Source organism: Setaria viridis, chromosome 8, assembly GCF_005286985.2.
Source record: "Setaria viridis chromosome 8, Setaria_viridis_v4.0, whole genome shotgun sequence".
NCBI classification, from domain to species: domain Eukaryota; kingdom Viridiplantae; phylum Streptophyta; class Magnoliopsida; order Poales; family Poaceae; genus Setaria; species Setaria viridis.
Window position 1 is genome coordinate 7,593,615 of NC_048270.2, and position 72,089 is coordinate 7,665,703.

At 45.0% G+C, this 72,089-nt stretch overlaps 2 protein-coding genes and 1 pseudogene across 3 annotated transcripts in view; 1 reads left to right on the plus strand and 2 right to left on the minus strand.

Moving 5' to 3' along the window:
* Window positions 1-26,111: 26,111 nt before the first annotated feature.
* On the minus strand, window positions 26,112-30,127 carry LOC117834251 (putative FBD-associated F-box protein At5g56440). Its single transcript, XM_034713871.1, has 4 exons — window positions 29,582-30,127; window positions 29,391-29,495; window positions 29,174-29,176; window positions 26,112-26,192 (listed from the first exon to the last, which is right to left on the minus strand). Exons 1-4 carry the CDS (start codon window positions 30,125-30,127, stop codon window positions 26,112-26,114), a joined length of 735 nt encoding a protein of 244 aa, XP_034569762.1.
* A 551-nt stretch (window positions 30,128-30,678) lies between these two features.
* Window positions 30,679-32,169, minus strand: LOC140223651 (FBD-associated F-box protein At5g56370-like; annotated as a pseudogene).
* A 36,756-nt stretch (window positions 32,170-68,925) lies between these two features.
* The window catches only part of LOC117833986 (protein ZINC INDUCED FACILITATOR-LIKE 1), a 7,345-nt gene continuing 4,181 nt past the window's right edge, over window positions 68,926-72,089 (plus strand). The window contains exons 1-10 of one of the 2 annotated variants that reach the window (XM_034713590.2): window positions 68,926-69,209; window positions 69,694-69,734; window positions 69,934-69,994; window positions 70,109-70,211; window positions 70,303-70,405; window positions 70,496-70,549; window positions 70,640-70,702; window positions 70,793-70,842; window positions 70,917-70,992; window positions 71,735-71,938. In XM_034713590.2, the coding sequence (XP_034569481.1) occupies window positions 69,038-69,209; window positions 69,694-69,734; window positions 69,934-69,994; window positions 70,109-70,211; window positions 70,303-70,405; window positions 70,496-70,549; window positions 70,640-70,702; window positions 70,793-70,842; window positions 70,917-70,992; window positions 71,735-71,938 (927 nt within the window). In that variant the 5' untranslated portion in view covers window positions 68,926-69,037. The remainder of the gene's footprint in view (window positions 69,210-69,693; window positions 69,735-69,933; window positions 69,995-70,108; window positions 70,212-70,302; window positions 70,406-70,495; window positions 70,550-70,639; window positions 70,703-70,792; window positions 70,843-70,916; window positions 70,993-71,734; window positions 71,939-72,089) is intronic. The other variant, XM_034713591.2, reaches the window with a different exon arrangement.

The window sequence follows — 72,089 nt, forward strand, 5'->3', positions numbered from 1 at the left end:
CTTTGGTCCACTGCTCATTCAAGTTGTTATCCAAAAAATGCATATTTAGCCCAATTTCCTGCAAAACACAGAATATCCTCCAAAATGTCTTGCATATGCAAAAACAAGGTTATTTCAGGTGCCAAGTGGTGCGTCAGTATAAGATTATGCATGAAAATACTAGTTAAAGAGCACTAAAAGTGTGTCAATAACGAGCATCAACACTCAACAAGGACTAGGTGCAGAAACTTAATAGGCTAACTACTTAGGGAAGATATGTGCCCTTCACGTGATTGACCTCGCCGTAGAGTCTTTCCCTGCAAGTGAATCTAAGAACAAAAGTGAGAACATGAAGAACCCAATCCTCGCCATAGAGTCTTTCCCTGCAAGTGAATCTAAGAACACAAGTGAGAACATGAAGAACCCAATCTAAAATTGCAAATGTGTATGAAGCAAAAGTGGATAAAAGAGGTTCGAAATCTTGTCATGAAAAAGGACTAATTGCCACTAATGCAATGAAGAAAGTATATTTCGTGATGGAAAACTAGATCTAAGCAAAATCAAAACCATAATGTGGCAGTGGCTCATGAATATATGAGGGTTAGGTCATCCAAGACGCCACCTAGACGTGGCCCTATTGGACTCCAAAGTGATACATGAGCCAATGGCCCAAAAGACGGTGGCGCAACACCCTAACAGATTTTGGAGGCCCACTCCACGACGCTGGAAGGGGAGAAGTTGCCTCGAATCTCTCGTCGAATTTCCGTTCAAGATTGAAAATACAGAGCCCGTTAGAGGCCTGGTGGACGCGGACAGCAACGGTGGCGAGGTTCGTGGCCGTGGGCGAACCCTAGAAACTTACTGACGCAAATTATTGTATTTCGTCCATGATGCATCATACTAAATCAATGGGATGGAGTATGGTGAAAATCATGCAAGCCGATGAAACTGCTATCATTGCTGCAGCCGATTCCTTTTTGGGAGTCTGACAAAGTGTGCTGCTTGTCTGGGAAAGTTTGGGAAGAGGATGAATTCATGGATGCTGCAAAGCTCTAGTTGGATAAGTGGCCGATGAAGGTGGTGGAAATCGAGCAGGAGCTGATCTATGGGAATGTTTATTGGTCAATATAAATAAGCTGGAAATACAATGACGTCAAAGATCTTGGAGAAATTCGCTTGGGAATGAGTAATAGCAGATGGGTGTCCTTCGCCCCCCACCATACTAACCAGCAGCCCATCGCTGCTCGGAGCCGGTGATCGCGCCCGAGATGGGTTGAAGGATCGCTTCAAACAAGTACGAAGGAAGCCATGTAGTACTGTTCTTTCGAGGGGGTGATGGCAGTGGCGCGAGGCTGCCGGGGACTACAGGAAGACAGCGCTAACCATGAAGACGATGGCGACAATGCAGCGAGAGGCTGCCGGGCTGGCCCGGGGATGACAAGGTGGCGCCGCCGTTGAAAATACTGCGAGGCTGTCCAAAAGAGCACAAGATGGAGCTGGCGATGGTGAGGCGACGACTGCACGAGCGGCTAGGACGATGGAGCCAGCGGCGGCTCGCGGCAGCAAGTACATCGGCGGCTCGCAGCGGCAAGTGCGTCGGTGTGGTGCATACGCATGAGAGAAAGGGTGGGGAGGAGAAGATAAAGGTGAGCAGGGAGCCGCGTGGAGAAAAAGAGGGGGGCCTTTAGTTTCGGTTGGTGGCTCTAACAGGGACAAAATATCCCTCATTGCACTACCTGTTACATCCGAGATTAAAGGGATGGATTTAGTCCTGGTTGGTCTTTACAACCGAGACTAAAGCCCACCCCCCGCGATGTCCTTCGATGGCACATTTTTGACCTGGGACTAAAGGCACTTTAGTCCTGGGTCCAATGTTAACCAGGACAAAAGCACCTGGATGGAAGGTCAGTTCTCTACTAGTGGGAGTCCGTTTTCAATGTTGTGCATATACATGGAAAGCTGAGAAGGCACACTTTCCAATGGTGCTAGTGTCATGTCCTAATTCCTTCAAACAAGAATCGTCGAAACAACTGTACGGCACCGTCTTTTGTCGAAACAATTGGACGTCACCGTCCTTTGAGCCTTTGGCCCGTGTATCATGTTGGAGACATTATGGGTGCGCCCAGGGGTCTTGCACACCCCTCACTCTTTATATTCAGTAGTCACCACCCAAGATAGGGTTTGGGTTTTGCTTAGATTCAATCTGCCATTGTACATTCGCCGTTCATTGATTTATGGGACTCCAACTTCGTGTGCTTAATTCAAGGTTTCCTACAATTGAGTTGTGTTTTCTAGATTTTGCTTGTGTTCTTAATTATCTTGCGGGAGGTAGCCATTGTGGCGAGGTCAGTGGGGTTGTGCACGGTTGATAAACAAAGGAGAAGTAGTGCTTCTATTGCGGGGTTCGGATCTTGCAGATCCAAAATCGGATCGAGTGTGTTACTACTCCACAAAATTGAGAGTTACCCTCATCTGACGGAAGATCGGGTACCCTAGTTCCCGTAGTAGAAAAAACTACTGATAAATATTATGGGAGTTTCACCAATAGAAATTCTTAATCCCACTGCATGGGTTCCTTACAAGTATAAATTAAATCAACATTATGATACATATGGATTTGTACATCTCAAATCACTTATGTCTCCAAATTGGAACCGAGTTTGTACAATTCCAAAGTCCTGAATAAGTGTGTACAACTCAAATTTCAATAAGTTGTACATATTTTGACACTACAACACCATAAGATTGGATATCAAATACACATACAAACACAAAGATTACTCAAAATCTGCAGATGGCTAGGGACAATGAGATTATTCCGACTCACAAAGAGGATCAGGAAGTTGAGATTATTCCAAATCTTCAAGTGGATCATTTGAATAAATAGCGATAAGCTTGTCATTTAATGCAATGGGGTCCTCTAGGTTTGGAGTAGTGTTGTTACGTGGTGTTGACATTGATTATGGGTACTGTCGGTGTTACAGTAACTGGGGCCTCCTTAGTCACGGCCACGCGGACACCACGACGAGGCCGGACTGAAGGCCAGCCAATCGCCGCAAGAAATGGCAGGGCAAGTGTGCCACCCGACTCGGTACCACGGGTGGTAATACGTCCTAGGGTTGTGGCAGACCCACGTCGCGTGCTATCCCCAAGACGTCACCTGGAAAGAGCCCTGAGAAGGTGGGATCCTAGGCAACCACACTGAGCTGGCTTTTCCTTTGGACTGAAGGAAATCCTGACATATGGGTGCACAAATTCCAAGGTGAAGACCATCGGCCGAAGCAAGCATGCAGCAACACCCCTATAGTGACAAAGATTTTTTAGAACAAGGATGGTATCATGCATAAACCAAGGAAAAGACAAGACCAAACACACCTCCACAGCGTACGAGTGAGACTTGAAATAATATCTTCATTGTCTTATTAGGTAAAAGGTGGGCTCTCTCCATATTATATAAGGAGGGTCCTCAAATTGATGAGGGGGCCGGATTTCATCATCCTTGTAATCCCCCATTCAAATAACAGCAAGAACATACAGAGAAGCGGGACATGGAGCTATTATCCTCGGGCAGGCCCGAACCTGGGTACACAATCCTTACGTGCTCACCACATATGCAATCCTAGGAGAACAGCGTGTTCAGCCCGAGGCCGAATCTCAAAAGAGGTTTCCTCAGACCCCTACTCCAACGTTTGCACGCCTTCAGCTGGTGATCATGCATAGCTTGTCTTTGTCACGCCCCGTGGACGCGAACAAAGGCTTCAGGCTGGATGACCATTCAACCCACAAGAAGGCTGGTAGGACCATGAGGCTTCCGGGAGGCGACAAGCTGGTGCTCACGTTGTGGGAAGAGAAGAGGGCACACTAACACACTAATAATCCGAGTAGGTAATTCCAACCGGGACTAAATGGATGGCCTTTAGTCCCGGTTGGTGTTTTCAACCGGGACTAAACGCCCCACCAGATTCCCTTATCCTACCTAGCCATTACAACCAAGACTAAAGGGGCTTTTTAGTCCCGGTTGATATTACCAACCGGGACTAAAGCTCCCGTCATCGGTGATGGCCGGTGGTGGCCGTTTTACGCGAGACTAAAGGAGCTTTAGTCCCGGGTTCAAAAAGCATCAAGACATATATCTCTGGATGGAAGGTCTATTTTCTACTAGTGTAACCACAGGAATCCCACAAGCTACCTCTCTCTGGCTTCTTCTTGGTAATCTGGTCAGTTCCTATATAGCTCATTAGCATTCAATAAATCCAAGAAATATAGCAAAAATATAAGTCATGATGCATTGTTGTGGACATTATTTTATCCTGAGCCGTGAATAAACCAGCCTGTCATGTTCTTTATCCTTGTGAATTAACGGAGTTATAATTGACATGAAAGAATCTAGGTCCTTCATAGCACTATACACAATCAATGACATGGCGCATGGATCGTGTACATCACTCTGGAGTGTGACTACAAGGTTACAGACTTAAGACAAAATGGAAGCAGTGACCATGCATTTTAGTTGACTGCCGTGCCCAGATGCTCTACATCCGGTATCTATATCTTTGGCATGGAGAGACACCACTGATCATCTACTGAAACTAGCTTAATTTGAGACTCCATGTACCCATTATATAATTTGACCGGTGAGAATTTTGGAGTTTCCAGGAAACAAACCTTACTAAAATGACATAACATCAATGAAATAAAACAAAGTAGCAATGCATTATTACATCCAGTTTAAGGGTACCAAACTAGCAAACATATTGTTCTCCATAAAAAAGCATCATATGGTTTGATGCACTTTATGGGCTTGTTCTTCCAGAAGTCATGGCAATGTACACAGTTTACAGCACAGTACATGACTATATGCTTTTATTTCCCTCCAGAAAGTTGACATCATTCAGAACCTACAGAAAACCATGAGGCAAAGTTGGCTTGATTGAATGATTTGGGTCAACTGGAAAATTTCCTGTAGGATAGTTGGCAGCCTTTCTTCCTCTAGTTGATTTAGTTGTTGAACCTGTACACCAAATATGTTATGTTAACCATAATGGACATAAATGTTCTTTTGAAAGATTGGTCAAGAGAGTAAACAGTTCCTGGTGTTCCAGATTTGCTAGTAAAATTAACACTAGTTGCACGATTAAATCAGTCAAGACAAACTAAAGTTTCCAAGCTACATTGTAAAATATAATAGGTGCCTGGAGATAGTAAATAGTCTCTCAAGTAAAGCATATTTGATCTGTATATATCGTTTAAGGGCACATACCAGCTCGACCATGACCATCCAGACCAGCTAACCTCTGCATAATCCAAAAATATGAATGAATCAAAATATATATTTATGAAAATAAATACATAACGCTACCATAAAAGGTTTTACTGATGCACAGTTACATTTTTTAAGGAGAACTGTGGGGGAGTTCCCCACAGTGCTTTAAAACAGAGGATATTTATAAAGTTTATGGAATACTTACAACATAGGGGGTGGGGTGGGGGGGGGCTAATTAAATTAAGTTATTTTTACTAGCCATTGTACAATTGGAGGCCTAAGATCCTGTCTAACTCTGTGAAGTTGGCACAGTTACATTAAAAGTTTTATAATGTAGAAACTTTCTAAATATATTTGTTCTGAGTACTCATACCATGGTGGACACCCTTATTTTCATGCAATAGTTTCTGCAAAGGGATGACTATACCTTCTTATGAAGTTTTCTCCCTCTGAACATGCCTGTTATCGGCCCGTTTGTTTTAAGGAACTCCTCCACTTCAAGTTTGGAACGGAATTTCCTTTGGTACACCCTGTGTTCGTAGGTCTGCATATAAACAATTTATATGGAGTTAATATTATGTTTTTACATGAGTAATAATAATGTGACCAAAATATATGCTATACTTCATAAGATTACATGGACTGTCCTTGAGCCTTGAAATGCAGTCTTCAAACTTTATCAAGTTCTAATGTTGTATACATGCACAGCATAATAGAACCACAATATCTTGTGAAACTTCCACTCATGAAAGTAAACTCATTTTTATTTTATAAAACAATGATAAATAAAATGTAAAGGATTTTGAAACATTCTGGCCGAACTTGTCGTCTAAGAATAAAATCAGAAGCTTATAAGATATAATATATCCTAGTTCAGAGTTTTGTCAAGACACAGTGCACCATCCCTGCATTAAATTATCTTCAACATTAGTTTATGTTGTCATATGCATGCAAAGCATATAAAATTATAATTTTTTTGCAACAAATATTTATTTTCAAAGAATAAAATCCTAAGGATGTAATTCAACGTACGTTCTTTACCAATACTGAGCTCAGTTTTTCACTGAGCATCCCTACATTTTAGGAAATCCAACTATAAGGAGGGCCCTTCATCAGAATACAGAAGACATGACAATGACTTGATGCTCTACAACATTTCAAGCAATAAACTTTTGAAGGGCAGTGGATCAAACCAATACAGTCTCCCCCGCCCCCGCCCCCACAGTGGAGCTTGGGCCTAGGGCTGGAAAATAGATGTGGCAGTACCCAATTAAGAAGAGTACTGCAGTTATGAATAAAAGAATTAAATTCACCGTAAACATAAGATTCTGGGGAAAATTATGTGTGCACAAGCATTATTATTAGAATATAATGCCAAAGAATCAATTATTATTTCAATATTTTTTTTGAAATATGATGGAAACATCCCAAAAATAGCTTGGAAGCCACTAAATAGATTGTCCAGATATAAATTTTTATATATGTGAAATACTGTTATATGCATCATTGTCAACTGAAGCACACTAGCTGAGATGCTAGAATTACTACTTGAATACTGTAATTTAAATGAATTTACACACAACATAGAACAATGCAATGGGCAGAAGAGAAATCAGATCGATGTGTTGGCATGTAGGGTATGAAAGCTAGCCTAAGCAGACTAGGCACATCGCTTGTCTATGCATCAGGATGATATAAAGTATATCATTTTATTTCTGGACAGAAAAATAGATCTGTTTAGAATAGATCCAACCACTACTGCCAAACAAAAACACACATTGAAATCATGTATAACATCACCTGAGGAAATATTCATCAGGTAGCAAAAGGCATTTTTGAACAAAACCACAGATCTAGATGCACAGATGCAAGAATAATCAAATATGGAGAAGGTGCCATAACATGCTAAATAGAATTACTAACCCAGTCCTTGTGCCCATCAACAACTCTTGTGTGGAGGAAAGCTGTCCAATCCTCTTCCTTGTAAGATTCAAGCGACTTCAGCGATTGAGGAAAACAACAGATGGGTTGTTCTTTGACAGGAACAAATTGATCTCTTAAATGACCAAGCTTATTCTTATCAAAGGGGATAGGTTCTTTTCCTCCATAGGGACTGAGAACCACACTCAAAGGAACCGCATCTGGTGGCTCCTGACCCTTCAACTTTGGATCATCAATATTCAGTGGTTTTGGCGGAGCAGAGATGATATCTTCATTCTCCGCACGGATCACTGCAGGAGGCGGGGATGGAGTCATCTCAAAGTCACTCCACTCTACGGATGATGAATCCATGACCTAGTAGAGATGTTAGACTTCGGGCCTAGCAACCAAATGAGCAAATGCCTTAAGCTGTTTGTCTTTCTAACTATAACGTCGACTAGGGGTGGCTTGTGAATATTATATAGTCCAAAGTAAAAGCTTGATTTATTTCGAGGTGAACTGTAAAGCTATACAAGTCCAAAATAAAAGTTTGTCTATTTTCCAAGGTGACCTGTAAAGATATACTAGTTCAAAATAAAAGCATGCTACTTTTCTTGGGGAAACTAAAGGTACACATCATAACGGACACTAGGGATAGTATCCAGCTACTGCCTTCGTCCCGAGATATGTATTTTGTCTATGTATCTGGACAAGTGCATGTCTAGGTACATAGCTAGATATCTTTTATTTAGAATATACAGGGAATATGCCATATTTAATGCATGGCAAGCAAAAACCATTTGCCAGCTTTTTCCTAGTTGTATTCTAAATATGAGCTATCAGTTTTTCTCGAATTGTAGAACTCAGTTTTTATATTCCAGCTTGTGATACAAACAACTCAGATTATGATCCAGCTTTTACAATCCACCAACTCTAAGAATTCCAGAAGCTACCTCACCCATGGAGCTCCCACGTCCAATTGTTGGCCACCATCGTGGTTCCCCTGTCAAAGCTGTGCTGCATTGTCCGGAGTACGTATGGCCAGGCATTTGCCATTGCACACTGGTTTGTTTGGAGACAGAGTAGCTTTTATATAGGGCCCCTTATCACAAAAACTGATTTAACATTTCTTTGACTGAGTGTTGCACAGGCTAGTCTTATGTAGTCTAGTAGATGGTGCGCATGAATGGTATATTTAACAAAATTTCATGTGTTGTGCCGTGTGGTACTGTTTTGTGTCTTGGAATTTACTTAGGAAGTCTATCACATTATTTGTCGGACATAATAAATACAGTATGTAGGAAATTCATTTATTTATTTTCACAAGTGTTCCTCGGGGCTTGACTATAGATTTTCCTATGAATGTTCTATGACTATAGGAAATGCTTTTGATGGAAGATTTCCTATGAATGTTCTATGGCGAGATTGCCTATTATTTGATTTAAGTTCTCAAACCTATCGAACGATCTAAGATGGAAAAAAGGTCAACATCAAAGTTGTTGTGCTCGAGATCTAAAACATTGTAGTTGACAACTTCAATTTTTCATTCAAGATCATTTTAACATTCAAAGATTAAATATAACATCAAAAAGTTTAAATAAAAGCACAACATCCTTTCACTGGTCAAAAGTGACTATGTGGTTTAGGTGTATGGTTGGGTCATTCGACCCATGTGGTCACAGGTTTGAATCCCCGAGGATGCACTCTTTGCGTATACCACTAGCCACACAAGGACTCTACAATGAGTTGTTCACATTTTTATATTTTTTGGATCCATATGTGTCGGTATTTTATATCCGTCCACATACCGAGAGGTATCCCGAGGTAGTATATTGGTTGGTGGGGGATTGCCAGACATGTAACTTTATGGTAAAAGCGAGGACACAAGACACAGATTTATACATGTTTGGGCCGCAAGAGTAGCGTAATACCCTATGTCCTGTTTGGGTTGTTGTATATTGCGCCTTGCACTTGGGTATTGTTTGGTGTTGAGGATTTGGTCATCTATTGTGGTTCTGCCAATCTAGGTACCCCTTCCCTCCTTTATATACTCTTGGGGGCGGGATTACTAGCCAGTTACAAGGTATGAGTCCTAGTAGGATTACAGGGGAATCCTAGTAGGAGTCCGTCTTCTTTCTTCCTTGTAGGTACTGGGGATCTATCCATGTCAATCATTTGTTCGGAGTTGGGGCAGTGACGACCGGTGGCTTGGACAGGAAGTCTCTAAGTTGAAGTAGAGCCCTGTCAGCCTCCCTCGGACCACTGGAACTTGTCATGCCGCTTTAGTAGCTTGAAGAAAGGTTGAAGAAAGGTAGACCTCGTTCTCCGAGTCTTGAGATGAATCGGTTGAGCACCGCCATATATCCAGTTAGCTTCTGGATGTCCATGATGCTTGATGGAGCATGCATATCGGTGATGGCGGAGATCTTCCCTTGGTTAGATTCAATGCCTTGGTGACTAATGATGACCCCAAGTAGTTTCCCGGATGGCATGCCAAAGATACATTTAGTCGGGTTGAGCTTCCACGGGAACTCTCGCAGACTTGCGAAGGTTTCTTCTAGATTCGCAATCAGGTCATTGTGATTTTAGGTCTTTACGACCACGTCGTCCACGTACACCTCGATGTTGCAGTGTATCTACTTCTTGAAGCACTCCTGGATGGCCTGTTAATAAGTCGCGCCGGCATTCTTCAGCCCGAACGACATTGTCATGTAACACAAAGGTCTATATGGGGTGATGAATGCGTTCTTGATTTGATCCTCTTCTTTGATAGCTATCTAGTGATACCCCGAGTAGCAATCGAGGAAACAAAGTAGGGTGCAACCAGCTATGTAGTCGATGACTTAATCAATCCTCGGGAGCCCAAAGGGATTCTTTGGATAGTGCTTGTTGAAGTTGGTGTAGTCGGCACACATCTGGCACTCATTATTGTTCTTCTTCTTGACCAAGACAGGATTGGCGAGCCACTCTAGATAGAAGACTTCCTTGATGAAGCCTGTTGCGACTAGTTTGGCCAACTCCGCTTTAATGGCTTCCCTTTTGTCCTGGGCGAATCTGCGTAGTGCTCGATCAACTCCCCCAGCATATCTGCTGGTTTTCTGTACGAAGATGTCACGGTTGGCCCGAAGGAAGTTGACGAGCGCACTTTCCTATTTAGGATCCAGCCCTATGCCTATCAGTGCTGTCTTGGAGCTATCACCGATCTAAAGGTCAATGGCTTTGACGTCTACTTCTTTTTCTGGCTTGACCTTAGCTGCCCCCAACTTCTTCCCTGGTATATCGAGTTCTTCGTTGGACAGCTTCTTGGATGGTGCGTAAGACTTGCATCATTGAATTTGGCACTTGAGTAGTTGCTGCGAGTTCCACAGCTTCCATGTCGCAAGTGTATGATCTTTTCAAGTCTCCGCGCAGAGAAGTACTCCCTTGCGTCCCAGTTGCATTGCCTGGGACGATGCCATGTCGATGACATCGAGGCCCATATTCTTCAGTGTTTTGGAAAAGACGATATTAAGGCCACTACCACCGTCGATGAGTACTTTGGTGAGTCTAGAGCCTGTGACCATCAGATCCAAGACGAGAGGATAGCGCCCGGGGTCAGAGAAACTAGTCCATTGGTTTGCCCTTGAGAAGGTAATAGGCACCTCCGACTATTTAAGGAAAGTAGGCACTATGGGTTCAATGGACATGATCTCCCGTAGGGTAAGCTTCTGGGACCGCTTGGTAGGGAGTCCTGATGAGCTGTCGAAGATGACGTTAGCCATTTTTGACGGGTTTTGGAAGTTTCCGTTCTCTCCATCGTCTACGTCTTCCTTGGCTTTACCCTTGTCTTCTTCGCTAGATGGTTCCAACACGTCCTTCATAGCTTTGCACAGGCTGAAGCAATCCCACAAAGAGTGCTTATGGTGCGGGTGCCACGGGCACTTTATCTTCAAGAGTTCGTTGCACGAGGGCCTATCTGAGTTCTTGTTGCCACTGTTCTTGGACGAGCGATGCATTGCCGTGACTGCGTTGTAATGCTTGCACTTGTGGTTCTGGCTTCTTGAGTAGTTACTCCGATTGTCGTTGTTGGGGCGATCGTTATGGTTATTGTCATTGCGTTGGCCATTGCTATTGTTGTTGTTTGACTTGAACCTTTCGTATGCTTGTCTTCTTTGTCTACCCAGGTTTGAGCCATGACATTTAAGGATTTGACGCTGTTTGGGCGCCTCCTTCGGAAGTCTTGGAACATCCGGTGGTCAAAGAGGTCATTCTGGAAACAATCAATGATGTCATTCTCTGTTACATCCACGATTGTGGCTTCATTGTCAAAGAAACAACGTATGTAGCTTCTTAGGGTCTCGCCTTGCTGCTACTTGGTCTGGAGTTGATTCTGCGGGCATCGCGGTAGGAGTTGATCTTATTGCATGCGGAGGTCTTCTATGGGGCGTTCGGGCTCTGGACAATCGCCTCGGTGGCCACGGCCTCCTGATGGTCCTACCCAGCTTCCTTCGCCTCCAACTTGACTTGGTTTAGCGCCTCTGGCTGGTTTGTGCGGAGACCGATCTAACTCAGTCTATGCGGGAGGTCGTTGCCAATCTGACTTGGCCTTCGGCAACTAGTGTGATGGCTTCGCTCTAAGCGGTCCACTGATGGTATAGGATTTTTGTGATCGAGTTGCTCGTATGCTTGCTCATCTAACTACAAGCATGTGAGTGTACTTGTTCTGAGGCATTGCTCATGAGATGAGATCGATGGATGCCACAGTAGCCATGGGAGTGTGATGTTGGCACCCTCGAACTTCCTCGAAGGCATCATCCAGGTTTAAGATTGACAAGGCTTCTCTAAGGCAACGGAAACGCTCAGCTCTTGACGCATTCCTTGCTCTTTGTGTTGTCCTTTCGGCATCAGTTTCCTCCCCTACTACATCAGCAATCAACTCGTCATTGGAAACCTCATCTGGATAATGCTCATGTCATTGGTCTCTATCCCGTTGATCTTCATCTTCGTCAGCAGCGCCAAGGATGGCAAAGACTTCTTGTTCTAGAGAATAGCATCCTGAGCTTGATGTGATGACCTCCGTGGTGCTGCCTTCTTCGTAGATGGGCGATAGAGGAGTTCCCTCTTGGAACGGGATTGGATCGAGATAGGTAATGAGGCGCGAATCATTGTTTCTGGCAAGAGCTAGTGGCTTCATGTTAGGCCAATAGATGAATCTGCCTTGCGGAGTAGATGTGATTACCAGGGCTGATAAAGGCGTCTCCTCGTCCGAGGAGTAGTCAAGGTCCTTGATCCCATCCGAGTTGGATTGGAATCTGGACATGGCCGCCTGATAGACAGTGGCTGTGTTGCGAGGTCTGAACAAGAGTCGATCTTGGAGGTAGTCCGACTCGTTCTATGCCTGAAGCGCCAGCTCGCACAAGCTAGATTGATTGGAGAGAGAAGTCGAGTTGTATTTGGACTTATCTCCCCAGCCTCTGACTAGGTCAGAGATTGAAAATTCATCAAATTTTCGACGAGGTCTTCCAGCGCTTTGTGGTGGAGCTTGATGGTTGAAAGTTTCTTCTCTGGGAGCCGGTGTGATGTAGCTGCGAAAACTTCCGGCACCATCCATGATGCAGACCCAAGAGCCAAATATAGTTTGTCGTGCCCTCCTTGAACGCGACGACAGGCTTCATGATGACTTGTGCCATCGAGTTCACCAGCGGATTCTTGGCAAGATCCCCTACCTGGCACGACAGCTATCAGTGTTTAGACCCGGCAACCTACCGAGGGAGGTGATCGAGGTAGCGTTTTGGTTGGTGGGGCTCGTTGAGATCAGGAACTCAAAGGTAAATGCAAACACATGATTTAGATAGGTTCGGGCCGCTAAATAGCGTAATACCCTATGTCCTGTGTGTTGGTTGGATTGAATTGATTTTGGAGGGGGTCCCTGCCTCGCCTTATATAGTCGGGGGTTGGGTTACAGGTCGGTTGATTTACAAGAATACTAGTCGGACACGACTAGAGGAGTTCTACTCTTATTACAGCGAGTACTTTCCTCATGCTCGACTAGAGGAGTTCTACTCTTATTACAGCGAGTACTTTCCTCATTCTCGACTAGTTCCTATCTTTCCATGTAGACTACGCCGCCCTACGCCACCATCTCCATGTCAGATGCGTCTCAGTATCCAGCCGAATATTTGTGACGGTCCAAATCTTCTAGTGGGTCCATATATGCATGTACGACAATATGTTTCAACTACTATTTACCATCATATCTGTATTTATAGATGTTGCAACATTACCTTGAAATGGAGATATGGAGGCTAACTAATTTTATTGGATACTCAATGGGGGAACTAGATTTCAAGGTGCGCAGACACGTTTTAGGCAATGTTTTTAAATGTGGATCGGGTTAGTTGAGTTTTTTTTATGCTTTTGTGATGCCGGATGGTAGTGTGGAACAAGAGATGTTACGGTAGGGCTTCTTGTTTTTTATTTCATGGATTATTTAATTTGGCAGTGAATCCGATGCGAGCACACCCTATCGGACATCCGGGTTCACATGGTCATGGGCAGGGTCTCTGGTGACATCATCGCGTTGCATCAGTTGTGCAACAGGGGTGTAGCTGCGGCAGATAGGACACACGAGGCGACTGCAGATAGCGGCGGGTGACAGAGCGTTGGGTTTGTCTCGTGAGCCGAGCTGAATGTGCGTTGCAGCATTCGTTCCACGCCTACGTTCGCTCAAGGACATGGACCTTACCAGTGAGGAGTACCTGGAGCTCTTGGATGCGCTACCTCACCCCGGCAAAACTACAGTACTTGTACGGCACATAGATTCCAAATCTAGCGGAGAAACACGAACTGAGCGTTGGTCATCAGGCACAAGAGAACTGCCCACTCAAGCAATGACAACCCCGTCATGGGACTATTGCAAGCTGCTTCCTGTAACTTCTGAACATGAATGCATGATGTGCACTTCGTGTGTACCTGAGCCTGTTCACACAAATTAACAATATTCTCAATGATGTCATCACAGCCGACTAACACGTACACGCTAATGATTATCTCAAGCTTGCATCAAGTGCAATACTGGAGAAAATAGACAAGAAATAATAATTTGGAGTAACTATAGATGAGTTCTAATACTAATGAGGTCGCAATTTATATGTCATGAATCAAAACCACTGCTAGTAACTTCGCCAGACATGTGATGAACATGCGGGATGCCTTAGATCTTGCATCAGGCAGAGCATATATCAGACATGTGATGAATACGAGGTGCATCACCATATCTTGCATCAAGCAGAGCATATTTCTAATTTGAGCTGGTTGAAGCAAATCATCTAAATAATATAATATGACCATTGAGAATTTTTCTGTTTCCACAAACGAATATTACTTAAACAACATATATAACTTCCACGAAATAACATATAGGTGGCAATGCATTATCACATCCAGTTTAAGGATACCAAACTAGTAGCAAACATAGTTTCATGCACTTATTGGCTTATACTCTTACTGGAGCTATGCCAATGAACACAGCTTATAGCACAGTACATGGCCATATGCTTTTATTTATATCCAGAACCTACAGAAAACCATGAGGCATATCTGGCCTGATTGAACGACTTGGGCCAAGTGAAACATTCTCTGTGGCATAGTTGGCAGCCTTTCTTCCTCTAGTAGATTTAGCTTTACCTGTATACATAATATGTTGTGTTAACCATAATGGACATAAATCTTGGTTTGAAAGATTCATCAAGAGAGTAAACAGTTCCTGGTCTTTCATATTTTGCTAGTAAAATTAACACTAGTTGCATGATTAAATCTATCATTACAAAGTAAAGTTTCCAAGCTACATTGTAAAATACAATAGGCACATAGAGATAAAATAGTATCTCAAGGAAAGCACATATTTGATATGTGTATATAATTGAAGGGCACATACCGGTAGGACCATCAGCACCCGGACCAACAATTTTCTGCATAATCCAAAAATATGAATGAATCAAGTTATGTGTTTAATTGAAATAAATACATAAAACTACTATAAAATATTCTGTTGGTAGTATAAACGCTATGGATGACACATTTATTTCGTGCCATAAGTTTCTGTAAAGGAGGTGACTACCTTCTTCTGAAGTTTTGTCCCTCTGAACATACCAGTCGCCGGTCCATTTGTTTCCAGAAACTCTTTCACATCAGGTTTGGAACGAAACTCCCTGCGGTACAACCTATGTTCGTAGGTCTACATATAAGCAATTTACTTGGAGTTAATATAATGCTTTTACATAAATAATAATTTGAGAAAAATATATGCAACAAGGACAGTCCATCTTGAGCCTTGAGACATTCAGTCTTCAAAATTTATCTTTCAAACAACAGTTTCTAATGTTGTATATATCCACAGCATAATAAAACTGTAATACCTCGAGAAACTTCTATTCATGCAAATAAACTCATGTCCTATTCTAAATAACATTGATGGAAACAGTTTAAGGATTTTCAAACATAGGGTGGTTGATCTTTATCATATAAGAACAAAATAAGCAGTTTATAAGATATGATATAGCCTAGCTTAGAGATTTTTCAACACATAATGAACAATCCCTGCAATCAATTATCCTCAACATTAGTTTACATTGTCATATGCATGCAAAGCATATGAAATTATAATATATTGTGAACTCTTTCCTGAAATTTAACTCACTTAAAAAAACATTAACAGAAAACTAAAATTCAAACATTTTCACCCTGCAACTGATATTTATTGTCCAAGAATAAAACCGGAATTATGTAATCCATTTTATGTTGTTTACTGATAATGTGCTCGGTATTTCATTGAACATCCCAGCATTTTATGAAATCCTACTATATAAGCTTATGATGTAGATCAGTGGGCTCAGTATCAGAAAAACTTGTGGCAATGACTTGACGCTCTCTCTCTCTCTCTCCCCCTCTCTCTCTCCCCCCCCCCCCCCCTCCCTCCCTCCCTGCCTCCCTAAGCCACACCGTGGATAAAATGTATGTCGAGCTTGAGACGATGGGAGGAAAATAGATGTGGCAGTACCAAATCAATTAGGACAATCAGGAATTAAAATTGATATTCATAATAAGCATAACATTCAGAGGATCGAAAAATGATGTATGCACAAGCATTATTAGAATATAATACCAAAGGATGAACTCTTGTTTCAAACATCCTTGAAATATGATGGAAACATCCCAAGAAATGCTTTGAAACCACTAAATAGAATGTCCTGATATAAATTTATACATATGTGAAAATAGTGTCATATATATCATGCTCAATTGAAGCACACCAAAATGCTATAATTACTTAAAAATTATATTTTCAATGATTTTACACACAACATAGAACAATGGAATGGGCTGAAGGGCAATCAGATCGATGTGTTGACATGTAAGGTTTGAAAGCCTAAGCAGAGAAGGCATATCGATTGTCTATGCATATGTACAGAGATACTTTCTACAAGGGTTATATAACTATGCCATTTTACTTCTAACCAAAAATAGATCAGTTTGGAATACATAGATCGAACTAGTACTGCCGAAAAGCATACATTTGAACCATAAACCACATCTGCTCAGGAAATATTATTCAGTTAACACAGAGTATTCCTATGGTAGCAAAAGGCATTTTGAACAAAACCACAGATCTAGATACACAGATGCAAAACTAACCTACTACGGGTAAGATAGAAATACTAACCCAATCCTTGTGACACCCATAAGCTCTAGGGTTAACGAAAGCTTTCCAATCCCCTTCCTCGTAGTTTTTAAGCGACTTCAGCGATTGGGGAATCTCAACTTCTTGTTTTCCATCACGCACAGATTGTTGTTTGATAGGAACAGACTGGTCTCTTAAGTGACCAAGCATATTCTTGTCAAAGGGGATAGGTTCTTTTCCTCCATAGGGAACGAGAACCATTCTCAAAGGAACCGCTTCTAGTGGATCCGTACCCTTCATCTGTGGATCTGGAATATTCACCGGGTTTTGCAGAGCCGGCATGGTCTGTTCCTCCTCCGCTTTGCTCACTGCAGGAGGTGGGGATTCAGATAAGGTCATCTCGGAGTCACTCAACGAATCTTGGTTTTCTACTAAGGATGAATCTGTGACCTACTAGTAGAGGTGCGAGACTTTTGCACCTGGCAACTAAATGGGCAAATGCCTTACACTCTTTGTTCTTCTTCATATAATATATAAAGTGGAGCAGGGGTGGCTTGTGAATATTATATAGTCCAAAAATAGAATCTTAATGGTTATAAGGTGAACTGTAAAGAAATAATAGTCCAAAATAAAAGCTTGCCAATTTTCCTAAGTGACCTGTAAAGATATAATAGTCCAAAATAAAAGCATGCCTATTTTTCTAGGTGAGCTGTAAAGATATACTAGTCCAAAATAAAAGCTTGCAACTTTTCATATGCGAAACTAAAGCTATACAGCATATAGTAACCGAAAACATGGATAGCATCCAGGTACTCCAGTTGTCTTTAGATATATACATGGTATCCTGGCTAGGTACCTGGACCGGTGCTTGTCCAGGTAGGTAGCCGGAATACCTTTTATTTTACGATAGAGGGAATATGCCATATTTAATACCATGTGAGAAGCAAACACCATTTGCTAATTTTTTCTTGTTGTATTCTAATTATGAGCCAGCTGTTTTGCTTTGGTTGAGGACCTTTCTGGATCCACCTAAATTGTAGCCCAGTTTTTGCATTCCAGCTTGTGATATAAACACCTCACATTATAATGCAGCTTTTACAATCCACCAACTGAATTCCTGAAGCTACCTCACCACTTTGGCTCTCTTTTACAAACTTGTGTCGCTTTGTCCAGAGACTAGGGAGGAACAATGAGATCTGAATGCAATTGCCACAGTCCGCTGCTTTATTTGTAGACTAAGCAGCCCTTAATTTATATGGGCCGCCTTAGCACAAAAACTAATTAATGTTTTAATGCTTGACAAACAAGCGTGGCAGGATAGTCTTACGCAGCACACTAGATAGAGCCAAGGTATATGATTTATTTAAACAATTCCATGTCTTGTGCCTGTGGTACTTATGTGTATCTTGGACATTATTTATGATATATAGCACATTTTTTGTCGACAATAGTAAATACAGTATATACGAAACTCATTTCTTTATTTCACAAGTGAACTCCAGGCTTGATTATAAATTTTCTATAAACGCTTTCTGATGGAAGACTTCCTATGAATTTTCAATGAATAGATTGAGTAGGTTTGCGACTAAAATTTTCTTCAATTATGTAGTTTCATTTGTATAGCTTCATTGAAGATTTTCTATAAACTTTCTATGACTAGAAAATTCTACGGATCTTTTCCTATCTATACATTTATTTCTTGTGATAGAGTTATTAACATACTTTGTTTGGTCATAGAGCATTATAAAAAATCTACTTTGACTACATTCAATGTTAAATGCTCTATGGCTATAGAAAATTCTAAACGTTTTGTGCAAATGATGAGTAGACTTTTGTTAACCTTCAAAATTATTGGTATATTTACTAAATCATATTGTTGATTTTTTTTGTTAAAGTTACAGTCCATTCCATATTTTTAATCTCTCGAGCTAATATCCTCTATTGCTAATTAGAAACTCATTTTGGCAACAATAAATTATAATATGTGATATCCCAAAATAGTGGCCTAACATGCCAAAGTAACTACATCAATTATAGGAAGAGATCTCCTTCCATTCACTCTGAGGGAATTTGGACCTGAGACCAGTGCCATTGAAAATGAAAATATTATCTCTTTGGCTTTCTGGTTTATATATGGAATGCCAAAATCGTAGTCTATATGTGACCGGGGCGGCGAATTTAGTGGAGGCTGCTCCTATACTTCGAGGTGGACCCTTACTTGATTTGCTTTGGGCCTCCACCTTGGCATCTCGAATTTGATAAACTTCATGCCTCTTTCCGGTCTTGAATGCCAAAGCAGCTTTTTCACTATTGGGTGTGACAAGTTTAGCAACTAGTTCAGAGTTCCCATCAAAGTCATTCACATTTAAAGTGGATTTTAGCATTAGATATCTCACCCAAACCTAATAAAACTAGAATCTTAAATCCTCCATGGACCAGAATATAGTTTACCGGATGCACTGCCACAAGTACGATTTTGGGTAATTTAATGAATATAAGGCATTTAGCTTAAATCTATGCTAGTATTAATTATAGTCAAATTAGTTTAACCTGAGATTCTTGTGTGGGTCGATCTAATAGTATCCAGACTCTGAGTAATCCATTGTGATCAAAACATCCCAGATTGTGGTCCAGTTTTTACAATCCACTAATGACAGGAATCCCAGAAGCAACCTCTCCACAGCTTCTTCTTCGTAATCTGGTCAGTTCCTATATAGCTCATTAGCATTATTGAATCAAGCAATATAGCAAAAATATAAGTCATGATGCATTGTTGTGGACATTATTTTATCCTGTGCCGTGAATAAAGCAGCCTGTCATGTTCTTTATCCTTGTGAATTAATTAACGGAGGGATAAGTGATAATTGACATGAAAGAATCTAGGTCCTTCATAGATACACAATCATTGACATGACGCATGGATCGTATACATCTCTCTGATCTGTGACTACAAGGTTACAGACATACAGACCAAATGGAAGCAATGGCCATGCATTTGAGTTGACTGCCATGCTCCGATGCTCTACTTCCGGTATCTATATTTTTGGCACGAAGAACACAACACTGATCATCCACTGGAACTAGCTTAATTTGAGACTCCATGTACCCATGTTGGCAAATAGTCTTCCACTAGGAGGAAATAGGCAGGCTACAGATAAGACATTTGCGCCGTGACCCTTGATGACAGACAACAATCCAATACTGGAGGAAACAGGGAAGAAATAATCATATGAACTGAAATACTAATGAGGTCACAATTTATATATGATGAATACTAGGTCCATCAGATAAGACATCAGGCTAAGCAAATTAACCTTAGGCAGCAGCCAAAGCCTATATCTTATTTTAGGTTAAAGCTAGTTAGACATCTATATAATATAATTTGACTGGTGAGAATTTTGCAGTTTCCACAAAACAAACCTTACTTAAATAACATATCATCGACGAAATACAACAAACTAGCAATGCATTATTACATCCAGTTTAAGGGTACCAAACTAGCAAACATATTGTTCTCCACAAAAAACATCATATGGCTTGATGCACTTTATGGGCTTGTTCTTTCAGAAGTCATGGCACTGTACACAGTTTACAACACATTACATGACTATATGCTATTATTTCCCTCCAGAAAGTTGACATCATTCAGAACCTACAGAAAACCATGAAGCAAAGTTGGCTTGATTGAATGCTTTGGGTCAACTGGAACATTTTCTGTGGCGTAGTTGGCAGCCTTTCTTCCTCTAGTTGATTTAGTTGTTGAAACTGGATAAACTTCATGCCTCTTTCTGGTCTTGAATGCCAAAGCAGCTTTTTAACTATTGGGTGTGACAAGTTTAGCAACTAGTTCAGAGTTCCCATCAAAGTCATTTACATTTAAAGTGGATTTTAGCATTAGATATCTCACCCAAACCTAAATAAAACTGGAGTCTTAAACCCTCCATGGACCAGGGTATAGTTTATCCAGATGCTCTGCCACAGGTACGATTTTGGGTACTTTAATGAATATAAGGCATTTAGCATAAATCTAGGCCATTATTAATTATAGTCAAATTATTTTAGCCTGAGATTCTTGCGTGGATCTAATAGTATCCAGTCTCCGAGTAATCCAACTTATGCTCAAATCAGCCCAGATTGTGGTCAAGTTTTTACAATCCACTGACCACAGGAATCCCACAAGCTACCTCTCCCTAGCATCTTCTTTGTAATCTAGTCAGTTCCTATATAGCTCATTACCATTCAATAAATCCAAGGAATATAGCAAAAATATAGGTCACGATGCATTGTTGTGAACATTATTTTATCCTGGGCCGTGAATAAACCAGCCTGTCATGTTCTTTATCCTTGTGAATTAACGGAGTGATAATTGACATGAAATAATCTAGGTCTTCATCTTCCTTGGCTTTGCCCTTGTCTTTGGCACCAGATGGTCCAGCGCATCCTTGATAGCTTTGTGCAGGCTGAAGCAATCTCATGCAGAGTGCTTATGGTGCGGGTGCCAGGGGTACTATTTCTTCAAGAGTTCATTGAACGAGGGTCTGTTTGAGTTGTTGTTGCCACTGTTCTTGTACGAGCGTTGCATCGCCGCGACTGTGTTGTCTGGCTTGCGCTTGCGGTTTTGACTTCCTGACTAGTTACTCTAGTTGTCGTTGTTGGGGCAATCGTTGTGGATCTTGTCATTGCGTTGGCCATTGCTATTGTTGTTATCGTTTTTGTTTTGGCCCTTGTTGCTATTGGACTCGAACCTTTCGATCTCCTTGTCTACTTCGTTTGCCCAGGTCTGAGCCATGACCTTGAAGGATTTGACGTGGTTCTGACTTCTTGAGTGGTTACCCCAGTTGTAGTATTGGGACGATCGATGTGGTTCTTGTCGTTGCATTGGCCGTTGGTATTGTTGTTATTGTTGTTGTTCTAGCCCTTGTTGCTGTTGGACTCGAACCTTTTGATCTCCATATCTTCTTCATCTGCCCAGGTCTGAGCCATGACCTTTAAGGATTTGACGCTGTTTGGGTGCCTCCTACCAAAATCTTAGAACATCCGAAGGTCAAAGAGACCGTTTTGGAAGCAATCACTAACGTCGTTCTCTATGACATCCACAATTGTGGCTTTTTTGTCGTAGAAATGGCGTATGTAGCTTCTTGGGGTCTCTCCTTGCTGCTGCTTGATCGGGGACAAGTTGATTCTGTTGCCAGAACGTTGCATTGCCCTGGTGGAATTCCTAGTGAACACCTTCTTTAGATCTTCCCACGAATCGATGGAGTTTCTTGCAAGTGACTCGAGCCATGTCATTGGTGCTACCTCCATGCAGATGGGGAAGTAGACTACTTTGGTGTCGTTGTTGCTGCTGGCAGTTTGTACTGCCAGTGAGTAGCATCGGAGCCATTAGACTGGGTCTTTCTTGCCATCATACTTGGTGATTCTCGGTTGCTTGAACTTGTCGGGTAGAAGTGTCCTCCTGACTCATCAAGAGAAAGCGAGAAACCCGTCAATGTTGTCTCCTAGGTGATTGACTTCTTCTTCACGTTTGCAGCGCCAGCTATCGATGATTGTGCAGGCATCGCAAGTGGAGTTGATCTTATTGCGAAGCTCTTCTATGGGGCGTTCGGGCTCTGGACGACTGCCTCGGTGGCCACTAGCCTCCCGATGGTCCTACCCATCTTCCTTCGCCTCCAACTTGACTTGGTTTAGCACCTCCGGCTGGTTTGTGCGGTGGGTCATTACTGATCTGACTCAGTCTCCACAGGGGGTCATTGCCAATCTGACTTGGCCTCCGGCTACTAGCGTGATGGTTTAGCTCTGAGCGGTCCACCGATTGTATAGGATTTTGGCGATCGAGTTACTCGTATGCTCGCTTGGCTAGTTCTGCGAGCACGTGAGTGTACTTGTTCTGAGGCATTGCTCGCGAGATGAGATCGATGGATGCCACAGTAGCAATGGGAGTGTGATGTTGGCACCCTCGAAATTCTACGGATCTTTTTCTATCTATACATTTATTTCTTGTGATAGAGTTATTAACATATTTTGTTTGGTCATAGAGCATTATAAAAACTCTTCTCTGACTACATTCAATGTTAAATGCTCTATGGCTATAGAAAGTTCTAAACGTTTTATGCAAATAATAAGTAGACTTTTGTTAATCTAAAGTATCATTAATGTATACTTACCCAATATATTTTTTATTTTTATTTGATAAAGTTGGGATTGCGTTCCAGGACAAACTGTATCATATATGGAAACAAGTGGTGTGCATGAAATATTGCTTTAGGGTGGACCAGCTTGAAAGACAATCTCAACACATGCTAGCTTGAAAGATAATGTCAACACATGGCAGCTTAAAAGATAATTTCAATACATGTTGCCAGGACTTGTCTCGACATCACTATGGAGGTTGCCACTGTATCTGAAAAGAAATGGGGATCATGTAATGGAAATAGAATGTTGAACATTAATATTAATCCCTATGGTCACCATGAGAAATTCTTAATCGCACTGCGTGGGCTCCTTACAAGCATAAATTATATCATAGCTTTACGATACATACGGATATGTACATCTCAAATCACTTATATCTCCAAACCAGAACCGAGTTTGTAAACTCCAAGTCCTGAATAAGTTTTTACAACTAGAATTTCATTAAGCTGTACATATTTACGTATTACAACACCAACAGATATTGGCTTGCATAATCAAAATCACCTTCAAGTCATGATCTATACAGGACATGCTCAGGTTATTACTGTAATCATACCTAAAGCACTGGCGAGTTGACATGCAGCATTTCAGCCTTTCAGGGTGGAGGCTGCACTTTAGGAAGGCACTACAGTCGACACAAATCAAAAGAATGGGATGGCGGAAAAAATGAACTAAAATGACCACAATGGTTAGAGGGGGAAACCAGGAAAATAAAGGAGAATTAGAGGAACCAATCAAACTAGCACCAAAATAGAGGAAAACCAGAAGGCACATGAATACGACAAGAAACCAACAAAGGCATATATAACAAGCAAAAAGGGATCAATATGCAGAGGGCCTAAAATAAGAGGAAACTAATCAAAACCAAACAGAATCAGGGAACAAATCCGTCAACACAAATGAGTTTAGTGATAGATCCATCAACACAAATCCGTCAACCAGTAGCAAAGCAGCAGATGACCTCACCAAGAAAACTGATGAACTCAAGAAGAGAGACGGAAGCAATGATGGAAAGGCCAGTGAGCAGACAACCATTAACGCAACAACATGCGCCTCCTCGATCTATTATAAGGCGCAAATCCAAAGCTAGTGTGTGGCACATACCACCACCAGAAGGAACGTCAAGCGTGCACTGGTGAGCGCCCAGCTCCTCGCAAAGGCCAGCAATCCAGGGTCCCAATCTGACGGAAATTCAGCAGAGAAACATGGCACACGAGAACGCACGATAGAGCGGGTGAATCAGAGGGGAAGGTTTTTCCTCCGAGAAGCGGCCAATTTGGCGTCACTTCCACAATCTCTGTTCAAAACAGGTGGTGAAAGAGCTCCCAAGATCATGGACTAGACAGAACGCACTTGCACACTGAACAGGGAGAATGCAGGAGCAGAGGCATTAAAAAACCTCATACACATAGAAAATAGCAAAGCTGTATCCCCAACCAATAGTTCAACACTGTCAGTAAACAACAATGTCGACAAAGGTCAATTGCAGCTTATTTATACCCGTGTCCCTGTGTGGTTGTCCAGAGGGTGGTTTTATTTGTACGAGTCAACAAGGGACAGATTGTATCATGCAATAAAAAATATTTGGAGTATAATTTTGCGGGTCAAACATGGCTAGCTGTAGATGACTTATCTGATAATCGTTAAGAATATTGTCTCCGACAAGAAAAGGGACATAGTGTCAATGGGACAGTAGTAGTAAGGTACACAACTAGACTGCATATATTTATCTTAAGATTAAAAAATGCTTTCAGCATATATTAAAGGTATTTCAGGCAAGGAAATAGCTCAATCACAAAACACCTAGGCCAGACGTACCATTGGCTACTTGGCAATCACTACGGGAAACAGGGAAGATGCCGAGTGCTAGGGGCACTCGGCGAAGGCCTAAAAACACTCGGCAAAGAGTTTGCCGAGTGTAACACTCGGCATCTGACACTCGGCAAAGATTTTAACGGCAAACAGAACCTTGCCGAGTGTCAAATGTCGGGCACTCGACAAACATCTTTGCCGAGTGTCAGACGACACTCGGTAAAAAAAACCGTCGGCGAAGATGGAGTAATGGCGCGGCACGGTGTTAGGGGCTTTGCCGAGTGCTTCACAGAAAAGCACTCGGCAAAGGCCAACAAATTTACCGAGTGCCATGTCGAAACACTCGGCAAACTCCAGCAAGTTTGCCGAGTGCCACCTGGAAACACTTGGCAAAGTGGCACGTACATACTTATTTCTATTGCCTCTTTGCCGAGTGTATAAGCTGAAACACTAGGCAAAACTGCGACACTCGGCGAAACAGTAACAGAAAATGATAGAAATAGCCGCTTTGGCAAGTGTATAGTCCAAAACACTCGGCAAAGAGGCCCTTTGCCGAGTGTAACACTCGGCAAAGTGGTAAAAACCTCCCTATTTTTACTGCTTTCTTACGTATAAAGGACCCCTCTCAAAAAAAATCACAGGCATGTTTATTACATTACAGGCATATAATAAGCATCACAGGCATATATTTTAGGTCACATGCACACAAATCACCGAGTACATATTCTAGTTTGAACAAACCACAATTCCACAAGTATATGTTCGAGATTAAATAAGTAGTTCACAAACAATGCACAAGTCAGCGAGGTGGCGTCCCTGGGAACCGCTGCGACAAACCTGGGTCTTGAGCTTGGGAATTCGAAGCCACCGATTGGTTCTGCACATAGAAGAAGACGTGTGAGACAAGATTGATATCATTTGAGCTAAATAAGTCATCTTTGAGCTAACGAAGTCATTTGAGGTAACTAAGTCATGTTTGATTCGAAGCCACCGATTGGTTCTGCACATAGAAGAAGACGTGTGAGACAAGATTGATATCATTTGAGCTAAATAAGTCATCTTTGAGCTAACGAAGTCATTTGAGGTAACTAAGTCATGTTTGAGCTAACAAAGTTAAGTATTGAAACTAAAGTTCAAGTGACTCACAGGAGTATGCGTGGGTGGCTGAGGTGGAGGTAATATCATCAGTGGCTGTGGTAGTGGTGTACCCATACTCGTAGCAGTAGCCATATTTTGCATATATTGAAACATTTGTTCCATCCTCAACCGATTTTCTTCGTCCATCCTCTACCGCTCGGCCTCCATCCTCTGCCGAACCATCCGCTCCACCCTCGCCTCCATCTCCTGTTGTTGCTTCTCCACTTGGGCCTACAATTTTTCATCGCAATATTACAATGCAAAGGATATGAAACGTTCCCAAAATTTGAAAGGAACCAATCTATGTTGTCCATTGCCTATACAAAAAGTTTTGAAGTCCAACTCTAATTCGACCGTCACTTTGACTCCAAATCTTAACAGATCATTCTGAACTTCTAAACTCTTCTCTCAAGATGCTCCAGCTTGTAAGAGTCGTACATGACAAAAGATGCGAAACCTTCTCAATTTTTTTCCAAAGTCTCCATGTATGACATCATAAGATCTTGACAAATCTCGTGATTTTCAGAGTTCGTTTGCTTTTTCTAGAATTTAAAACCATTGGACCACACGTTCGTGGTCGTATTTTCTGAACAAGATGTTGGAAAGTTCTTTTCATTTTCTGGGTAAGGCCCCAGAGTGGACTCAGTAACATGAATAGGATTTTTCCACTAAACTTATTCTATTATTTCAAACACTTGCAGTTCAAATTTGCCCGTAACTGAAAAAATCCATTTTGTGCTATAAATTTATTAAATATAGCAAATTGATCCACAAATATACCAAATTTGAACATGTAGTATCACATGTTGTGTGTGGAGAGTGGAAAAAGTTTGGAGGGCAGGGAAGAAAAAAATTGTTATTTTGCCGAGTGCCTGAGGACTAACACTCAGCAAAGTACAAACGTCCGGCACGTGGCTACCACACGTGCTAGGCACGTGTTAGAGATTTGCCGAGTGCGGCTTACTGACACCCGGCAACACTGTACTTTGCTGAGTGCCTAGGGATGGACACTCGGCAAACCTATAATTTGTCGAGTGCCGCTAACGGGCACTCGGCAAAGTGCAAACGTCCGGTACGCTTCGTAACGGCTGTCGTGCGTGCTAGGCACGTGTTAGAGATTTGCCGAGTGCGTGCTGTTTGCCTACTGTTGTTGTCGTTTTTGCTGAGTGTTTCATTCATGACACTCGGCAAACAAGTTGTTTGCCGAGTGTATTTTGAATGCTGAGTGTATATATATGGATACACTCGGCAAACGTGTCCTTTGCCGAGTGCCCGATAGATTGCACTCGGGAAAGATAAAAACACTCGGTTTTTTTGCGGTTTCCCGTAGTGAATGGGTAGGTTTCTGATATGCAGCCATTCAAAGCATGAACAGAAAAAAGCATCATCTCACGTAATGTCAACAATAAACCAAGAAGGATATCAGGATATCATCTTCAAACCCATTAACAAAACTGCAATAGCTAGAAACTATATAATTCGTTAAAGTATGTGCAGCCCCATCTATACTAGTCATACAACCAACAGTCATTTGGTTGTCTCTCTCTAGAAGGAAGATAGAAATATCATGATTGCAAGGTTGCCCCATTGTTATGGTTAGGGACATTTGTTGACCCATCAATAGCACCGGTCTCCATACTCTGTACTTGAAGATTTGAAGGGACCTGTATAGAATGGAAAATGCAAAAATGATCAATTAATATGAAGAGTCCTTAAAATGGCAAATTATAAAGGAAACACAAAATATGGATAATTCCCATCAATGAACAACACTTTTCACTTGAACCAATATGTAGTTTATTTGAATTGTTCAACCTGATGCATACTTTGCTGAGTCACTTATTTAATTTATTAAATATTGGCAGTCTCTATCTCCAGACACACACATAAACATGTCGTGATTAGTAATTCACTACTGAAAATATGAGCATTCATCCTCAACCGTAGTACCCGTTGCTTTTCGGGTCCAAAATTGGTGGTCTCCGGACACCCGGTACTAAAAGGCCGAGTGGTGTTATGATCCGGTACTAATGCTCCTAGAACTTTTACTACCGGGTCATAACACCACCCAGTACTAAAGGGTCACTTTTAGTATCCGATGGTGTTATGACCCAGTACTAAAGGTCTCTCCATGGGTTACATCAAAAGGAAAGTATATCTACATCCATCGCATGTGTTGTGTAGGTGGAGTGGTAAGGAAGGATCGTGTGAGGCTGAAGGTCATGGGTTCGAATCCCAGGGACCGGGCACATGCATATTATGCGTGAAATATAGCAGTACAGGTTGTACAACCTACTAAAGGGGGGGTTTGGAACAAGGCAGTTTCCCTAGCAGTGTTCTCTAACCGATTTTTATTTCCTCCAATTAATTTGTATAGTATTTACACATAAACGCATATTGCAGAAATAGAAGAAGCATAAGTTTCAGTAGTTTAACTCACATCAAGGTCCAGAAGCTCTATTTATTGGTTGTATATTTACTTGCATGAGTGGTATGCCATAAGTACTCAGGATGCCCAAAACCTGTTGAACCCTCCTGTCAACTTCTTCACATTTGATCTCAACTACCTTAAGATGGCTGCACACAAATGGTTTTTCCAACGGCTCATAAATTCTTTCTGTTTCCACTTGGTCTTTTTGGTACCTATAAACATTACAAATACTTTGCAAGTAATTTATCAGTAATGGATGGCAATTGATATTCAATACCACATGTCACTTATCTTAAAAAATATAAGTACCTTAGAAAGCTGGAAGGTTAGCATCTCAATAATAGGTGAATGACTGAGGAAGCAAGTTAATATATTGAGATCAACAGCAACACCAGGACAGGATTGGCTGAGTAACAATGTCTTTAACTTGCCAAATGTAGGGAAAAATAATTTTTAATCCCTGATGACAATAAACGGGGCAAGGTGTAAAGGAGTAAGATCTAACAAGTCAGAAGTGATGAACAAAATATTTGTAATGCATGATGTGGTCATACCATAGAGAACACATTGTTTTGGTGCAAGATGCCATACTATTTAGACGGAACTAATGCAAGAAGTTTAATATCCGTATTTATATTACAGATTCACCATGCAAAAGAATATCCATATATTTCCCATATCAAGTAAGCCATATAGAGAAGTTTGAGTCACACTAATTACTGCATGTCAATTCATTCTTAGCTATGTAATTCCGTTGATTTAGGAATTAGAAGGGTCTTACAGCCTGCACGAAACAAATGTCAAACAATAGTGATGAATGGAATCCGCTAAAAAGGAAAACATACCACATCCGAAACAGCTGAGAGCTCCAACTCTGAAACTTGCGATAAACCTTTCAAAAGTATGACCTCACCGTGCGAGTCATCGCCAGAATAATAACAACCAAAATAATTACGAGAATCAAAAGTATTCGTACAACAAATGTCATTAGAGTATACCGTCAATCTCACAACCGCTGAAACTAAAAATGGCATGTTTTCAAGCAAGGGAGTTCTACCACCACAATCACTTAACACAAGCGAGACAAGTCTAGGAGAAGAAACCTGCACACGATAGAACATTGGAAAGTCACAGCGGACAATGCTGAGATGTTTTAAGTATGGGGCTGAAATATCCCCATAAAGTTCACCATGCCTATGAGACGCTGGACAGCCTGAAAAATCGAGAGTGCTGCTCCGTAGAGTGACACGTGCAAGATGCAATTTGTTATTAGGTGCTTTGAGATGATGGGCACATCCGGTAGCTCAAAAGGCGAGCTCTCCTCCTTGTACATGTAGATGCCATGGGATGTGCGCAGCGAGAGTACCCGAGCTTGGCTTAGCAGCGCAAGCCGAAACCACAGGTTCACACTCCTTTCATAGGCGGGCAGGAATGGCTTGAAGTAGAAGTCACACTCCTCGAGATCAATCACGAACGAGTCCAGTTGGGCTCCAGGGTCGCGGAGGAGGAGCAGGTTGTCGACGAAACGAATGAACCATAGGGGGTTGTTGCAGCTCTTGGCACTGGTGACACGTAGGGCAGGGGCAGATTTCCAGAGATCGTGCCAGCGCCAGGCAAGCAGGGATGTCGACACCACGTCATGCGCGGGGAGGAAGGACATCACATGGTGGAGCAGTTCATCAGGAAGGGCACCGAGGCGGTCAGCCCCTCCCGGCGTGGATGATTTCTTGGTCATCCCACTGCGCCAAACACGGCCAAATACGATAAACGGCGTACCTAGGAGCTGGAGGATGAGTTTGCTGCGTCAAAAAAAGAAAAGAAAAGAATTGTTCAATGCAAAATAGTTCACCAGTCATCACAAACGCATAGACAAGCGTGCAAATTGTTTTCGTCCGAGACAATTACATTAATAAAGAAAAACTACAAAAAGCTAAAGCGAAACTATCTCGGCATTCTTCATTGATTCACACAGCACATAATATGATGTCATCATCCTTGCATGGAAAATATATTATACCCAACTAATGAAGAGACGCAGATCATTCAGGCATCAATCCTCCCTTGCTATCACCTGCTAACCGTATTAAATTGCCCGTATTAAATTAAGTCATAGTGAGAATAACATTGCTCACTAGTTAGCAGTCATTTACATTTGCAATCCACATTAACTCAATGATCGCTGTAAATGCCATTTTGCAATATCATGAACTTCAAAGTATTTACATAAACAATCCAAAACTCATAGATGAAACTTGAAATTTTAAAGCCCCAATTTCTTAGCGCACATGAAACTCATTTAGATGTAAGCATGAAAATATCTAGTGATGGATATGTCACATATATACTGCTTGAGAAACAGTAGATGAATAGCAGGACTACAGATAGAAGTAAGTACCACTTCAGGTTCAGCTATCAGCTCCAAAGTCCTAGCAGCTGACAAACCTTTGAGAAGCACACAGCCTGCACTGCCATCATCAGTGGAATAACAGTGCCAGCACAATACCCAGGGTCATCGCTCTCACAATAATCATGACATCATGTGTCCAATAATGTAACTGTTGCTCTAACTAACACTGGCATGTCTTCAAATAAAGCAGTTTTACCCCAACAACAATTTAGTTGCAGTGAAATGACACCTGGGGTAGAAATAAGAGTCCGGCAGTCCGAGCAAAAGATGCAGGCTTGAATGCTCAGATGCTCAAGGGATCGGGAAGAGATCTTGTCAGCATGAATGCGGCATTCTGTCATGTTTATCCTGCAGTGCTTGACAACTCGAGAAATCATGAAACTTGCCTGGTAAACATAGACCACAAAGCTTCAATTTGTTCAAGTACTGAGAGAAAACAGGCAGATTATCAAGCCACAATTCTTTGACCATCCCACCACCACCACCACCAATGACAGAAACACTCAGCACCCGAACTTGGCACAATAAGGCATGCCGAATCCACAGGTTCACGTAGGGCACATCAGCTGCAATGTAATGATCAAACTCGAACAGGCACACCTCCAAGTTTGTGCGGTCACGGAGCAGCAGGAGATGGTCCAAGAATCTCCGGTGAAAACTGACTTGGCCAGCACCAGTGACACGCAGAACGGGCATGGACTTCCAGAGCTGACACCAGCGCTTCGCGATCACGCAAGTTTGCACAGCCTCCCGTGCATCCAGGAAGCCAAGAACGTGGTGGAGTAGAACGTCAGGCATGACGCTGATGAGGTCGTCACCGCCTGCTGCCGACGCGCTCTGGGGCATTCCGTCGAACACGCTGCAAGCGCCCAACTCTGCCCAGAGATAACCGTCAATTTTGGAGAAAGAGGGGGAGGGAGAGAGAGAAACAGGGAGAGACCGAGAGAGTGAGAGAGAGATTGCGAGCTGGTCCAGCTCACCTGTTTGAGGATTCATCCGTTGCTCCAGAGGCAAGCGGACCACGGCGGTGGAAGGGGAGAAGTTGCCTCGAATCTCTCGTCGAATTTCCGTTCAAGATTGAAAATACAGAGCCCGTTAGAGGCCTGGTGGACGCGGAGAGCAACGGTGGCGAGGTTCGTGGCCGTGGGCGAACCCTAGAAACTTACAGACGTAGTCACGTAGCCGACATTGGTGGATGAGTGGAGTACCCTGTGTTTTTGGCACGGGGAGGAGGGCGCAAAAGGCTCCAACGAGATGACCGGACAAATTTACAATATGCACACTGGAAAACAATTTTTTATGGAAAGGCGACATGAAACTTTGTAAAACACCCTTCTACTTTGGAACCAGAGTGTTCGCTCGTTAATTAATTATTAATAAAATCACAACCTTGATCACCAACTTCATTTTTTTTGTGCACCTAACTTTAATTCGCTTTTCAATGTAGCTGGTCTGTACGAGAATAAAATTATTATAATGAGTTATATATATATATATATATATATATATATATATATATATATATATATGGGATCTGTCGTGCCCACTACTACAGAATCGACTAAATTATATTTATACTGGGTAGCAACCTTTCGAGACAAATGGACCATTGAATTAAGCCGACTACCATCATATACATGCACATCCATTTTAAAAATCCAAATGTTTCTCGTTAACGACCAAATATTTAAGGTGAGCAGGCATGCATTGAGCTACAAATCATGGTGAAAACTTAAAGAAAAAGGTAAAAATAGCATTAACTTACCTTAGAGAGACACCTCCTCTAAAAACTCCGCCAGACCATCTAAACAAGTCCCCAACTCTAAATTTGAAAACTATAGTCTCAAAACCAATTCAAGACCGCCTACTAAACTCTGTATTTACATACCTAGGGTTTGAACTCTCTATTTACATGCCTAGTGTCTGAGGAGACCCTATCCATGAGCTCCACCAACCAACCCTTTTTCCCGCCTTCCTCTCCTCCACCTTCACCCCGCCATCCGAAGACGCGATGCGGTGCAGTGCCTAAAATCCCCACAATACAGCCGTCCTCCACCCGTCGTTCTTTGTGTGGCTATGCCCGAGCTTTAGTCACACCGGCCTCGAGCTCCACTACAACTACAACACCAAGCTACTTTCGTGAAACACTGAGCAGGGAAAAATTTCTCAGCGAAAAAAAGAGAAATTCGAGAAACACGCCTGTTTTTTGGTTTTACCGTCCAAAATTTTTGGCCCTTTTAAATTCGCACCCAAACTAGAGAAGCTCAGCCCAAAACCCCTACCTCCCGACTTCCCGTAACCCTAAACCTTATCCCTTTCTGTGCATGCATTGTTATGTCTTGTTTTTCATGTAAGGTTATTTGGACATAATCTAGGTTATTTTGTGTACAAACAGAGGGATTTTTTTGTAAATTTTGTCCGAAAGGAAAATGTTGAATCTGAGAAATTTCCGAGAAATCCGATAAATGCGTTTCTCGGTGACCTCCGTTTTTTCTCTTACTGGTAAGCTAAACTACTTTCGTACCTCCTTGTTGCTGCCGCTGCTGCTTCACGGTCAGCTCCATACGTGCCAAAGTTGCACGTCGTGCCGAACACGGGGAAGTGCCGCCTGCCCCTGTTATGCCTCCACAACTAGAGAACTCACCTTCCATCCAACCCTTTTTGTCCCGGTTGACTTTGGACCTGGGACTAAAGGCATAAAAATGAGCCACCGAGGGGGGAGCTTTAGTCCTTGTTGAAAGACCAATCGGGAATAAAACCCCCCTTTAGTCCCGGTTGTAATGCCTAGTGGGACGAGGGGGCTCCAACCGAGACAAAACATCCCTTTCTAGTTTCCACATGGTCCACCTCTCTCACTCCACCTTATCTTCTCCTCTGACCTCTCCCTTATGTCTTCTCTCACGCCGCCCCCTCCCCTCCCTCTCTTCACTGCCCGCCACCCCCTCCCCCTCCCTCGCGTCGTCGCCGCCCCTTCCCCTCCCTCTCTTCTCTACCTGCTGCCCCCTCCCCCTCCCTCCCACCGCCGCACCCCTTCCCCTCCCTCTCCCGCCACCTCCTCCTCCCTCTCCCGCTGCCACCGCCCCCTCCTCCTCCTCTCCCGCCCCTCCCCTTCTGCTGCCCCTCCCCTTCCCACTCGGCTCGCCCCTTACTGGCAGTGAGGAGCAGTAGCGGGGTGAGGTGTAGGGAAGTGGCGCGTGGGGGAGTGGCAGCCAGCCAAAGGCAGCGGAGCGAGCTGGTGCGGCTGGCCAGCTAGTGGCGGCGGGGCGAGTGGCGGCGGGTGGGTGATCGGTGGCCGGCGCGAGCCGGCATTGGCGGGCGTGCGGCGGTGGGCACGGGCGGGCGCGCAACCGCTTTTTTCTTATGTTTTTGCAACCTTTTTAGTCCCAGTTGGTAAAACCAACCGGGACTAAAGGGGGTCTTTAATCCTGGATGAATGACCCGGGACTAAAGGACCCCCATTTATCTTGAATAGTTAGTCCGGTTGGTTTTTCGGGATCTATGTCCCGTACCAACCAGAACTAAAGGTGCGTTTTCTAGTAGTGGCTTGAGCCTCGCCTCACCTTGCCTCCTGCCACACGAGTGACCACTCCGCCCACCACGCCAAACATAAAATTTATTGACTTTTATGGACCAGCTGTGGTATAGTGTATAGATGGATCATGGAGACGTACATATCATTGACAAATTTAGTGTTAGCACTGCTAACTCTCAACAATTATGTTGTAGATGTTTTCTTATCAAATTGCGCACTAATGATAATATACGTGCATTGCAGATTGAGATGACTGGCATCTAAAAAAAGATGACTAGTGAGAACTAGCGAGCAGGAGCCCTAATTTTGGAGGTACTTGCTCCTCAAGAGTGCAAAGAACCAGATGATACATGCTATCACGATGCTGTGTGATCCATGAAATAGAATTTCTTATCTTCCTGTGTTTATTTTTGTTCCCATGTATACGCGTATTAATAATTCTGTGCTCTTTAGCTTGTGCATTATCAGGTGAGATGTACCGTTACACACAATTGGTTTGTCCAGAATCCTTTCTTTTTGTGAAAAATAACTGTCCTTCAGATTAAGCAGTGAATATCCTGCTTGTAGGGTACGGATTTTTTTCTATTTCAAGTCTTTCATTAATATTTTGAGACTATTTTTTCTATCCGGGGTTTTTATCCCTTCGTTCCCAAACAGTGGTAGGAAACAGCAGCATTGCTGGGTGCCCAGGGAAACGAATTGTCCAAAAAAATTCCACATAAGGGTACTATTGCCCTGCGCAGCCAAACTAGCCCTAAGAAATTCAAGAGAAAGCCAAACTAGCCCTAAGAAATTCAAGAGAACCATTCTCCTCGCTTTTAGTGATTCTTAGACCTGCTATGAACTTCGCCTAGACAAGGCTGGTCGGAACAAAGGGGAGGAAGAAGTAGGTTTCCTCTTATATGTTGGTGAGCATTTATGATGGTGGTAGCTTATTAGTGCCGACCATTCTAAAATCGCTACCAGACTGACATGTGGGTCGTGTCCTCGGATGGCCCATGTGTCAGTGATAGCCACTGCACGTGCAGTACTGCATGGGTATAGGATCTTTGCCAAAAATATGGTACAAAATGGAGTGCCATGGTTATCCATTGTTCAGTTTGACATATTTACGGATTATAGGGTTGTATTGAGTTTTTCATATAACTACGCATGATGTTTTAGCTATTTATTTCTTAAATTGGTGAGTTTTCCATACCTCGTCTCTTACTTTTGACCAAAAAATATGATTTTTGGTAAACATCTGTCAACAGATTTGTTTTCCAAAAATCTGTCGAATTTAGGTCCGTTCGATATGTGCTTTGAGATACGTGCATGTGCTGTCTCGTTTCCCAGCTGTTGCGGGTTGGTGCTGTTAACGGTTTTGCGATCGCTCTCCCGAGACCTGTTAGCTAGGGAACTTTTTGAAAACCGCGCCCTATTCCGTTCCCACCGCCTGCTCGTTTCCTCATCCCAAATCAATGGTATTTTTCTTTGGGCTTGTTTGGGAGGAAGGTGCTAAAATTTAGTCATAGTCTAAACTTTAGCCCTCCCAAATAGAGTGCTAAATTTTAGCCCTTTAGGGTGTTTGGGTGAGGTGGTAAATTTTAGCACCTGTGTTGATAAAAGATTGATTTATCCTGATTTTCTCTCCTCTTCTCTACCCCTCCTCTATTTCTTCCTTCTCAAGTGCAAATCTTGCCCACGCCGTCCCATGCTCGCGCCGGCATCCCCGACTCCGGCGTCCGCACCGGCCCATGCTCGCGCCGACCGGTCCCAGGCCAAGAACCCCGCTTTCGTACCTACCAACCCAAGTCACCCTTTCCCGCATCTAGAAGCTACGGTTTCCCTTCCCCAGCTCAGATTCGACAGGGCTGCGGCGGTGGCTAGATGGCCAAGCAGGGCGGCGCCCCCGGTGCCTGCGCCTGTCCCAGCACCACTGCCGGTCGCGGAGGTGGCGGGGTAGAGGTAGTTCCGGCCGTTCCAGCAGCGTCTTTAGTGACCGTCACCGCGGCGGCGGCGTCCGGGGCGGTGACGGTGGCCGCGGCGCCGATCCCCATGGCCCTGCCAGTGACGCTGCCGGGCTCGCCGGCGCTTTCCTCCGACGAGCAGGTCCTCTCCTCCAACTCCGGCTTCGCCGAGGACCACCCGCAGGCAGTGCCGTCCGGCTCCGGGGGCGCGTCCGCGTTGGGTGACACAGGCGAGGAGAACAACACGGAGGCCGCAGGGGCGGGTGGGGCCGGCGGAGACCGCGGGGGCGGGTGGGGCAGGGCGGAGGCGGCGGCGGCGGGCGAGGTGGAGGCGGCGGTTCAGGCGAAGGAGACGGGGGAGAGAGAGACTAAGGGGAGGAGAGAGAGGGGAGGGGGCAGAGGGGAAGGTGGTCTGGGGGGGACCACTTTTGTGACGATCCCGCCCCCCCCGGGCCGGGCGGCTTACACCTGGCAGCTCTCTAGGATATCAAGAATTCCCTCACAGACCAACACAAGTCTTTTCTACGCATTTTGTCCTCACTCGTGCGCACCCATTAGTGGATAAGGTGGATGGGGCGACGGGGTACTAAAGGTTGGAAGCTCCTTTAGTCCCGGTTGGGAGCTCCAACCGGTACTAAACGTCACCCATTAGTACCGGGTGGAGCTTTAGTATCAGATGAAGGCTCCACCGGGTACTAATGGGTGACCTTTAGTACCGGTTGGAGCTCCCAACCAGTACTAAAGGAGGTCACTCGGGGATCCTAGGGAACTAGCTGTTAGACCTGGTACTAATACTTACAGTAGTACCGGGTCAAAAACCAACCGGTACTAAGGGCTAGGACCAATGCTCAGTTTTCTAGTAGTGTGAGGTAGTTGTTTCGCAAAACAACGATATTTTTCTCCCTTCTCGCTCTCTCTCCCCTCTACATCATCAAAATCTTATGTGCCATCGCATGAGACGACCTATGAGACCAATGACGTGTAAGACCAATAATGTGTAGCAATGAACTTGCCCTAATCCCTATATATGACAATATATTATCTGTTGGCGCTAGAAACCGACTGGTCGAATTCCCAGCGTCGGACACACGACCCGGGAGAATCTGCTTAGCTCTTGTTCGGGTGATTGCCCTGGTGCGGTTCGCGCGGCGTGCCAGCCAATCTGACCTGTTGATTGGCAAGGAAATAAACGTGTCAACTCCCAGAGATTGCGATCGGCTAAGGTTCCGATCTTGAGGAAGCTTATCAGCGATTCAGCCGATTTGCAGTAATAAAGAAATCGGCTAAGATGCAACCGATTACCAGGCAACATTTATAGAGAAAACTGCTAGAGTAATCTAAACAACGCTACAGTAGCAACACTAGGAACATATCTGATCGGCTATGCGTGAAATAGGTAAACAACGAAGTACAAGAAAAGCCAAAATTACTGATTCCTAGCTGGATAACTGGTGATAAAAATAGAACAACAGGTAAAACCTAGAATTCTAGTAAATATCGATAACTGGTGAATAAATCTAAATGAAATGACAGCGATGCGCCCGAAGTTAAAGCTTAGAATTTACTCGATAAACGGAACTTACGAGATCAGCCGGAGGTCAAGTTGATGCAGCCCCGCCAACCCGTACGAACTCGTGAAAAAGGAGAAAAAGTGTTGGCGAAGTCACCTGCTTGAAAGTAAGTACGAGGAAAAAGTAGTTTGTTGTATTGAGTTGATTATGATTACAGATCTACAAGGGTGGGTATTTATAGCCCCGTACAAACGACTTCTTATCCGACTAGAACTCTATCCCTAAATTTAAACAGAAAAACTTCTTATCCGACTAGAACTCTATCCCTAAATTTAAACAGAAAACGAATATTTACAAGTACGATTCGTACTATTTTCACGCGCTTCATGGGCTGATCCCTTCTTCATCTTCATAATCTTTTTTAAGCCCACATCGGCCCAACTATTCCAACCTCCTAATCAGCCGATCACCTCTTTGGCAAGGGGGTAACCGATCAGGACCCACATGTCAAGGGCTCAGACTCATCCCGACCCTGGGAACTAAGGTCGGACGAGGCGGAGATCCTCCTTTGGAGGGTCGGGCACGTCCGATCCCAAACCTCAGGGGTCGGGCGAGGCGGAGATCCTCCCTCGGAGGGTCGGGCGCGTCCGATCCCAAGCCTCAGGGGTCGGGCGAGGCGGAGATCCTCCCTCGGAGGGTCGGGCGCGTCAGATCCCAAGCCTCAGGGGTCGGGCGAGGCGGAGATCCTCCCTCGGAGGGTTGGGCGCGTCCGATCCCAAGCCTCAGGGGTCGGGCGAGGCGGAACTCCAAGGATCGATCAGCCGATCCTCGACTGTAGCATAAATTGGCCGATCCTTGACTGTAGCAGCAATCGGCCGATTTCCAATCGTCGCCCTTGTATCTCGCCGCATCTCCTAATTTCTTCCACTTCTAACACCGATTTTACTCGTGTCAAAATCGGGCGTCAACACATGCCCCCTAGTTTCGGAGTAAAACATAGTCTTTATTTCGAAATTCTTTTCAAATTCTCATCCGAAACAGACGCCACGAAAACATCCTTCCGTTTCGCGGTCTCCAACCTGATGATTGCAATCTTTTCGAAACGGGCGCCCACGACAACCACTACTCCCAAAAAACTCGAAACGCCGGCGCGGTAAAAATTCCACTTTTACCCCTTCTCAAACCTTCTTTAAATATCAGCACATCCCGTACTCCTTACGACCTCACGTCCTTCTTCTTCAGCGCACAGGCTTTCTTCTTCCTCCAATACTTTCCTTAGTCCTCCAATTCTCCAGCACCTCCTTCCTTTCGCATTCCCTCCTACTGTTCCAATGGCGGCACCTTCAGGCACCTCACCAACGCGCGAAGCTCCAGAAATGGTGCCTTCGGCGAAGAATCAGGTAGCGATAGCAGCGGCTCCATCAACGGAAGAAGGAGCTTCATCAGCGAAAGTTGAAGCTTCATCCGAGATCCCATTGGCGGCTTCATCGTCTGCAGCTGCACCGGCGACTCCGCCGATTACGAGGAGCTTCATCCCGGAGGTCATTACCGAAACTTTCCCTTATCAGTAATGCATTTACTTTAGATCTATTTCTTACCCTCGCACCCCCTTTTCCTTTTTAGGCAGTTAGGCGTCGCATCACCATTCGTCTTACAGAAAACCTCGGCCTTATCTATCTCGGGCCCATGGGAAATCCAGATCCAACCGACTTAATCAATTTGGAAACCCATAGGATCCCCTTCAAACAATCAACTATGGACCTAGATCACTAGTCGGGTACCTTTAGGTCTTAGCCGAACGAAACTCCCGGTTGGAGGGAATGGTACCAGCGGATAGCCGCCTCCAAGAAGGTCCAATGGGACGAGCTCAAAATTGGCGAATGCATCGATCTATCCTTGTCCCAAATGGAACGGAATGAGCCGTTAGTGATGGCAGCTTCTTACTTCTGGTCCGATGCTCTCAACGCATTCCTGTTTGGACACGGACCCATGACCCCCACATTGGCCGATGTAGTCTTGCTGATCGGCCTGGACATTTCTTCCCCGGACACCCCTTTCCGCCTTATAGCCGCAACATCACATCGGCTGGACATAAGGGGAATCGGCGGGTGGAAAGGTTTCATCAGATGCAACAAAAGGGCCGGATCTGTCGAGAACAGAGAATATACGGCCTTCCTGATGATGTGGCTAGAGAAGCACTTCTTCTGTGGGAGAGCAGCTGGTCCATCTACCAATACCCAAGCTCTGGCCGAAGCATTATCAATAGGGACTTCTGTTCCTCTTGGAAAGCACTTACTGGGAGCAGTCTACCACATGCTTCACCAAATCGGCATCAAGCTATCCCAAGGAGAGCCGATTGGAAACCCAGGTGGACCCTGGTGGTTCATTAACTTATGGCTGAACTTGTACATGAGCGAGATCTCTCAACAGCGAATGGAACACATGACATTCCCCAACGTCGAATCGGCAGAGAATCTCACTGTCCGACGCCGGTGTATGTCTTTCGGCGAAGCGGCATCGGCTTTCTCTGGTTGCTCGTACTCTGCTACCAAGGTAGCCGAATACTTCCGGTGTTTTTATAACGGCTTCAATGAAGATGCAACCGTCTGGTTCCCTTATCGGAGAGATGACCCAATCTTTGAACTCCCTTCTTGCTTCGACTCAACCACCGGCCGATTCGATGAAGATCCCACGGATGAATTAATTAAACCGGGGATCTTACCGACCAACTTCTTTTCAGGAAAGGATGCCCCAACATATGAATTCTACAACCCCTCCGTTGCAGCACGGCAATTCGGCATGGGTCAACTGCCGATTCAGGTATACTTCGTCGGCCGAGCAAAGTTCAGAGATGAGCTCACCAAGGGTCTTGACTACAGTCGGCTGCGAGATCGGATACCAGACTCCAGTACCATAGACTTAAATGACTGGATAGTAGCCCCCTTTGCTGTCCAACCATTCAAGCTATGGTGGGCCGAGTGGAAACAGTACCTGTTCTACGCCTCCGCATCGACATACTGCAATCTCCTGGATCCAGCCAACATCGATCCGAACGCCGAGGTATTTTTTTCCCTAGCCGATTTTCATTCCTTTATTAATGCGGTTAAATACGTATACTAACATCTTGCTGTTGCTTTAGTCTGAAAACCGCATTCCCCCAACACACAGTCGGAGTCGCCGGCCGATAGAGGACCATCACCCATACACCATCTTCCCCCTTATCAGCTATGATGCCCCTTCCGTGGATGTGATTGCCGACCGATCGAAGCAGGCGTAGAAGAAGGTTACCAAGAAGACCAGTCGCCGAGTACGAGCTCGTATAGAACCGGCCGACCCTCCTATGATCACTTTGGCAGAAACTTCGACCGCATTGCCCATTCCAGCTGCTGGAGAAGTAGATACTCAAGTCATCACACAAGCTGGGGCGGCCGCTGCATCATTACTGGTGGAGGCCATGCAGGTAAACTTGTTATCTGATCCTACCGATTGCCATCTCTATACTGACTCATCTTATTTTTAGACTGCACAAACCACTTCTGTGGACCCACAACAATCGGCAGCAATCCAATCAGTCATCATCACGCCCACGCTTCCATCTGCCGAGGTATACTACTCTTCAACCGATTTTCCTAGTATTCGGATAATATTCTTATTCAATCTTTTGACACAGGTCACCGGTACGCCAAGCGCCCCACCTAATCAACCAATGGTCGTCTTTCGGGAAGCTGGTCTGAGCAGAGCACCAATCATGGTGGCATCTTCTTCTTCTGACGAACCAATGGTGCTAGCCCCTGACTCAAGGATAACGACCTCTCAAACGCAGCTTGAAGAAATCCGTTTCAAGGAGGTAAGGGACTTCTCACCCTTACTTGGCCGATTTGATATCATCATCGGCTGATTTGTTCTTCTTCTTGACTTACTATTTTCCTGGAACAGGACTCCCCCAACAACAGCCTTTTCTCGTTCGCGGTCGCACTCTCCGATGACGAGGAAGTCGCCTCTCGCCAGGTCACTTTGAGCTCCGTCCTTGATGACGTCCGTGCCAAACTCGCAATCATCTGATCCCTTCTTCAAGAGGACATCGGCCGATTGGTAGAAGACGCCTCGCCGATTCGGCAACTTTTTGGTGACGTCAGCGGGCGAGTACCAGAAGAAGCGGAAGAGGCCTTGGCGCCGGCCGCGTATATCGAGTCAATGAGGATTCCGGTCTTTAGGGCCCTGCGCCATATGGCCGACCGCGCCAAGTTGACCAAGACTCGTGAGGAAGAGGACACGTTCAAGCGCTAAGCCCGAGAGGTGCATCAACGAATTCACTTTCTGGAAGACTCTCGCCCGGGGATCGTCGGCACGATAGATCGCCTCAAGCGCCGAAGGGCAGAGCTTGCCAAGGAGATGGAGCAGGTGACCAAAGCAATAGACGCCGAAGAGAAGAGGCTTCAAGAACTCCCTTCCGTCATCGCTGATCTGAAACGGGAGAGGCAGCACCTGGCTCACGAAGCCCTCAAACTCCAGCGCAATATGTCAGAAGTCCCCGGATCGGCAGAAGACGACCAACGCGTCCTGGAATCACCTTCTGGGTGACCTGTAAAAGTACTGGCAGTTTTTTGTATGAACATTGATAACCCCTTTGACCGTCCTTCGCGGTGCCCCCTTTATTTATTACCTTTTTCTCTTCTAATGGGACGCGTCTTACCAAACATCCACGCCTCCCTTTCTTATAAACGCCGGCCTAGGTCCCCATTCCGGGAGTACCTGTCTAGCTCGGCTTCATCTTCCCCAACCTGGTTTCATCGGTGCGCCTTTCAATCATGTCTTCTTCATCCTCTACCTCTTCCTCTGTTAATCAGGTAACAGATTTGCCTTCATTCTCTTTCTTAGTTTAACTCCTCTGAAGGGAATCACCTTTTCGACGGCTATACGTATGTTTTTGTTTTTAGCCGCGACGTCTTAGCCCTGAACTCGAACGAGCCATCAGACTCGTGCACTCCGACGAACCACTGTTGCAAGAAGACAAGGACTTAATCAGGGCTCATCGCGATGAACTCCAAGAGCACGTCCCTGCTGACGTCCGACGGATCTGGAACTTTCTGGACGGCAATGGCCACCGGCGACCTCAAGCTGACTGAAGTCATCCGCTTCCTCATCAAATCGTCCTTGAAGATGCAGCAGCAGGAACATCACGCCCGGCCATGACCGGAGTCACCCTCTCCCCCGCCAAGTCGACGTGGACGCTTCGATGAAGGAGATAGAAGAAGAGTACATCCGTCTTCTGATAGAACTAGGTCGGGCTGAGAGAGAGCTTAAGAAAAAGCGTGATTAATTATTTTTTGTTCTAAGGGCGACTTGTACCTTGTCGGCCGTGTAACCCACCGTCCGTACCGAGTGAAATATATCGGCGATTTGGACGATTATGTTTTTTCTCTAGACGAATCCTTTTGTATCGGCTGTGTGTTGTTCATCGTGGTCGATCCTTATGCTCCGACCCATATACTAGGGTAGTACCTTTTCAAAGATCTTCCGTTCAGAGCCCTAGTAAACTCTTCTCCTTCAATTGTTTCCAGAATATAGGCGTTTCCTGGAGCACATCTGTCGATTTTATACGGCCCTTCCCACGTAGGGGACCACTTACAGAATTTAGGATCTTTCGACCCAATCGACAACACTAACTTCCATACCAGGTCCCCCGGAGAGAATTGCTTGACTTTGACCTTCTTATCATACCACCTGGCCACTTTCTTCTTGTTTTCTTCAATGCTTATCAAAGCTCTCAATCGTTGGCCAGCCAAGTCATCAAGTTCCCTTTTCATGAGTGAGGAGTAGTCGTCGGCCGCCAACTGGTCCTGGAGCGAAGTGCGTCTCGACCCTGCCCTCAACTCCCATGGTAGTACTACCTCGTGACCGTACACCAACTGATAAGGGGACATCTTGGTGGCCCCATGGCAAGCCATCCTGTATGCCCATAGAGCTTCAGTCAGACATAGATGCCACTTTTTCGGCTGCTCCTCTATCTTCCTCTTGATTAACTTAATTATCCCTTTGTTGGAAGATTCAGCCTGGCCGTTAGCTTGGGCACAATACGGAGAGCAGTTTAACAATTTGATTCCCATATCGGCCGTGAACTCCTCGAATTCTCCTGATGTAAACATCGTCCCTTGTTCGGTTGTGATAGTCTGGGGGATGCCGAAACGGTAGACGATATGGTCTCTTACGAAGTCAACCATAGCAGCCAATGTTACGGCCCTTAACGGAATTGCCTCCACCCATTTGGTGAAATAATCAGTGGCCACCAGAATGAACTTGTGCCCTTTGCTTGACAGAGGATAAATTTGGCCGATGAGGTCTATTCCCCAACCTCTGAACGGCCATGGTTTGATAATGGGATTCATGGCCGATGCGGGCGCACGTTGGACATTCCCGAATTTCTGACAATCCTGGCATCCTTTATAATATTTGAAGCAATCTTCAAGGATTGTCGGCCAGTAATACCCATTATTACTAATCATCCACTTCAACTTATGTGCCGATTGGTGGGCTCCACACACTCCTTCATGCATTTCTCCCATCAGAGTCTTAGCCTCCTCCCTTCCTAGACACTTGAGTAGGACGCCATCAATTGTTCGGTAGAACAAGTCATTTTCCAGTAGCACGTATTTGGTAGCATGAAAACGTACCCGTCGATCCACCTTCTTAGACGGATCTTTCAGGTAATCGGCAATCTCCTTTCGCCAGTCATCGGCCGCGAGCTCTAGAGCCATGGCGCCTTGAATCGGCCGCTACCCAGATGCGTGTTGGGCGAGCTTGTTGGCATCCTCGTTGTGATTCCTTGGGATGTGCTCGATAACTGTCGATTTGAATTCTTTCAGAAGCAGCAGGCAATCTTCGTAATAAATCCTCAATACATCGTCCTTGCACTCGGACTTCCCTGTTAACTGATCTACGATAAGCATGGAATCCCCAAAAATTTCGACGAAATCAGCTTTGACTTCCCTTAGCAATTGTAATCCCTTCAGTACAGCTCGGTACTCTGCTTGATTGTTAGTGGCGGATGCTTCTATCGGCAGAGAGAAATCATAGCTTGCCCCCCGAGGCGATATGAGGACAATGCCGATTCCTGATCCGGCCCCACATGACGATCCATCAAAGTATAAGGTCCAAGGTGCTGGTTCTACGAAGGTAGCCTTCGGCCCGCAGTGCTGGGCAACGAAATCGGCTATGACCTGTCCCTTAACGGCTTTTGCCGATTCATATCGAAGGTCAAACTCCGACAAAGCCAAGATCCATTTTCCGATCCGTCCTTTCAAAATCGGCAGTGACAGCATGTATTTTACCACGTCGTCCTTGCATACGACCACACATTCCGCCGATAGCAAATAGTGCTTGAGTTTGGTGCATGAGAAGTAAAGGCATAGGCACAACCGCTCCACTGGAGGATACCTTGTTTCGGCGTCCAGAAGTCTTCTACTGACATAATAAATTACTCGTTCCTTTCCCTCGAACTCCTTGACCAGAGCCGACCCAATAGCTCTTTCATCGGCTGATAAATATAGTTTAAACGGCTTACCAGTTTGAGGAGGGACCAATACCGGTGGTGAGACCAAGTACTGCTTGATGTCTTCCAATGCCTTGCATTGCTCTTCCCCCCATATGAACTCCTGGTCGGGCTTCAACTTTAATAATGGTGTGAAGGCTTGGATTCGCCCAGACAGATTAGATATGAATCTTCTGATGAAATTCACCTTGCCGATTAGAGATTGCAACTCAGTTTTCTTTTGCGGGGCCACGACTTTGTTGATGGCCGCTATAGTCTTCTGATTGATTTCTATTCCCCGCTCGTGCACCATGAATCCTAAGAATTGTCCGGCGGATACGCCGAAGGCACACTTATTCGGGTTCATCTTCAACCCATGTTTCTTAGTGCATTCCAATACTTGTCGTTAATCGGCCAGATGCTCCTGGTGTCCTTTCTACTAGTATGCCGATAAGTTTGTGAAATATGTAGTTCATGGCTCTCTGATACGTGGCGCCGGCGTTTTTCAAGCTGAAAGTCATTACCACCCACTCGAATAAACCAAGGTGACCTAGGCATCTGAAGGCCGTTTTGGGTATGTCTTCTTCGGCCATAAGTATCTGATTGTACCCAGCGTTTCCATCCATGAAGCTAATAACCTTGTGTCCCGCGGCGGCATCTATCAGCACATCGGCCGTCGGCATGGGGTATCCGTCCATTGGTGTGGCCTGATTAAGGTTCCTGAAATCGACGCATACACGTAGCTTTCCGTTCTTCTTGTATACTGGTACAATGTTGGAGATCCATTCGGCATAACGGCATTGCCGAATAAATTTTGCTTCGATTTGCCGCGTTATTTCGGCCTTTATGTCTGGTAGGATTTAAGGATTGCACCGCTGTGCAGGCTGTTGATACGGCCGATACCCTGGCTTTATGGGTAACCGATGCTCAACGATAGATCGGTCTAATCCGGGCATCTCATGATATTCCCAAGCAAAGCAATCCTTAAATTCCCTTAACAAACTTGTCAGTTTACATTTGTATTCCGGATCTAAATTTGCACTAATATATGTCGGCCTTGGTTTGGTACCATCGCCTAAATCTATCATTTCTAATGAATCGGCCGACGTGAACCCGTGTCCCAGCTTCCCATCTTCTCGGGCGAACTGATCCATCTTAGTCTGAGTCTTTGTAGCCGACTGCTCGGATCGGCTGTAGGCCAAAATCGGACACCTTCAAGAAGTCAGTATCCCATGCTCTCTCGGATATGCACTTGACGGTTTCGCAGCTCCACTCTCGCGTGTCGGCTGCCGCGATGCTGTATGCGGAATCGGCGGTGACCACCTCGATGTTGTCGCCGACCCATTGCACGAGGCATTGATGCATTGTAGATGGAATACAGCAATTTGCATGTATCCAGTCTTGGCCGAGTAGCATGTTGTAGGACCCCTTGCCATTAATGATAAAGAAAGTAGTAGGAAGGGTCTTACTGCCGATGGTGAGGTCGACGCAGAGAGTGCCGCGAGCGGGGGATACGTTGCCCTCGAAGTCCTTGAGCATCATATCTGTCTTGGTCAGGTCATCATCGCTCTTCCCTAGCTTCCGGAACATGGCGTACGGCATGATGTTGACTGCAGCCCCTCCGTCTACTAGTAATCTGGTGATGGGTCGGCCGTTGACATGCCCTTTATGAAACAACGCTTTCAGGTGTTGCCGTTTGTCTTCTTCGGGCTTCTCAAATGTGGCTGTCATTGGCTCCAAAGCCAATTGCGCCATCTGCTCTTCCATTGCCGACATGTCCTGTCGGTCGGCAGGAGTCATGAATTCCATCGGCAGTATGAAAACCATGTCGATGTCGGCTGCCGATTCGTGGCTTGCCGATTCGTTTCCTCCTCTGTCATTTCTTTTGGGGCGCCATACCTGAGACCTGCCTTTCTTCTCGTCCGTCGTGTACTGTTGCTCTTCCTCCTGTTGTTCCCACTGGCGGAGATGTTGGATTCTTCATTTTTGAGACTTGGTCAATCCATCGGGGCACCACCTGGGGTTCACCGGTTTAGTTCGTGGTCTAGCATGTTCCCATTCTGGTCCGCGTCCTAAAGGGTTCTTGTCTGATACCCGAGCATCGGCCACCTCTTCAAGTCGACTGTGGACGCTGACCCTGTTTTCTGGCCGGTCATATCAATCAAATCTGCCCCCCGACCCATCATTGCGCCTGCCTTCCGACCGGTCATACCGGTCACTTCTGCCCCCCAGCCGATCACGTACTGGAGGGCATCGGTCTTCTTGGTCGCGCCAGTTCCTGCTGATCGGCTCTGATCTCCCATCTCTGGAGCGAGACCTTCTGAATGGCCGATTGTGACGATACGGACCGTTGCACTCAGGGCAATTATCGATCGATGGCAACCTGAGGTTGCTTTCCCAGCAGTGGATGAAAAACGGGCATTGCCAATGATCTTCATGTCGCCGCATCGCCTCTTCCCGGGACCTTGATCGTTCATGTTGCCGTTGATATTTGTCGAGCAGAAATTGGGAAGTAATGGGCCGGCGTGGTTCTCCAGATCCGCCGTCATCGTCCTACATCCGCCGTTTCCCTTTGACGTCTTCAGGCGCCGCATGATTTCTGGGGTCTACGGCACCGCTCTTTTTAGCCGATTCGGATGTCAGCACCTTGGTTTGGAGTGCATTCTTTCCCGTGTCAACCATGTTAGTGGGGAAGGGGTGCTGGTCGATCTTCATCGGCTTGGCTGGTTTTGTTGGCACTTCAAATTTGAGTCTGCCCTGCGCAATGGCCGTTTGTATCTGCTGCCGGAAGATTTTGCACTCATTAGTGTCATGGGAGGTAGCGATGTGCCACTTGCAATATTTCATCTTCTTCAGCTGTTCGGCAGAAGAGATCGTATGGTATGGCGAGAGCTTGATCTGTCCTTCCTGGAGGAGGAGGTCGAAGATTTTATCGGCCTTTGATGTGTCAAATCCGAACGTTTCCGGCTCCTTCTTGCCGAACGGACATGATACCGGCTTCTTCCCTTTAACCCATTCTGCAAGGCCGATTTCTGTGTCTTCTTCGGTTTCAACTTCTTCTAAGTATGCCACCTTCTTCTGGAAGTTCCTCCGTGGATCGAAAGAACGCACTTTTTGACCGGACAATCGGTGGACGATTTGACTCAAGCTCTCAAACTCCTGTGAGGCGTATTTTTCTTTGATGTGAGGTAGGAGACCTTGGAAGGCTATATCAGCCAACTGTGCATCAGTCAGGGCTAGAGAATAGCATTTTTTCCTGATCTCCCGAAACCTTTGCACATATGAGGATATCGGCTCGTCGCTTCTCTGCCTGAGGCTGGTCAAATCGGACAGCTTCCTCTCATGTACCCCGGCGAAGAAGTATTTATGAAATTGCCTTTCCAGATCGGCCCATGTAATTATCGAGTTGGGCGGTAAGGTTGTGAACCACTGGAAGGCCGACCCAGACAGGGATGACGAGAAAAGTCGCACCCGTAGAGCATCCTGCGCCGCTGCTTCTCCGCATTGGATGATGAATCTGTTCACGTGTTCTACAGTTGAGGTGCTGTCCAGCCCAAAAAACTTGGTGAAATCAGGAACTTTATACCGATGAGGAAACGACAGTAAGTCGTATGTAGGCGGGTACGATGTCCTGTATGTGTAGGTCTGCACCTTCGGCTTCAAGCCAAATTGTTCCTGAATCACCTCTGCTATACGTGCCGACCAGTCCGGCTGTTGCTGGTAAACCGTCAGCTGAGGAACTGGTACGTGCTGGTATATTGGCAGTGGGATGACTTGATGATGAGTGAAAGCATGTGGCATTTGATGTGTCATAGCCGGCTGCGTATTCAGGGTCGGCTGTTTGAATGAGCCGCTTGTTTCGTCATATAGTACGAGCTCGCTGCTTTGCTCATCTCTGGTGCGACAGGCTGGTACTGAGGCATGGCTGGTCGAGTGGCCGCCTAGAAAGACGCCTGGAATTGGGGGCTTCCATGGTTGGCCGATTGATCCTGGACGGCCGTCACTGATGGTGCTCCCCAAGGCGCTGGATTAACCGGAGGAAACTGCGCAGAGGACAACTGAATGGGACGTGGCTGGAGGTGTTGCGTGCCATTAAACCCCATAGGGATCGATGATGAGGAAGTGCCAGAACCCCCAACTGGAAATTAAATCGGCTGAGAAGCCGAATTAGGTATATTCTTGCTCGGAGCCGTAATCGGCGGAGCATATGCCGGCCCCTGGTACCCTTGAGATACACCGCTAGCCAAGGAGCTAATGACGGCATTGTATACTGTATTAGAAAGCATCAGGGATTGATCAATGAAAGCTTGATAGACGGATTGCTAGACCATCTCGAACATCTTGTCCGAGTCCTCGGTGATTGTGATCTGGCGGGGGGTTGGAAACGGAGCCTTTTTGATAGTCTCCCCGCTCCTGGTGCGACTGAAGGACTGCAGGCATGTCTTGGCAAAAGTGTGAAAAGTGCCAAAAGTGTGTTGGCGCTAGAAACCGACTGGTCGAATTCCCAGCGTCGGACACACGACCCGGGAGAATCTGCTTAGCTCCTGTTCGGGTGATTGCCCTGGTGCGGTTCGTGCGGCGTGCCAGCCAATCTGACCTGTTGATTGGCAAGGAAATAAACGTGTCAGTTCCCAGAGGTTGCGATCGGCTAAGGTTCCGATCTTGAGGAAGCTTATCAGCGATTCGGCCGATTTGCAGTAATAAAGGAATCGGCTATGATGCAACCGATTACCAGGCAACGTTTATAGAGAAAACTGCTAGAGTAATCTAGACAACGCTATAGTAGCAACACTAGGAACAGATCTGATCGGCTATGCGTGAAATAGGTAAACAGCGAAGTACAAGAAAAGCCAAAATTACTGATTCCTAGCTGGATAACTGGTGATAAAACTAGAACAACAGGTAAAACCTAGAATTCTAGTAAATATCGATAACTGGTGAATAAATCTAAACGAAATGACAGCGATGCGCCCGAAGTTAAAGCTTAGAATTTACTCGATAAACGGAACTTACGAGATCAGCTGGAGGTCAAGTTGATGCAGCCCCGCCAACTCGTACGAACTCGTGAAAAAGGAGAAAAAGTGTTAGCGAAGTCACCTGCTTGAAAGTAAGTACGAGGAAAAAGTAGTTTGTTGTATTGAGTTGATTATGATTACAGATCTACAAGGGTGGCTATTTATAGCCCCGTACAAATGACTTCTTATCCGACTAGAACTCTATCCCTAAATTTAAACAGAAAAACTTCTTATCCGACTAGAACTCTATCCCTAAATTTAAACAGAAAACGAATATTTACAAGTACGATTCGTACTATTTTCACGCGCTTCATGGGCTGATCCCTTCTTCATCTTCATAATCTTTTTTAAGCCCACATCGGCCCAACTATTCCAACCTCCTAATCAGCCGATCACCTCTTTGGCAAGGGGGTAACCGATCAGGACCCACATGTCAAGGGCTCAGACTCATCCCGACCCTGGGAACTAAGGTCGGACGAGGCGGAGATCCTCCTTTGGAGGGTCGGGCGCGTCTGATCCCAAACCTCTGGGGTCGGGCGAGGCGGAGATCCTCCCTCGGAGGGTCGGGCGCGTCCGATCCCAAGCCTTAGGGGTCGGGCGAGGCGGAGATCCTCCCTCGGAGGGTCGGGCGCGTCCGATCCCAAGCCTCAGGGGTCGGGCGAGGCGGAGATCCTCCCTCGGAGGGTCGGGCGCGTCCGATCCCAAGCCTCAGGGGTCGGGCGAGGCAGAACTCCAAGGATCGATTGGCCGATCCTCGACTGTAGCATAAATTGGCCGATCCTTGACTGTAGCAGCAATCGGCCGATTTCCAATCGTCGCCCTTAAATCTCGCCGCATCTCCTAATTTCTTCCACTTCTAACGCCGATTTTACTCGTGTCAAAATCTGGCGTCAACATTATCTTAAACGGAATGACTTATACTTCTTCCGTACAAAAAGCTGATTTTAGGATATAAAATTTATGAAAAAATAGTCATTGTAACCTCATTTGGTATGTGAATGTGCACGCAATATTCGATTAGCGTCAAATGTGGCCAATAAATAAGGGCAAGAAATATCATTTTACCTTTTGTTAATGTGTTATAGAATTTCTAGAATGAATTGTTAACCCCTACTTCCCAACTGGCCGTCGCTCCTACTCGCCGGTGGTGCTGAGAGAGGGAGAGAGAGGGGACAGGGAGAGGAAGATAGGGGGTGGGGGCAAAGAGAGAGGACAGAAGCAGGTATGGGGTAGTGGATAAGGTGGATGGGACGACAGGGTACTAAAGGTTGGGAGCTCCTTTAGTCCCGGTTGGGAGCTCCAATCGGTACTAAAAGTCACCCATTAGTACCGGGTGGAGCCTTAGTACCGGTACTAAAGGAGGTCACGGGGGATCCTGGGGAACTAGTTGTTAGACCTGGTACTAATGCTTACATTAGTACCGGGTCAAAAACCAACCGGTACTAAGGGCTAGGACCAATGCTCAGTTTTCCAGTAGTGTGAGGTAGTTGTTTCGCAACACAACGATATTTTTCTCCCTTCTCCCTCTCTCTCCCCTCTACATCATCAAAATTTTACGTGCCATTGCATGAGACAACCTATGAGACCAATGACGTGTAAGACCAATAATGTGTAGCAATGTACTTACCTAATCCCTATATATGACAATATATTATCTTAAACGGAATTACTTATACTCCTTCCGTACAAAAAAGGTGATTTTAGGATATAAATTTATCAAAAAATAGTCATTGTAACCTCATTTGGTATGTGAATGTGCACGCAACATTCGATTAGCGTCAAATGTGGCCAATAAATAAGGGCAAGAAATATCATTTTACCTTTTGTTAATGTGTTATAGAATTTCTAGAATGACTTGTTTTTTTACAGAGGAAAAACATTACTATGTACATTTCATAATGAATCTAGTAATAAATCTCATTTTGTCAATTTATGTAAAATTTTGGATATTAATTACTTCCTCCGGTCAAAAAATAAGTGGCTTTTGGAAATGGTCTGTATAATACTTCTTTGACTACAAATTTTTGTTAATTATAATACATTTGTAACACATAGCCTCCATCTTGACCAAACTAAAAGATGCAGGGATTCGACATTGCCATTCTTTAGTACCCTCTCATGTGGCCATTATTTCTCCGAAATAACAGTCCCTCTAACCTTTTCAAGCAGTACTATAAGTTTGCGGTACCTATGTAGTAAGCCAATCAGACGGCACCACGTTCCTAAAATGGACATGGTCCAACCCAAAAGACAACAGAGGTTTAACCCAATCCAACGTAGACAGTAAGCATATTATTAAACATTTTGATTTAGATTCACTACACCAAATTGGAATTGTTTTGGCGGCTAGCGGGATTTTTTTGGCAGCCGAATTAAAGCCGCCAAGGTATAGAGTGTTTTCCTTAGCAATGCTTGCAAACAGCCAAGAATATACAATTCCATGGCACGCCAACGTATATTAGCTGCTGCATCAACTTACTGTAAATTTCTCAAGTGCGCGGTTACTTTTTAGCACGCAGAGAATAACTTAATTGTCTGCAAAGCCATTAACTATAGTATGATGGGAACTACTAGTAGAGACCATGTTCAACAAGGTCCAACTGCATTTAAACAAGTCAAAATGCCAACTAGTTATTACAGAGTGCAACAAATATTGGATCGCCACACTGATAGAAGACATCATCGTCACAAATGCAAACTTGCATTGCTGCTTAATTGCATATATAGTTGTCAAGGAGATAATCTATTAGCAGTTAGACCTTCTCGTATATTGACGGAGCTGAAACCGGTGCAGATGAAACTGAAAGCTGTGCATAATATGAAAAACACAATGAACTCAGAGGCATTCTGGAAATTCTGATGCATGAAAAGTGATCCAATGTACTGGATTGTCATAAGCAAATGAGACTTTACTAGCCAGCAATTGTAATAGATATTATCATGGTCACATAAGGAACATTAATAAACTGCAGAAATATTCAAGACATATTGGAAATGTTTCATGGATAATCTGGGATTCGAAGATAAATGGACAAGATATAATGGTCCTGAATAAATTCATTGGATAATTAATCTTGCATAATATAAAATACCAGTTATTTCTTTGTCAAGAATACTTTACTTCCACTCAACTATAATGGACATTATCATGGAAATATGAAGTACAGCAATAAACTGCAGAGATATCCATAACAAGTATTCAATCATGCTAGACTGACATATTAAAGAAATGTAATGGATGATGTAGGATATGAAGATAAACGCACAAGATATGATAGACCCCAAAAAATTTATTGGACAATTAATCTCGTAGAATATAAAATAAACTGCAGAGATATTCAAAAGAAGTATTCAATTATGCTACAGTGGCATATTAAAAATTGTAATGGATGATCTAGGATATGAGGATAAACTGACAAGATATGATAGATAAAAAATTCATTAGACACTAAATCTCCCAGCATACAAAATAAACTGCAGAGATATTGAAAACAAATATTCAGTTATACAAGACTCACATATTAAAACATGTAATGGATGATGTAGGATATGAAGATAAACGGACAAGATATGATAGACCCAAAAGAATTTATTGGACAATTAATCTAGCAACAAGATAAACTGCAGAAATAAAGAAGCATTAAGAGTGAAAAATAGTTAGCTTACATTCAGACAATATGTTCTTTTGTTGGATTCTAATTTCCTCGAGGGGTATGTATGCCACTGCTCACAAAGCACTTCAAAAAGTTGTCAACCCTTTCATCAACCTGGTGACATCTCACGTCAATTCTCCGGAGGTTTCCCAACGTAATTAGGTTGTATATTGCTTTTGATACAACCATATTGTTAGGTTGACCTTCCTGTATCAAGCAAAATGCAATAACTAGATAAGTTATTGATGGATGATAACATTGTTAAAAGATTTTTGTGAAGTAAAAGGATACCTTTGAAAGTTCAAGAGTGAGGTTCTCTAGAACTAGTGAGTGTTGGAGAATGCAAATTAGCGCATGGTCGTCAGTAGCCACACACCATCCGTTGAGTAATAAAGTCTTCAGCTTACTAAATGTAGGACACGCTACCGGAAAACTTGCCTTTAGTCCTGGTTTGTAAGAGCTATATTTCTCCAATGCCCAACCAAGATTAAGTTTTTAAAACAAAAGAAGTTCTTTCGTCCCGGGTCATTCATCCGGGACTAAGGACCTCCTTTAGTCCCGGTTGGTAATACCAACCGAGACTAATAAGTTCCAAAAAAGATAAAAAAAGCCACCACGCCCCACACCCATAGGCCGCCCGCGCGTGCCGCCGGCCGCCACCCACGCACGCCGGCTGCCTCCACCTCCGCTTGTGCCCACCCGCCGCCACCACACGCCTCCACTCCGCCCTGCACCGTCGGTGCCACCCCGCCCTGCACCGTCGGGCCCGCCCGCTCCGCTTCGCCCCGCTCCGCCGGCGCAGCTCCCTCGTGCGCCGCCCGCCCACACCCACCCCGCTCCACCGGTGCCACTCCGCCCGCGCCTACTGGTGCTGCTTCGCTCCCTGCCGCAGGCCCGCCGGCCCGCGCGCCGCCACCCTCCCTTGCCCCGCTGCCACTCCTTACTGCCAGTGAGGGCTGAGTAGAGGGGGAAGGGGAGGGGTAGCACAGGGGGAGCGGGTGGGAGAGGAAGAGAGGGAGGGGAGGGGGCGTCGATGGAGATCTGCGCGAGAGGAAGGAGAGGAAGAGTGGGAGGGGAGGGGGCGCCGGTGGAGATCTGCACGAGAGGAAGGAGAGGAAGAGAGGGAGGGGAGGAAGCGCTAGTGGAGATCTGCACGAGAGGATAACAAAAAGGGGGCGCGCGAGGAGAAGATATTAATGTGGAGAGAGGGGTGGGGCACATGGAAAGGGCATTTTGTCCCGGTTGGAGCCACCAATAGAGACAAAAGCTCCTTTTTATCCTGGTTGGTCTATCCAACTGGGACAAAAGATTAAATCCTGGTTGGAATTACTAACTGGACAAAGGGAGGGGGGGTCTTTTCTCCGGTTGGAATTTCCAACCGGAACAGGGGGGGGCCGTCGGTGCCAAATTTCTAGCATTTACAACTAGGACTAAAGGGGACGTTTAGTCCCGGTTAGTCTCTACAAGGTCAGTTCTCTCAAATCCCTTTTGAGTATAAACTAGCGAAATTTGTAAAAGCAGTGGCAACTCATTATTAAATTTTTAAACTATAAGCGGCGTTGATGATACTGAAGCAAACATTAGTTTAATTTGGCAAAACATAAAACAGATAATTTAAGAATGCGAAATAGTAGTAACAGTAGTAGTACCGCTTCAGGGACAGATATCAACTTCAACTCCGTAGCAGCTGCCAATGCTTGGAGAAGCACACAGCCTGCAGTGGCATCATCGATGCCATAACAATTCACGCAGGAGTCATCATCACAATATCCAGGGTCACCGTTGTGGCAAATATGCACCGACTTATCGTCGTTTAAAACCTCCGCAGCCACCAACAATGGCATGTCTTCAAGCACAGGAGTTCTGCCGGCATTCGACGTCAGCTTAAGCAAAACAAGGCCTGGGGCAGATATCCGAGTCGGCTTCACAAGTTTTGTGGCTCACTGCACTGTTCGTTCGTCTCTACCAAGAGGCATGTTTTAACTTCCAACTTCCAAGAACCCATGACCAGTGTTGGGTATTTAGACTACTCTCACCACTAACCTGCAATGTTTACAAAAAAAAATGTATAGCTGAGCTATTGGCCAAGAACTACAATTCTACAAAGGGGAACATGTTTGATGCCCGCTGACTCAGCTCTCATGTGTCGATGTAGGAAAAACAAAGGAAAAATACGTTGCTCGACGAAATTTGAGGTTTCCAGATCAACTTTATTAAGAACAAAGGCTAAATCATCTATGGACGCAAACATGGAACCAGACTCAAAATTTGTTCAAACACTGCTGCACAAAACAGCTCTTCAAGCAGCAGTGACAGTATGCGTATACGAGATAAAGATCTCACATAAAATGGCAATGGCTAAACAGGGGCTAAGAGCCTAAACTTAACAGTCTAACTACTCAGGAGACATATAGCCTAAATAAGAGCATGTAACACAACATTTACATTCATCACTGAAAAAATTTCGGTAGTATCTTCAAAATTCTATAAATATGCTACATAATGTATGAATATCTTTTTGCAGGTCAATCTTCTGCGACGACTCTCTAGGACACTCAGCGTACCTCTAATGGCTTCGCTAGCTCCCAGGCTCAAGGGCTAAGCACTAATTACTAATCGGAATATCTCCAATGGCTTAGCTAGCTTCCAAGCTCGGGGGTTAAGCGCCAAATAACTACTCGACATGGCTCCTATGGCTCACCTGGCGCATAATCTTGGGGGCTGGACGTCAAATGACTACTTGAAAGATGACTGGCGTGAAGACTAAAGACCCTTGGATTGATTATTTAATCATTCCAAGGCTCGGGGGCTGATAAGCTATATCCAACAGTTGATTTTTTCAAGATGAAAGAAAAAGATTCAAGATTTTATTGACCCTCAGCCTGATTCTTCAATTCAACCTAAGGCTCAGGGGTTACTCCATATGGAGTGCGACTTTAGCCATCCTCCATATCACATTCCAAAAGATTAAGATTACATAATCAAGATGATCAAAGGGTTTGAGCACACCATAGTCTCATGGCAGCTTTGAGGAACTTTGAAGATTTAGCCAAACAAAGTACTCGAGGAATACTAAACTACTTGGCGAGAATCTAAAAACTATTGGAAGGCTGCTACATTCGACTATGAATCGCTCGGGGGCTTGTCGGGGATAGATCCCAGTACCCGCAAGGAAGGAAGAAGATGGACTTCTACTAGGATTCCCTGTAATCCTACTAGGACTCATACCCTGTAATCCTACTAGGACTCCTACCTTGTAACCCACTAGTATTCCCACCCCCTGGAGTATATAAAGGAGGCCAGGGGTCCCTAGATCGGCACGACCATAACCAACACCAAACAACACCTAAGCACAGGGTGCAATATACTCCACCAAACAGGACGTAGGGTAATACACTATTCTGGTGGCACAAACATGTATAAATATGTAATATTCCAAAAATTTGTAATAATTATTTGAGTGAAATTTCCAACAATTTAAAACTTTTTGTTTCAATTGTGTGCTTGTTTAAAAATGAAAGACAAATCCTCTTCTCTTCTAAATCCCTAATAATTAAATCACAACTCTTTAGAAAACTTGTGTAGAATGGTTTGGATCTTTTTGTATTTTATTTGGATCCTATCTTTGTGTGAGTGTTTGAATTTTGAATCTAATTCAAAATTCAAACCAAATATTAATCTAAACCTAAATTTAAATAAAAACAAAACCTATCTAAACCACCTAACCCATTGGCCTGGCCCGCTTCACCTGACCCATCTTCGGTCCGCCTACCAAACCGGCCAGCCCAGCAGGCTGCCACCTCACCCGCAGCTCGCATGCCGCTTCGGCCTAGTCAGCTGGCCCTCCCACCTAACCGCGCCCATGCCCCACCTCTCTTTTCCCTCACTGACACGCTAGGCCTGCCCATCAGGCGCCCCTGTTCCTCTTTCTTCTTCCTCTAGCCGTACCGCTCACGCGCGTGGTGTGTGCATGCCAGACAGGATGGCCGTGCGCCTCGCCGTCCACGATGGCACTCTCTGCCATGCCCGCGCGTGGACCCATGACCTCGCCCGCGTCCTCGCTTTTGCGTTGGTGGCCTTGGATGGCCACCACGCCGCCCGCACAAAACCGCTCCACATTTGAGCTGTTCACCCACCGCCTCTGCACTTGCGGAACCCTAGTGCCGGTGCTGCGACCCTAAAACCCTTGCCTCGCTGCTATAAATAGAGCTGCCCAGAGCCCCTCCTTGCCATCCATTCGGGGCTCCGCCCGAGCGCCGCCAGCCACCCGAGTGAGAAAGGGGAAGGAGGAGAAGGAAAGAGGGAAGGAGGAGAAGGGAAGAAGAAGGAGAAGGAAGAGATGAGGAAGAGAAGGAGAGGAAGAGGAAGCCATGCCGCAGGGAGCTGAGCCCGAGGGGAGGCCACTGCCGCTATCCGTCACCCGACACCACCCACCTTTGTCGTCTCCCCGCTGCTCGCCATGCTGTCCCTCTCTTTGTCCTCGCTGTTTTGCCGTGTGCCAGGCCTTTGAGCCGCTTGTAGGATCTGCGCCGCTTACCTCACTGCCGCTATCGCGGGCTCGGGATACCGAGACCCTGCGCGCCACCGTGGCCATGCCGCCGCCAGGAGGTGGCCCCGTGACCGCGTGCATGCGCCCGCTCGCTCGCGCAGCACACCGTACCGCATCGCCCGCGTGCACGCATGCTGCTCACCATGCGCTTGCATCGCTTGGCCGCCACACGCTGCCCACGTCGGGCCACAACATCGTGGGCGCGGTCACCGCCACGCTGTGCCACAGCCGTGTGCCACGTGGCTCTCTGCCACGTACCACGTGGAGCTAACGTGTCCAAGGCTCAAGCCCAATAGTGGGCCCACCGTTGATCAGTCGGACTGACCAGTCAATGTTGACCAGGTCAATGTTGACTGTTGATCGGGTCAATGTTGATGTCATGCTGACGTCAGCAGACAGTGGCGCACTCTTGTGCTGCCACGTGGCACAACCTGGTGTTGACACATGTCACCTTTAATAAATGTTTCCCCAAATTATTTTATATAATAAAATAAATCCTTTAATCTTTAAAAATTCATAACAAATTCATTTTAACTTCAAAAAATATGAAACCAAATGCATTAAATTCATAAAATTCAGCCCGTGCTATTTGTAGTTAGCTTGGCGTAATTTGGATCTTCTAAATTTGGTGTTCTTCGAGTTTTTGCCTAGATATAATGCCATTTAATTTACTTTACACCGTATCTCATCCTGTTCAGACCCGAGCTACGACCCAGAAGACTCTCAAGACCCCGACTACGCCGAGAAAGATCCAAACGACTATGGATGAGGTGTCATGTCACTCCCAATCATATAGATCTTATGCATGCTTAGTTGCTACCGTTTTATTTATGTTGCTTAATGTTGATGGATTGCATAGCCAATATTTGTAGCCATGCCTAGATAATTGTTTATCTTGTTTTTCCTTGTTACCTATTTTATGGACTAGCGAAAGACCCTAGCTAGTCCACCCACTTATATCCATATACATGTGTTTGAGTTATGGATGGGCATATGCCATGGTTTTGGTGATAGGATTCCTTAAACACTCTCGCGTGTGTTTTAGGTGAGTGTGACTCTATGATGTATTTTGGTGGGAGCGAGCCATGGTTGGTACTTAGGAGTGCCTTGTCAGGAGAGAGAATTATGGACTCTCTCTATACCCTGTACCTGTGGCAGGTACCTTGTTTGTTACTGAGGAGCAGGTGGCGTACTTGTACATTGCAGGTGCTTCAGCACATACTTGTGGAGTAGAGTGCTTGCTCTTAGCCCCTTAAGGACCGAGTAAGTTTACCACTAGTCACATCATCTATTTTCGTACATACCGCTCGCTTACTTTATGGGCGGGGTTCGGTCCGAGACTAGTGGTGGATAGTGCTCTGGCCAGACTGCACCCCGGCGTGAGTAGGTTTCACAGCTTCAAGGTTCTCACTGGTGACAGCGTGCCCTGTAGCTGAGGACGGTTCCAGACTCGAGGAAACAAGAGAGAGCTATCCACCTACTAGGGCTCCAGCTGTAAGGTGGGGTTTGGACGGATCGCTACCGTTCAGGTTCTATCCGTGTGGGTACAGTTGTACAACCTCTGCAGAGTATATAAAGCTATAGCTATAGTCCGTGTCCACTGGTTATGGATAGTGCTGTTGACTACCGCTACTTCTGACTAGACTTTGCTTATTCTTCTACCTCCCCTTTTTTAGATAGGTCGGCGTTGCCGTTGAGATTTGAGGGGAGGGAGCTCTCACATCGCTTAGTGTGTTTGGGTGCTGGACGCTTAGGTAAAGAATTCGGTGATTTGTGCCAACTTCCTTGATTGAGGTGTTGACCTCGGAGATGATGTTGCTTTGCTGCTTCCTTGATTGCTGCTGCTGCTGCATAAACCTTTAAAGCTGTATATAGGTTTTACTCGTGCATATAGTATATTTCCCCCATTTTCTTGGCTTGCCGCTTTTGCGAGTTGATATGGCCAACCCACTTCTTGGGTAGATGGTGGTTTTTCAGGGTCGGAGCCCGACTACAACTTTGACAATGATGGATGGGAAGACTAGGGATGGCCCTTCGCTTGAGTTGCCTCTGGAGATGAAGTTAGCCATAGCTTATGTTTCCGCTACGTAGATGTTTTACCTTTCTTGATTCAGTTCTAATGGAATTGTACGGGCATGTGACGAAGAGATGTACTCGATACTTATGATATTTGTACTTTGTTGTTGCTCTATATTTCTGTGTTGGTATGGATTTGTACTATCTGAGATAGAGATTCGCACGTGATTGCCTTCTTAGAACTATCACCGAGGTGCGTAGGCTTGAATTCTCACAAATGGGAATTCAGGTCCGTTTCAAAATCTGTGTTTTGTGTCCTCGCTTTTACCATCGAGTTTCAGGTCCGACGATCCCCCATCAACCAATCTACTATCTCGGGATACCCGTCAGTAGGTTGCCTGATGTAAAACATCGATAGTTGCCTTCCGAAAACACCCAAAATAAAGTCCCAAAATATTCATAGAAGGTCGCTGAGCCTTTTTCGTTCCGGTGGCAGGAATATCTTCGTCCTTCCTTTTGCTCGTGGTCCCCATGGCAGGACTATCTCCAGCCCTTCTTCTGCTCCTAGTCCCCATGGCAGGACTATCAGATGCAGCCGGGGTTGCTGTTGCTTGAGCAGTCCCCTTTGCTTTCCCATTCGACAGTTGCAAGAAAAATCACAGCTACCAAATAGATTGAATACCAATCTGGCCTACATGCTGCGAATCAGAGGGAGGGGCGGAGGGGGTGAACTGTACTGGCGGTGCTGTACTACCTTGCTGCGAGGGAGAGGAAGCAGCAGTCGCCGAGGAGCACCCCACGCCCGCGGCACCGAGCAGCAAGGAGCTCACGCCCGCGCGCCGAGCACTCCACGCCCGTGCACCGAGCAGCACCCAGGCGCAGCAGGAGGGGGTGCTGTGCGCATGGGGACGGGCGCTTGGGGAAGCGTAGGGGGCCGGCGGATCAGAGATGCAGAGCCATCACTCTCTTCCTCACCGAGCCACCGATGCCTCATCGTCGATTTGGCTGCTGCAGCGATTAAGGTTTCTGCGATTTGGGGAGGCTGATCATGACGATGGATGTGTGATTTGGGATGGGAAACGATAGCCTGAAATGATTTTCCAATAATCCAGGTGACTGTAGTAGTTTAGGAAGCTCATTTAGCGTGTCCGGTACTATAGGTTATACTAGTATTTACAAAAGGTTAGTATAAAAGCATCCGATGATTTATATTAATTGTATAGTATTAAAAACTTCACCTATAGTTTGGGTAGTATAGAATGAGTAGTATAGGTAATATAAGGGTATTATGGGATACGACACAAACGGTATCGTTGTAATATTTTTTTGACACTAGCACAAAGTTTGCAAGTCCATTTCGTTTGGAATCACGCTTTTTTAATGTAATAATTACTAAATTACCTATAACAATAAACGCTTCGATCATCTTGATACTATATACCACTAAGCAGTAGTATAAGCGACCGTTAAAGGGCTCAGTTTAGGAGGTGCAATATTTTTTATCCCTGAGACATAATTTCCCTGCTTTTGGTGCGAGAAGTAATGGTTGGGAATTGGGTACGAGGGAAGAGCCATAGACGTCGTTTGATGCGCTGGACGACTGATGTGGAACTGTTGGAACATGCACACGGCCGGTGACGTTCAGGAATCAGGATGCCAAATGCTGTGGAACTGTTCTTCACCGCGCAAGAACGAATGGATCCCAGTGCAGCTGTGCGTGGATCCACAATAGCTTACGTAGCCTTGAGCGGTGGCAGGCTTTTCAGTAATTTATAAGAAAACACAGAAGGTGTTGGAGACATGTCACGTGCCGCGCCTCACCTAACCTAATAATGATAAGATAAATCCATCAGCACTTGAGCATCTATCAGGTGATGAGAATTTAGTGCTTGTCTGGGGCATCGGATCTTCACGCCAGTGAGACATATATGCGCGTCATCTTTAAGCCACTGAATCTTTGTTTTAGGCACTGATCGAGCCACGCTTGCGCCCCACTGCTCATACGAGCTAGCTCTGAGTGGAAAGATGGCCAACGGTGGTGAGGGTGAGGCAGCTGCGGTGTCACTGCTGGAGAAGAAGCCCGCGGCAGTGTACTTGGAGATGACAACCGAAGAGTGACGCTCGTTCGCTTGAAACGGAGTGCGCTATGGAAGCTTTTACATTCTGCTCAACGAGTGTTCGGAGAGAGCTGGAGTCTGCACTCAAGATGTGCACTACGAGGGCTACATGAGGGGTAGTTGGACGCTGTGCCCACCGAGGTGAAGCTGACCAGGCCTGCCGACCCCAAGGTGCTTGAGTTCAAGGAGGTTGCGGTGCATGCATTCGAGCTGTCAGTATCAGAGGCTCACCGGACCTCCCGCCAGGAGGGTCATGCATGAGGTGCATGCGCAGCTCCGTGACAGTTTGGCTCAGACTCCCTACCGCTGCCTGTCGAGGGCTAGCTAGGCCAGCCGAGGGACTTTGAGAGTTCATCCCGTGAGTACTACGAGGACGCTTAAGCTGAGCCCGCCGAGAAGTTTCGCGTGGCTTCCCACTGCATCCACGCTTAGAACTTGGCACTGTTCTGGATCCATAGAGAGGTGGAGGTACTTCGCAAGGGTTGGGACAATTGCATTGGTACCAATGCCATACTCGAGGGAAAGATACTGGGACTCGAGTGCTGTCTGACTGACCTAGACCAGATGAACCGTCGCCTGCAGCATGAGATGGACACAACACTGGACACCTATGACACGAGGGACTCACTAAGGATTGCCACGCTGGAGGTGAGAGTTGTTCGGATAGAGGAGGCGTTGAGGACCAGGGATGAGGTGATAGGAGAAGAACGCCTTGCTCAAGGAGAAGGAAGAGCTAACTGATACCTTGGATGCTGCATTGATCGCCACAAATTGTAGACCTTGAGATACACCTCTTTTGTATGGTGCCTTTGCATGAGTGATATGGAGTCTCATGGATTTTATGGTCCTTGCGCTTCTTATTATCTGAGTGAAATTGTTCGTGTGATTTAAATTATATGTTCCTTTAATAATTCAGTAACCCCCTATCTAATTTCTTTAGAGTAACCATAATGTTGATCACGATCTCATTTGGAACAGATGTCGGGTTTGAGGTGGTCGGGATGGTTGCTACACCATTTCGAGGAGGTGGTGAACGAAGATGGGCCCAACACTGGCAGAGGTCGTGGTTGGCCCAGAGGTCGCACTCCCCACAGTGGACAATGTTGAGGTCGCCGCGGTGGACATTGTGGCAGTGTCCCAGAGATGGAGGTACAGGGAGACACAGATGGCGCTGAGGGAGAAGTCCACCTGGAGGATTAGGAGGAGGAGGAGCAGAACATGAACGCTAGAGGTGCAGGGGACCAGCAGGCACCGCCACTACCTAACCTAGCAGAGGTGATGGCAATCCAGACACGAGTGATGCAGGCCATGGCCAACATTTTGATCTAGCACAACTAGGAGGAAGGACACTGCAGGAACCCTCCAGTTGAGTCTTTGCAGAAGAAAGTTGAAGGATTCACCAAGCTCCGTCCACCCACGTTTGACAACTCAAACAACCCTCTGGATGCAGACGATTGGCTGAGGGAGATCAAGAAGAAGCTGGACATGACGAACTGCATGGATGAAGAGTGCATGGTGCTAGCCACCCACTAGCTGATAGGGACTGCATGTGCCTGGTGGGACAGCTTCTGTCAATCTCACGCAGACCCAACAGACATCATGTGGGATGAGTTAACTGAAGTGTTTTGTGACCACAACATTCCTAAGGCAGTCATGGATCGGAAGGCAGATGAGTTCCAAAACTTGAAGATGGGCAACATGAAAGTCCAGCAGTACGCTAACAAGTTTCAGGAACTGATGAGGTATGCACTGGACGACTCCAACACAGAAAAGAAGAAGATGTACTTGTCTGCTCATGACTGTCCTACTCTGCACGCTGTAGTGGGCAAGGCACTCCAAGTGGAGAAGTCGAGACTGGAGTACGAGGAGGTGTGAGGGCACAAGAGGAAGTGCTAGGATCAGTTTGGATGCTCACAGCGATCTTAGAGGCCGAGGACAGGACCCCCACAGTTCCAGCAGCAGAAGCCCCGCAGCTATCCTTCTCAGCCGTAGCAGTACAGGAACACCAATGGAGGAAGTGGAAGTTCTAGTACTTGGAAGCCGAGGCCCCAACAGCCTATCGCTCCTGAGGGTTCCAAGTCGATTGTCTGCTACACGTGGTGTCAGCACAGGTACAAGTCATTCGAGTGTGCGCAGAAGACACAGGTCAGACGATAGAGCCACACCAACCAATACTAGATGCTAGCTAAGACACCAGCACCAGGAGGACCCTAGCAGAGGAACCCTCCAAGGACCACACTGCCACCTACCCGAGGGCGCTTGAACCACCTGACCGCCAAGGATGCTGTAACAGCCCGATACATTGCCCTCGGTGAGTTCCTTGTTGATTCAGTCAAAGCTACAATTTTGTTCAATTTCGGTGCTAAGTTTTCTTATGTTTCAACCAAGTTTGTGAAAGATTGGTCTCTCCCCACTAAGCCTCGACCAAGGCCTATTATAACCAGTTCTTCCCTAGGAGAAGTAAGGAGCACCCTAGAGTGCAAGGCAGTTCCGCTGGTGATCGAATAGCAACAGTTCTGAGCAGATCTTCTAGTATTGAAGTCCTTAGGCATTGATGTGATTTTGGGAATGGATTGGTTAGCCAAACACAAGGGACTGGTCTCGTGTAACCCCCAATTTGTCAGGTTGGAACATCCAAGCGGAGTTCAAGTACAGTTTGAGTCATTATATCCCAAGACAGCCCCTATGCTATGCAACTTAAACCCCAGGACTATCGAAGAAGTAACCATGGTGTGTGGTACCCGGACATGTTTCCAGAAGAGCTGATGAAACTACCACCAGATCGGGATGTGGAGTTTGTTATTGAGCTTATACCCAGTGTAGGATCGGTAGCACAAAGGCCGTACTAGATGTCGGCTGATGAGCTGGATGAACTAAAGAAGCAGTTGAAGAAGTTGCTAGAACAAGGGTTCATTCAACCGAGTGCTTCACCCTGGGGTTTGCTCGTTCTGTTTGTGAGAAAGAAAGTTGGGTCGATGAGGATATGTGTGGATTACCAAACACTCAACTCCATGACCATCAAGAACAAGTACATGTTCCCACGGATTGACGATCTACTTGACTGGCTCAGAAAATCTAAGTACTTCTCCAAGATTGACTTGAGGTCAGGATACCACCAAATGAAGATTTGAGAAGGTGACATATCCTAGACTGCCTCACTACCTGGTATGGATTGTTTGAGTTCACAGTGGTTTCTTTTGTCTTGACCAACGCACCAACGTATTTCATGAACATGATGAACAAGATTTTTATGGAGGAGTTGAATAACTTTGTGGTAAGATAGGAGAAGAGCACAAGGAGCACCTTTGGATTGTTCTAGAGAGGTTACGACAACACCAATTTTACGCTAAGTTTAGAAAGTGTGAGTTCTGAATAGAGGAGGTTGCCTTCCTAGGGCATGTGTTGTTAGTAAAGGGAGTAGCCGTTGACCCCACTAAGATTGAAGCAATCACAGAGTGGGAGCAGCCTTGCAACGTGATAGAGATCTGGAGTTTCCTTGGATTGGTAGGATACTACTGAAGATTTATCGAGAACTTTTCCAAGAATGACAAGCCCATGACTGAACTGCTGAAGAACAATATGAAGTTTGTGTGGTCAGAAGCTTGCGAGAAGAGCTTACAGGAGCTTAAGTCGAGACTTGCCACCACCTAGTGCTAGCCTTACTGGATATCAAGAAGGACTATGTGGTGTACTATGACGCTTCCAAGCAAGGATTAGGATGTGTGTTGATGTAGGAAGGAAAGGTCGTGGCCTATGCATCTAGGCAGTTAAAGAAGCATGAGGAGAACTACCCGACACATGATCTTGAATTGGCAGCCGTTTTGCATGGTCTCAAGATTTGGAGGCACTACCTAATCAGCAACAAGTGTGAGATCTACATAGACCACAAGAGCTTGAAGTACTTCTTCACATAGCCCGAGCTGAACATGAGGCAAAGGAGATGGCTTGAGGTAATCAATGATTACGAGTTGGAGATTCACTACCACCCCGGAAAAGCCAACGCAGTGGCCGATGCTCTGAGCAAGAAAGCCTATTGCAACAAACTGATGTTGAAAGAAGAGCAACCTACCCTGTGTGAAGAGATGGAGAAACTTAAGCTAGAAATCGTTGAGCATGGATAGCTTTGTGAACTACAAGTGACATATGACCTAGAATATCGAATTAGACAGGTACAAACCCAATGTTCAGAAATTGAGACCCTTCGAGAGCAGATGAAAAGAGGCAAGACAACTGACTACCGAATGGACGACAAGGGCACTGTGTGGCTGAAAGACAAGATTTGTATACCCAAAGATCAAGCTATACGTGAGTCTATCCTGAAGGAAGCCCACGACTTGAGGTACTCAATTCACCCAGGATGTACCAAGATGTGCCAAGATTTGAAGGAGAGGTTCTAGTGGAAAGATATGAAAGTTGATATAGCCAACCATGTCGCTTGTTGTGACATTTGCAAATAAGTGAACGCTGAGCACCAGAGACCGGAAGGACTGCTTAAACCACTTGAGGTACCGGTTTGGAAGTAGGAAGACATCTCTATGAACTTCATTGTTGGTTTGCCCAGGACTCAGAACGGAAATGACTCGATTTGGGTGATTGTGGATAGGCTCACCAAGACTGCTCACTTTATACCGGTGAAGTGCAACTACTGAACCGAGAAGCTCGCAGATCTGTACGTGGACAACATCCTGAGGCTACATGGGGCACCTAAGAGTATTGTGTCTGATAGAGGACCGCAGTTTGTTGCCGAGTTTTGGAAGAGCTTTCACAAGGCTATGGGTACTACCTTGGAGTACAGCACAACGTTTCACCCACAAACCGATGAATAGACTGAAAGGGTAAATCAAATCTTGGAGGATATGCTGAGCGCTTGTGTGCTTACCTACAGTACCAACTAGGAGAGCAGCTTGTCTTTTACCGAGTTTTCCTACAACAACAGATACCAAGCCAGTCTTCAGATGTCACGTTTTGAGGCTCTCTGTGGAAGGAAGTGCATAACACCACTGATGTGGTCCGAGGTTGGTGAAAGGACTCTCTTCGGGCCACCAACTATTAAAGAGGCTGAAGAGAATGTGAGTAAGGTCAGAGAGAACCTAAAGATTGCTCAGAATCGCTAGAAGAGCTACGAAGACAAGAGGAGGAGAGACTTATCGTTTGAAGTTGGATATCATGTTTACCTCAAAGTCTCACTGCTCCATGGAACCAAGAGGTTTCTAATCTAGGGAAAGCTTGCACTGAGATTTGTAGGCTCCTACCAGGTGGTTAAGCGAATTGGAGATATTGCTTACAAGGTTGCCTTACCGGAAAGCATGGCTGGGCACACCCGGTGTTTCACATATCATAGTTGAGGAAGTGCCTGAGATTTCCCAAGGAGGAGGTTCATACCGAAGCTTTAGACCTACAAGACACTTTGGTGTATGCAGAACACCCAGTCAAGATCTTGGCTCACGCGGAGGAGGACATCAGTTCCTAACTGTAAAGTTCTCTGGAGCAACCACACTGAGAGAGAGAGAGGCAACTTGGGAGAAGGAGTCTACTCCACTGAGAGAGGCAACTTGGAAAAAGGAGTCTGATGTGAAGGAGGAGTTTTCGCACTTGTTTGACGAGGAGGTCGAAGCTTAATCTCGAGGACGAGATTCCCATAGGGGGGAGACTATAATATTCCAAAATTTGTAATATTTTTTTGACACTAGCACAAAGTTTGCAAGTCCATTTCGTTTGGAATCACGCTTTTTAATGTAATAATTACTAAATTACCTATAACAATAAACGCTTCGATCATCTCGATACTATATACCACTAAGCAGTAGTATAAGCCACCGTGAAAGGGCTCAGATTAGGAGGTGCAATATTTTTTATCCCTGAGATATAATTTCCCTGCTTTTGGTGCGAGAAGTATTGGTTGGGAATTGGGTACGAGGGAAAACGTCGTTTGATGCGCTGGACGACAGATGTGATCCGACATGCACACGGCCGGTGACGTTCAGGAATCAGGATGCCAAATGCTGTGGAACTGTTCTTCACCACGCAAGAACGAATGGATCCCTGTGCAGTTGTGCGTGCATCCACAATAGCTTACGTAGCCTTGAGCGGTGGCAGGCTTTTCAGTAATTTATAAGAAAACACAAAAGGTTTTCGAGACGTGTCACGTGCCGCGCCTCACCTAACCTAATAATGATAAGATAAATCCATCAGCACCCGAGCATCTATCAGGTAATTAATGAGTATTTAGTGCTTGTCTGGGGCATCTGGTCCTCACCCCATTAACACATATATGCGCGTCATCTTTAAGCCACTGAATCTTTGTTTTAGGCTCTGATCGAGCCACGCTTGCGCCCCACTGCTCATACGAGCTAGCTCTGAGTGGAAAGATGGCCAACGGTGGTGAGGGTGAGGCAGCTGCGGTGCCGCTGCTGGAGAAGAAGCCCGCGGCGGTGTACTTCGATGGCTGCCCCGGGTGCGCCGTCGACCGGAGGAAGGCGGAGAGTAGGGGCATCCCGTTCAAGCTCTTCTTCCTCATCTGGTTCATCAATCTCGTCTCAAGTACGTGCATGAATAGCATCTCCTCAAATGCCAATACTGCACTGCATATGGCTATCTAATGGCGGCATGCCGTGTTTTAATTCGTAATTGCTCCAGCTATTCTGCCAGCAGCCCAGGGCTGCTAGTTATTCCTCGCCTATTGGATCTGTTGTTGTATTCATCACTGCTGAATAAGAATTTTGTTTTGGGGAACAAATATGTGCCTATATAACGCTATATATATTACCAATTCATCGATAAATAGTTTAGCATCAACACAGTTGTCCAGAACAGAAGAAATTTTAGTAGAAAAAATGGTCAAAGGAACTCATTAAAAAAACTATTCCTAGCTACTTCAGAAAAATGCTGTCGTATCTCTGTTGCTTATTTATTGTACTGGTCCTTATATCACAAAAAATGCTTCGGCCTCCATTGCTCCATTTATTTATGCGTTTATTATTACTCTAAAGTATTGATTTCTGACTATCTTTTGTCTATATTTTAGGTTTGCCCATATTATCAATATATCCCTTCTTGTACTTCATGGTATGTTATTTTAGAAGGATAAATGACTTAAACGATTCCTTTCACATTTTATATCCTTTTGGATGCTTTTCTTTGAACCAATGAAGTGACTACTGTTGCACCGCATTACATATTTACATGGCATGTATGTCAGTCCCTTTCTTTTGCTATGCAAACGTGGCGCTCCCTAAATAAGGTGTGATTTGCATCTCAACAACAGATAAGAGACTTGCATATTGCCAAAAAAGTGGAAGACATTGGGTTTTACGCAGGTTTGGTAGGTAAGAACATCCAAATCATCAAAATGTTTGATGTTCTAAAATATATAAATTTACAAAAAAGTTATTTTTTGCAAATGCGAGTTTTGTCACAGTGACATAATCTGATCTTGGCAGGAGCTTCGTACATGCTAGGTAGGGCTTTCACGTCCATCTTTTGGGGGTTTGTAGCAGATCGTATTGGGAGGAAGCCAGTTATTGTGTTTGGAATTGTCTCCGCGTCAGTATTTCTGTTCTTTGGTTATATCTGATTGAATAAGCTAAACATAAGGCCTGCCTCTGACGATTTGTGGCCTTTTATATATTTATAGGTTTGTGTTCAATACTCTGTTTGGACTGAGTATGCGATTTTGGATGGCACTAGCTACACGATTTCTTCTTGGTTCTTTGAATGGCTTACTTGGGCCAATGAGGGTATGGCTACTGAATTATTTAAATAGAAGGCCGGATTGGGGTTTACTTACCCACAACAGCTATAAGTAACATGACAACTAATCTTTACAGGCCTATGCTGTTGAAGTTTGTCGACCAGAGCATCATGCCTTTGCATTATCACTAGTAAATTACAAATATTATACCAACACGGTTTTCACTACTTCTTTAACACAACAATTCACCTCATGTCATTTACTTTCTATGTTTTATTAGGTTAGCACATCATGGGCAATGGGTTTGGTTATTGGACCAGCTATTGGTGGATATCTTTCGCAGGTGCAATTAAATTTGTAGCAGTTTTGGAAGTTACATGTATCATTTATTTATGCATGAATGTGATTGCGTAACTTTTCCTTAATTTGGTAGCCAACGGAAAAGTATCCAATGTTTTTTCCTGCCAACTCATTATTTGGAAGGTACGTACATTTAATTTAGTATTAACTAACACAATCGGCTTTGAGCTTACTAATTCTTCTTAATCCTTTTATAGGTTCCCATATTTATTGCCATGTTTATGCATATCTGTCTTCTGCTTTGTTATTCTATTAAGCAGCATATGGCTCCCGGTAAGTGCAAATAATAAGTATTCTTGTTATTGTCAATGCAACTTCGGTTATCTGATTTTTATTACTTTATCACTTAACACATAGATAAATATATAAGTGGAGAAGGTTAAGTCACAAATTGGTATAAACTGATTTCACAGGAATGTTCACATTCCTTTTCAACACAAGAACAGAGAGCAAATGGATCCTTCTCCCAAAGACAACAGAAGGGCATAATGGAGAAAATATTAGTATAGCTAAAATCATTTGCAAAATGGTAATGAAGTTTAGGCAACCATGGTACACACCTAAGGCCAACCAGAGAGAATACATTTGTCAATTTTTCATCAATCTGCGTGAAACTCCTGAGTTACATGGAACCTTAAGATTGGAGAAAAAAATCCATACTATGATTGAATTTGCTTCCTCAATGTATACATGAGCATTGTAACATGTAAAAGCTTATAAACAAGTTCATCAGTGTGGGTTAATTTCGAAGCAGATTTGAACTGAAATGAGAAGTTAAGAGCGTCTCCATCTATTAACAACTGTCACATTGGTCTATAGATTGTAGAAATAGGTATGTTCTTGTGAAGTTTCCATATAAAAATGGCATTAATATAGATGTGTACCTTTTCTGTACTGAATTTATAATATTATTTTCTGTACACACTTGTATATATTCTTTTCAGCTCAGTTGACTTATCGATTAGTGTATATACATCAGATTATTTCATTAAGCATGTCTTACAAAACATTTCAGGAGACACTTCATAAACATAAACCTGTTGAAAAGAAGGATCAAGAAAATCAATGTATCATTGAGCATTTGGCTGCTGATTCTGAAGAATTTGTTGAGCAGAACACTAGTTCAGCTCTAAATAAGAGCTTACTTAAGAATTGGCCACTGATGTCATCTATTATTCTCTATTGCATTGCCTGCTTTGATGATATGGCTTACTCAGAGGTACTCTTTTGTCTCTTTCAAACAAGTTCACTGTTAACTGCTTGATTAATGAAAATAGCTTCCTTAAGTGCAGCAGGTCTAAAATATTATTTAAGCATATGACTTAAGTATGTACTTTGAGATATATGAACATGGTATTACCTAATTAGCA

Coding starts and splice junctions, on each gene's coding strand:
- LOC117834251 (XM_034713871.1), bottom strand. CDS start 30,127: ATGACCAAGAAATCATCCACGCCGGGAGGGGCTGACCGCCTCGGTGCC. Junction 29,496..29,581: donor TCCAGCGTCTCATAGGCATG/GTGAACTTTATG, acceptor TATCGTGTGCAG/GTTTCTTCTCCTAGACTTGT.